At 52.9% G+C, this 72,089-nt stretch overlaps 4 non-coding genes across 4 annotated transcripts; all 4 read right to left on the bottom strand.

Moving 5' to 3' along the window:
- Nucleotides 1-20,228: 20,228 nt before the first annotated feature.
- On the bottom strand, nt 20,229-20,305 carry TRNAN-GUU (transfer RNA asparagine (anticodon GUU)). The gene has a single exon. It is a non-coding gene; the product is annotated as a tRNA-Asn (tRNA).
- A 3,157-nt stretch (nt 20,306-23,462) lies between these two features.
- Nucleotides 23,463-23,539, bottom strand: TRNAN-GUU (transfer RNA asparagine (anticodon GUU)). The gene has a single exon. It is a non-coding gene; the product is annotated as a tRNA-Asn (tRNA).
- A 659-nt stretch (nt 23,540-24,198) lies between these two features.
- Nucleotides 24,199-24,275, bottom strand: TRNAN-GUU (transfer RNA asparagine (anticodon GUU)). Its single transcript has one exon. It is a non-coding gene; the product is annotated as a tRNA-Asn (tRNA).
- A 2,425-nt stretch (nt 24,276-26,700) lies between these two features.
- Nucleotides 26,701-26,777, bottom strand: TRNAN-GUU (transfer RNA asparagine (anticodon GUU)). Its single transcript has one exon. It is a non-coding gene; the product is annotated as a tRNA-Asn (tRNA).
- Nucleotides 26,778-72,089: the final 45,312 nt, after the last annotated feature.

The following is a 72,089-nucleotide window of genomic DNA, read 5'->3' as shown; positions in this document are numbered from 1 at the left end:
ACCTCCTACCTTTCGGTTAACGGCCGAACGCACTAGCCAATTGCGCCACGGAGACAGTCCTGTTCCACTCTCACCACCATCAGAACATATCTTCAAAGCTATCAGCTCAAAGAAAAAAAGCAACACACCATCACCTGGTGGGCTCGAACCTCCAAACCTCGTTTAACAGATGATCGCGCTAGCCAATCGCGCCATGGAGACAGTCCTGCTCCACTGTCACCACCATCAGAACATATCTTCAAAGCTATCAACCCAAACAAAAAAAAGCGCCGCACCACCACCGGGAGGGCTCGAAACTCCAACCTTTCGATTAACAGCCGATGGCGCTAGTTAATTGCGCCACGGAGACAGTCCTGTTCCACTCTCACCACCATCAGAACATATCTTCAAAGCTATCAGCCCATAGAAAAAAAGGCGCCGCACCACCACCGCGTGGGCTCGAACCTCCTACCTTTCGGTTAACGGCCGAACGCACTAGCCAATTGCGCCACGGAGACAGTCCTGTTCCACTCTCACCACCATCAGAACATATCTTCAAAGCTATCAGCTCAAAGAAAAAAAGCAACACACCATCACCTGGTGGGCTCGAACCTCCAAACCTCGTTTAACAGATGATCGCGCTAGCCAATCGCGCCATGGAGACAGTCCTGCTCCACTGTCACCACCATCAGAACATATCTTCAAAGCTATCAACCCAAACAAAAAAAAGCGCCGCACCACCACCGGGAGGGCTCGAAACTCCAACCTTTCGATTAACAGCCGATGGCGCTAGTTAATTGCGCCACGGAGACAGTCCTGTTCCACTCTCACCACCATCAGAACATATCTTCAAAGCTATCAGCCCATAGAAAAAAAGGCGCCGCACCACCACCGCGTGGGCTCGAACCTCCTACCTTTCGGTTAACGGCCGAACGCACTAGCCAATTGTGCCACGGAGACAGTCCTGCCATACTCTCACCACCATCAGAACATATCTTCAAAGCTATTAGCCCAAAGGAAAAAAAGCGCCGCACCACCACTGGGTGGGCTCGAAACTCCAACCTTTCAGTTAACAGCCGATCGCGCTAGCCGATTGCGCCACGGAGACAGTCCTGCTCCACTCTCACCACCATCAATACATATCTTCAAAGCTATCAGCGCAAAGAAAAAAGCAACACACAACCACCGAGAGATCTCGAAACTCCAACCTTTCGGTTAACAGCCGATCGTGCCAGCCAATTGCGCCACGGAGACAGTCCTGCTCCACTCTCACCACCATCAGAACATATCTTCAAAGCTATCAGCCCAAAGAAAAAAAAGCGCCGCACCACCACAGGGTGGGCTCGAACCTCCAACCTTTCGGTTAACAGCCGGTCGCGCTAGCCAATTGCGCCCCGGAGACAGTCCTGCTCCACTCTCAGCACCACCACAACATATCTTCAAAGCTATCAGAGGAAAGAAAAAAGCCACACACCACTCCCGGGAAGGGTCGAAACTCCAACCTTTTGGTTAACAGCCGATCGCGCTAGCCAATTGCGCCACGGAGATAGTCCTGCTCCACTTTCATCACCATCAGAACATACCTTCAAAGCTACCAGCCTAAAGAAAAAAAGCGCCGCACCACCACCTTGTGGGCTCGAACCTCCAACCTTTCGGTTAACAGCCGATCACGCTAGCCGATTGCGCCATGGAGACAGTCGTGCTCCACTCTCACCACCATCAGAACATATCTTCAAAGCTATCAGCGCAAAGATAAAAGCAACACACCACTCCCGGGAGGGCTCAAACCTCCACTTTTTTGGTTAAAAGCCGAACGTGCTAGCCAATTGCACCACGGAGACAGTCGTGCTTCAATCTCACCACCGTTAGAACTATTCTCCAAAGCTATCAGCGCAAAGGAAAAAGCAACACACCACACCCGGAAGGGCTCGAAACTCCAACCTTTCAGTAAACAGCCGATCGCGCTAGCCGATTGCGCCACGGAGACAGCCCTGTTCCACTCTCACCACCATCAGAACATATCTTCAAAGCTATAAGCCCCAAAAAAAAGCAACACTCCACTCCCGGGAGGGCTCGAACCTCCAACCTTTCGGTTAACAGCCGATCGCGCTAGCCAATTTCGCCACGGAGACAGTCGTGCTCCACTCTCACCACCAACAGAACATATCTTCAAAGCTATCAGCGCAAAGAAAAAAGCAACATACCACTCCCGGGAGGGTTCGAACCTCCAACCTTTCGGTTAACAGCCGATCGCGCTTGCCAATTTCGCCACGGAGACAGTCCTGCTCCACTCTCACCACCATCAGAACATATCTTCAAAGCTGTAAGGCCAAAGAAAAAAAAGCGCCGCACCACCACCGGGTGCGCTCGAACCTCCAACCTTTCGGTCAACAGCCGATCGCGCTAGCCAATTGCGCCACGGAGACAGTCGTGCTCCACTCTCCCAACCATAAGAACATATCTTCAAAGCTATCAGCTTAAAGAAAAAAAAGCGCCGCACCACGGCCGGGTGGGTTCGAACCTCCAACCTTTCGGTTAACAGACGATCGCGCTAGCCAATCGCGCCACGGAGACAGTCCTGCTCCACTGTCACCACCATCAGAACATATCTTCAAAGCTATCAGCCCAAACAAAAAAAGCGCCGCACCACCACCGGGAGGGCTCGAAACTCCAACCTTTCGATTAACAGCCGATGGCGCTAGCTAATTGCGCCACGCAGACAGTCCTGTTCCACTCTCACCACCATCAGAACATATCTTCAATGCTATCAAACCATAGAAAAAATGGCGCCGCACCACCACCGCGTGGGCTCGAACCTCCAACCTTTTGTTAACGGCCGAACGCGCTAGCCAATTGCGCCACGGAGACAGTCCTGCTCCAATCTCACCACCATCAGAACATATCTTCAAAGCTATCAGCCCAAAGAAAAAAAGCAACACACCACTCCCGGGAGGGCTCGAACCTCCAACCTATCGGTTAACAGCCGACCGCGCTAGCCAAATGTGCCACGGAGACAGTCCTGCAATACTCTCATCACCATCAGAACATATCTTCAAAGCTATTAGCCCAAAGGAAAAAAAGCGCCGCACCACCACCGGGTGGGCTCGAAACTCCAACCTTTCGGTTAACAGCCGAACGCGCTAGCCGATTGCGCCACGGAGACAGTCCTGCTCCACTCTCACCACCATCAGAACATATCTTCAAAGCTATCAGCCCAAAGAAAAAAAAAGCGCAGCACCACCACCGGGTGGGCTCGAAACTCCAACCGTTTGGTTATGAGCCCATCGCGCTAGCCAATTGCGCCATGGGGACAGTCCCGCTTCCCTCTGATCACCATCAGAACATATCTTCAAAGCTATCAGCGCAAAGAAAAAAGCAACACCCCACTCCCGGGAAGGCGCGAAACTCCAACCTTTCGATTAACAGCCGATCGCGCTAGCCAATTGCACCACGGAGACAGTCCTGCTCCACTCTCACCTCCATTAGAACATATCTTCAAAGCTATCAGCCCATAGAAGAAAAAGCGCCGCACCACCACCGGGTGGGCTAGATTTCGGTTAACGACCGAAAGCGCAACCCAATTGCGCCACGGATACAGTCCTGCTCCACTCTCACCACCATCAGAATATATCTTCAAAGCTATCAGCCCAAAGAAAAATAGTAACACACCACTCCCGGGAGGGCTCGAACCTCCAACCTTTCGGTTAACAGCCGATCGCGCTAGCCAATTGCGCCACGGAGACAGTGGTGCTCCACTCTCACCACCAACAGAACATACCTTCAAAGCTATCAGCGCAAAGAAAAAAGCAACAAACCACTCCCGGGAGGGCTCGAACCTCCAACCTTTCGGTTAACAGCCGATCGCGCTAGCCAATTGCGCAACGGAGACAGTCCTGCTCCACTCTCACCACCATAGGAACATATCTTCAAAGCTATCAGCCCAAAGAAAAAAAAGTGCCGCACCACCACCGGGCGCGCTCGAACCTCCAACCTTTCGGTCAACAGCCGATCGCGCTAGCGAATTGCGCCACGGAGACAGTCCTGCTCCACTCTCACCACCATCAGAATATATCTTCAAAGCTATCAGCCCAAAGAAAAAAAAGCAACACACCTCTCCCGGGAGGGCTCGAACCTCCAACCTTTCGGTTAACAGACGATCGCGCTAGCCGATCGCGCCACGGACACAGTCGTGCTCCACACGCAACACCATCAGAACATATCTTCAAAGCTATCAGCGCAAAGAAAAAAGCAACAAACCACTCCCGGGAGGGCTCGAACCTCCAACCTTTCGGTTAACAGCCGATCGCGCTAGCCAATTGCGCAACGGAGACAGTCCTGCTCCACTCTCACCACCATAGGAACATATCTTCAAAGCTATCAGCCCAAAGAAAAAAAAGTGCCGCACCACCACCGGGCGCGCTCGAACCTCCAACCTTTCGGTCAACAGCCGATCGCGCTAGCGAATTGCGCCACAGAGACAGTCCTGCTCCACTCTCACCACAATCAGAACATATCTTCAAAGCTATCAGCCCAAAGAAAAAAAAGCAACACACCACTCCCGGGAGGGCTCGAACCTCCAACCTTTCGGTTAACAGCCGATCGCGCTAGCCAATTGCACGACGGAGAAGGTCGTGCTCCGGTCTCCCCACCGTCGGAACATTTCTTCAGAGCTATCAGCCTAAAGAAAAAAAGCGTCCCACCACAACCAGGTAGGCTCGAACCTCCAACCTTTCGGTTAACAGCCGATCGCGCTAGCCAATTGCGCCACGGAGACAGTCCTGCTCCTCTCCCACCACCATCAGAACATACCCTTCAAAGCTATCAGCCCAAAAAAAAGCAACACACCACTTCCGGGAGGGCTCGAACCTCCAACCTTTCGGTCAACAGCCGATCGCGCTAGCCAATTGCGCCACGGAGACAGTCGTGCTTCACTCTCACCACCATCAGAACATATCTTCAAAGCTATCAGCCCAAAGAAAAAAAAGCGCCGCACCACCACCGGGTGGGCTCGAACCTCCAACCTTTCGGTTAACAGACGATCGCGCTAGCCGATCGCGCCACGGAGACAGTCGTGCTCCACTCTCACCACCATCAGAACATATTTTTAAAGCTATCAGCGCAAAGAAAAAAGCAACACACCACTCCCGGGAGAAATCGAAACTCCGAACGTTCGGTTAACAGCCGATCGCGCTAGCCTATGGGGCCACGGAGACAGTCGTGCTCCACTCTCACCACCATTAGAACATATCTTCAAAGCTATCAGCGCAAAGAAAAAAAGCAACACACCACTCCCGGGAGGGCTCGAAACTCCAACCTTTCGGTTAACAGCCGATTGTGCTAGCCAATTGCGCAATGGAGACAGTCCTGCACCACTCTCACCACCATCAGAACATATCTTCAGAGCTATCAGCCCAAAGAAAAAAAAGGAACAGACCACTCCCGGGAGGGCTCGAACCTCCAACCTTTCGGTTAACAGCCGATCGCGCTAGCCAATTGCGCCACGGAGACAGTCGTGCTCCACTCTCCCCACCGTCAGAACATTTCTTCAGAGCTATCAGCCCAAAGAAAAAAAGCACCACCACCGGGTGGGCTCGAACCTCCAACCTTTCGGTTAACAGCCGATCACGCTAACCAATTGCGCGATGGAGACAGTCCTGTTCCACTCTCACCACCATTAGAACATATCTTCAATGCTATCAGGCCATAGAAAAAAGCGCCGCACCACCACCGGGTGGGCTCGAACCTCGAAACTTTCGGTTAACGACCGAACGCGTTACCGAATTGCGCCACAGAGACAGTCCTGCTCCACTCTCACCACAATCAGAACATGTCTTCAAAGCTATCAGCCCAAAGAAAAAAAAGCAACACACCACTCCCGGGAGGGCTCGAACCTCCAACCTTTCGGTTAACAGCCGATCGCGCTAGCCAATTGCACGACGGAGAAGGTCGTGCTCCGGTCTCCCCACCGTCAGAACATTTCTTCAGAGCTATCAGCCTAAAGAAAAAAAGCGTCGCACCAAACCAGGTCGGCTCGAACCTCCAACCTTTCGGTTAACAGCCGATCACGCTGGCCAATTGCGCCACGGAGACAGTCGTGCTCCACTCTCACCACCATCATAACATATCTTCAAAGCTATCAGCCCAAAGAAAAAAAAGCGCCGCACCACCACTGGGTGGGCTCGAACCTCCAACCTTTCGGTTAACAGCCGATCGCGCAAGCCAATTGCGCCCCGGAGACAGTCCTGCTCTACTCTCACCACCATCAGAACATATCTTCAAAGCTATTAGCCCAAAGGAAAAAAAGCGCCGCACCACCACCGGGTGGGCTCGAAACTCCAACCTTTCGGTTAACAGCCGAACGCGATAGCCGATTGCGCCACGGAGACAGTCCTGCTCCACTCTCACCACCATCAGAACATATCTTCAAAGCTATCAGCCCAAAGAAAAAAAAAGCGCAGCACCACCACCGGGTGGGCTCGAACTCCAACCGTTTGGTTATGAGCCCATCGCGCTAGCCAATTGCGCCATGGGGACAGTCCTGCTTCCCTCTGATCACCATCAGAACATATCTTCAAAGCTATCAGCGCAAAGAAAAAAAGCAACACACCGCTCTCGGGAGGGTTCGAACCTCCAACCTATCGGTTAACAGCCGACCGCGCAAGCCAAATGTGCCACGGAGACAGTCCTGCAATACTCTCATCACCATCAGAACATATCTTTAAAGCTATTAGCCCAAAGGAAAAAAAGCGCCGCACCACCACCGGGTGGGCTCGAAACTCCAACCTTTCGGTTACCAGCCGAACGCGCTAGCCGATTGCGCCACGGAGACATTCCTGCTCCACTCTCACTACCATCAGAACATATCTTCAAAGCTATCAGCCCAAAGAAAAAAAAAGCGCCGCACCACCACCGGGTGGGCTCGAAACTCCAACCGTTTGGTTATGAGCCCGTCGCGCTAGCCCATTGCGCCATGGGGACAGTCCTGCTTCCCTATCATCACCATCAGAACATATCTTCAAAGCTATCAGCGCAAAGAAAAAAGCAACACACCACTCCCGGGAGGGCTCGAACCTCCAACTTTTCGGTTAACAGCCGATCGCGCTAGCCAATTGCGCAACGGAGACAGTCCTGCTCCACTCTCACCACCATCAGAACATATCTTCAAAGCTATCAGCCCAAAGAAAAAAAAGCGCCGCACCACCACCGGGTGGGCTCGAACCTCCAACCTTTCGGTTAACAGCCGATCACGCTAGCCGATTGCGCCATGGAGACAGTCGTGCTCCACTCTCACCACCATCAGAACATATCTTCAAAGCTATCAGCGCAAAGAAAAAAGCAACACACCACTCCCAGGAGGGCTCAAACCTCCACTTTTTTGGTTAAAAGAAGAACGTGCTATCCAATTGCACCACGGAGACAGTCGTGCTTCAATCTCACCACCGTTAGAACATTTCTCCAAAGCTATCAGCGCAAAAAAAGCAACACACCACACCCGGGAGGGCTCGAAACTCCTACCTTTCAGTTAACAGCCGATCGCGCTAGCCAATTGCGCCACGGCGACAGTCGTGCTCCTTCTCACCACCATCAGAACATATCTTCAAAGCTATCAGCTTAAAGAAAAAAAAGCGCTGCACCACTATCGGGTGGGTTCGAACCTCCAACATTTCGGTTAACAGACGATCGCGCTAGCCAATTGTGCCACGGAGACAGTCCTGCTCCACTCTCACCACCATAAGAACATATCTTCAAAGTTATCAGGCCATAGAAAAAAAGCGCCACACTACCACCGGGTGGGCTCGAAACTCCAACCTTTCGATTAACAGCCGATCGCGCTAGCCAATTGCGCCACGGAGACAGTCCTGTTCCACTCTCACCACCATTAGGACATATCTTCAAAGCTATCAGGCCATAAAAAAAAAAGCGCCGCACCATCACCTGGTGGGCTCGAACCTCCAAACCTCGTTTAACAGATGATCGCGCTAGCCAATCGCGCCACGGAGACAGTCCTGCTCCACTGTCACCACCATCAGAACATATCTTCAAAGCTATCAACCCAAACAAAAAAAAGCGCCGCACCACCACCGGGAGGGCTCGAAACTCCAACCTTTCGATTAACAGCCGATGGCGCTAGTTAATTGCGCCACGGAGACAGTCCTGTTCCACTCTCACCACATCAGAACATATCTTCAAAGCTATCAGCCCATAGAAAAAAAGGCGCCGCACCACCACCGCGTGGGCTCGAACCTCCTACCTTTCGGTTAACGGCCGAACGCACTAGCCAATTGCGCCACGGAGACAGTCCTGTTCCACTCTCACCACCATCAGAACATATCTTCAAAGCTATCAGCTCAAAGAAAAAAAGCAACACACCATCACCTGGTGGGCTCGAACCTCCAAACCTCGTTTAACAGATGATCGCGCTAGCCAATCGCGCCATGGAGACAGTCCTGCTCCACTGTCACCACCATCAGAACATATCTTCAAAGCTATCAACCCAAACAAAAAAAAGCGCCGCACCACCACCGGGAGGGCTCGAAACTCCAACCTTTCGATTAACAGCCGATGGCGCTAGTTAATTGCGCCACGGAGACAGTCCTGTTCCACTCTCACCACCATCAGAACATATCTTCAAAGCTATCAGCCCATAGAAAAAAAGGCGCCGCACCACCACCGCGTGGGCTCGAACCTCCTACCTTTCGGTTAACGGCCGAACGCACTAGCCAATTGCGCCACGGAGACAGTCCTGTTCCACTCTCACCACCATCAGAACATATCTTCAAAGCTATCAGCTCAAAGAAAAAAAGCAACACACCTCTCCCAAGAGGGCTCGAACCTCCAACCTTTCGGTTAACAGCCGACCGCGCTAGCCAATTGTGCCACGGAGACAGTCCTGCCATACTCTCACCACCATCAGAACATATCTTCAAAGCTATTAGCCCAAAGGAAAAAAAGCGCCGCACCACCACTGGGTGGGCTCGAAACTCCAACCTTTCAGTTAACAGCCGATCGCGCTAGCCGATTGCGCCACGGAGACAGTCCTGCTCCACTCTCACCACCATCAATACATATCTTCAAAGCTATCAGCGCAAAGAAAAAAGCAACACACAACCACCGAGAGATCTCGAAACTCCAACCTTTCGGTTAACAGCCGATCGTGCCAGCCAATTGCGCCACGGAGACAGTCCTGCTCCACTCTCACCACCATCAGAACATAGCTTCAAAGCTATCAGCCCAAAGAAAAAAAAGCGCCGCACCACCACAGGGTGGGCTCGAACCTCCAACCTTTCGGTTAACAGCCGGTCGCGCTAGCCAATTGCGCCCCGGAGACAGTCCTGCTCCACTCTCAGCACCACCACAACATATCTTCAAAGCTATCAGAGGAAAGAAAAAAGCCACACACCACTCCCGGGAAGGGTCGAAACTCCAACCTTTTGGTTAACAGCCGATCGCGCTAGCCAATTGCGCCACGGAGATAGTCCTGCTCCACTTTCATCACCATCAGAACATACCTTCAAAGCTACCAGCCTAAAGAAAAAAAGCGCCGCACCACCACCTTGTGGGCTCGAACCTCCAACCTTTCGGTTAACAGCCGATCACGCTAGCCGATTGCGCCATGGAGACAGTCGTGCTCCACTCTCACCACCATCAGAACATATCTTCAAAGCTATCAGCGCAAAGATAAAAGCAACACACCACTCCCGGGAGGGCTCAAACCTCCACTTTTTTGGTTAAAAGCCGAACGTGCTAGCCAATTGCACCACGGAGACAGTCGTGCTTCAATCTCACCACCGTTAGAACTATTCTCCAAAGCTATCAGCGCAAAGGAAAAAGCAACACACCACACCCGGAAGGGCTCGAAACTCCAACCTTTCAGTAAACAGCCGATCGCGCTAGCCGATTGCGCCACGGAGACAGCCCTGTTCCACTCTCACCACCATCAGAACATATCTTCAAAGCTATCAGCCCATAGAAAAAAAGGCGTCGCACCACCACCGCGTGGGCTCGAACCTCCAACCTTCCGGTTAACGGCCGAACGCGCTAGCCAATTGCGCCACGGAGACAGGCCTGTTCCACTCTCACCACCATCAGAACATATCTTCAAAGCTATCAGGCCATAGAAAAAAGCGCCGCACCATCACTGGGTGGGCTCGAACCTCCAACCTTTCGGTTAACAGATGATCGCGCCAGCCAATCGCGCCACGGAGATAGTCGCGCTTCACTCTCACCACCATCAGAACATAGCTTCAAAGCTATCAGCGCAAAGAAAAAAGCAACACACCACTCCCGGGAGGGCTCGAAACTCCAACCTTTCGGTTAACAGCCGGACGTGCTAGCCAATTGCGCCATGGAGACAGTCCTGCTCCACTCTCACCACCATCAGAACATATCTTCAAAGCTATCAGCCCATAGAAAAACAAGCGCCGCACCACCACCGGGTGGGCTCGAACCTCCAACCTTTCGGTTAACGACCGAACGCGCTACCCAATCGCGACACGGAGACAGTCCTGCTCCACTCTCACCACCATCAGAACATATCTTCAAAGCTATAAGCCCCAAAAAAAGCAACACTCCACTCCCGGGAGGGCTCGAACCTCCGACCTTTCGGTTAACAGCCGATCGCGCTAGCCAATTTCGCCACGGAGACAGTCGTGCTCCACTCTCACCACCAACAGAACATATCTTCAAAGCTATCAGCGCAAAGAAAAAAGCAACATACCACTCCCGGGAGGGTTCGAACCTCCAACCTTTCGGTTAACAGCCGATCGCGCTTGCCAATTTCGCCACGGAGACAGTCCTGCTCCACTCTCACCACCATCAGAACATATCTTCAAAGCTGTAAGCCCAAAGAAAAAAAAGCGCCGCACCACCACCGGGTGCGCTCGAACCTCCAACCTTTCGGTCAACAGCCGATCGCGCTAGCCAATTGCGCCACGGAGACAGTCGTGCTCCACTCTCCCCACCATAAGAACATATCTTCAAAGCTATCAGCTTAAAGAAAAAAAAGCGCCGCACCACCACCGGGTGGGCTCGAAACTCCAACCTTTCGGTTAACAGCCGAACGCGCTAGCCGATTGCGCCACGGAGACAGTCCTGCTCCACTCTCACCACCATCAGAACATATCTTCAAAGCTATCAGCCCAAAGAAAAAAAAAGCGCAGCACCACCACCGGGTGGGCTCGAAACTCCAACCGTTTGGTTATGAGCCCATCGCGCTAGCCAATTGCGCCATGGGGACAGTCCCGCTTCCCTCTGATCACCATCAGAACATATCTTCAAAGCTATCAGCGCAAAGAAAAAAGCAACACCCCACTCCCGGGAAGGCGCGAAACTCCAACCTTTCGACTAACAGCCGATCGCGCTAGCCAATTGCACCACGGAGACAGTCCTGCTCCACTCTCACCTCCATTAGAACATATCTTCAAAGCTATCAGCCCCTAGAAGAAAAAGCGCCGCACCACCACCGGGTGGGCTAGATTTCGGTTAACGACCGAACGCGCAACCCAATTGCGCCACGGATACAGTCCTGCTCCACTCTCACCACCATCAGAATATATCTTCAAAGCTATCAGCCCAAAGAAAAATAGTAACACACCACTCCCGGGAGGGCTCGAACCTCCAACCTTTCGGTTAACAGCCGATCGCGCTAGCCAATTGCGCCACGGAGACAGTGGTGCTCCACTCTCACCACCAACAGAACATACCTTCAAAGCTATCAGCGCAAAGAAAAAAGCAACAAACCACTCCCGGGAGGGCTCGAACCTCCAACCTTTCGGTTAACAGCCGATCGCGCTAGCCAATTGCGCAACGGAGACAGTCCTGCTCCACTCTCACCACCATAGGAACATATCTTCAAAGCTATCAGCCCAAAGAAAAAAAAGTGCCGCACCACCACCGGGCGCGCTCGAACCTCCAACCTTTCGGTCAACAGCCGATCGCGCTAGCGAATTGCGCCACGGAGACAGTCCTGCTCCACTCTCACCACCATCAGAATATATCTTCAAAGCTATCAGCCCAAAGAAAAAAAAAGCAACACACCTGTCCCGGGAGGGCTCGAACCTCCAACCTTTCGGTTAACAGACGATCGCGCTAGCCGATCGCGCCACGGACACAGTCGTGCTCCACTCGCAACACCATCAGAACATATCTTCAAAGCTATCAGCGCAAAGAAAAAAGCAACAAACCACTCCCGGGAGGGCTCGAACCTCCAACCTTTCGGTTAACAGCCGATCGCGCTAGCCAATTGCGCAACGGAGACAGTCCTGCTCCACTCTCACCACCATAGGAACATATCTTCAAAGCTATCAGCCCAAAGAAAAAAAAGTGCCGCACCACCACCGGGCGCGCTCGAACCTCCAACCTTTCGGTCAACAGCCGATCGCGCTAGCGAATTGCGCCACAGAGACAGTCCTGCTCCACTCTCACCACAATCAGAACATATCTTCAAAGCTATCAGCCCAAAGAAAAAAAAGCAACACACCACTCCCGGGAGGGCTCGAACCTCCAACCTTTCGGTTAACAGCCGATCGCGCTAGCCAATTGCACGACGGAGAAGGTCGTGCTCCGGTCTCCCCACCGTCAGAACATTTCTTCAGAGCTATCAGCCTAAAGAAAAAAAGCGTCGCACCACAACCAGGTAGGCTCGAACCTCGAACCTTTCGGTTAACAGCCGATCGCGCTAGCCAATTGCGCCACGGAGACAGTCCTGCTCCTCTCCCACCACCATCAGAACATACCCTTCAAAGCTATCAGCCCAAAAAAAAGCAACACACCATTTCCGGGAGGGCTCGAACCTCCAACCTTTCGGTCAACAGCCGATCGCGCTAGCCAATTGCGCCACGGAGACAGTCGTGCTTCACTCTCACCACCATCAGAACATATCTTCAAAGCTATCAGCCCAAAGAAAAAAAAGCGCCGCACCACCACCGGGTGGGCTCGAACCTCCAACCTTTCGGTTAACAGACGATCGCGCTAGCCGATCGCGCCACGGAGACAGTCGTGCTCCACTCTCACCACCATCAGAACATATTTTTAAAGCTATCAGCGCAAAGAAAAAAGCAACACACCACTCCCGGGAGAAATCGAAACTCCGAACGTTCGGTTAACAGCCGATCGCGCTAGCCTATGGGGCCACGGAGACAGTCGTGCTCCACTCTCACCACCATTAGAACATATCTTCAAAGCTATCAGCGCAAAGAAAAAAAGCAACACACCACTCCCGGGAGGGCTCGAAACTCCAACCTTTCGGTTAACAGCCGATTGTGCTAGCCAATTACGCAATGGAGACAGTCCTGCACCACTCTCACCACCATCAGAACATATCTTCAGAGCTATCAGCCCAAAGAAAAAAAAGGAACAGACCACTCCCGGGAGGGCTCGAACCTCCAACCTTTCGGTTAACAGCCGATCGCGCTAGCCAATTGCGCCACGGAGACAGTCGTGCTCCACTCTCCCCACCGTCAGAACATTTCTTCAGAGCTATCAGCCCAAAGAAAAAAGCACCACCACCGGGTGGGCTCGAACCTCCAACCTTTCGGTTAACAGCCGATCACGCTAACCAATTGCGCGATGGAGACAGTCCTGTTCCACTCTCACCACCATTAGAACATATCTTCAATGCTATCAGGCCATAGAAAAAAGCGCCGCACCACCACCGGGTGGGCTCGAACCTCGAAACTTTCGGTTAACGACCAAACGCGTTACCCAATTGCGCCACAGAGACAGTCCTGCTCCACTCTCACCACAATCAGAACATATCTTCAAAGCTATCAGCCCAAAGAAAAAAAAGCAACACACCACTCCCGGGAGGGCTCGAACCTCCAACCTTTCGGTTAACAGCCGATCGCGCTAGCCAATTGCACGACGGAGAAGGTCGTGCTCCGGTCTCCCCACCGTCAGAACATTTCTTCAGAGCTATCAGCCTAAAGAAAAAAAGCGTTGCACCTAACCAGGTTGGCTCGAACCTCCAACCTTTCGGTTAACAGCCGATCACGCTGGCCAATTGCGCCACGGAGACAGTCGTGCTCCACTCTCACCACCATCAGAACATATCTTCAAAGCTATCAGCCCAAAGAAAAAAAAGCGCCGCACCACCACTGGGTGGGCTCGAACCTCCAACCTTTCGGTTAACAGCCGATCGCGCTAGCCAATTGCACGACGGAGAAGGTCGTGCTCCGGTCTCCCCACCGTCAGAACATTTCTTCAGAGCTATCAGCCTAAAGAAAAAAAGCGTCGCACCACAACCAGGTAGGCTCGAACCTCGAACCTTTCGGTTAACAGCCGATCGCGCTAGCCAATTGCGCCACGGAGACAGTCCTGCTCCTCTCCCACCACCATCAGAACATACCCTTCAAAGCTATCAGCCCAAAAAAAGCAACACACCACTTCCGGGAGGGCTCGAACCTCCAACCTTTCGGTCAACAGCCGATCGCGCTAGCCAATTGCGCCACGGAGACAGTCGTGCTTCACTCTCACCACCATCAGAACATATCTTCAAAGCTATCAGCCCAAAGAAAAAAAAGCGCCGCACCACCACCGGGTGGGCTCGAACCTCCAACCTTTCGGTTAACAGACGATCGCGCTAGCCGATCGCGCCACGGAGACAGTCGTGCTCCACTCTCACCACCATCAGAACATATTTTTAAAGCTATCAGCGCAAAGAAAAAAGCAACACACCACTCCCGGGAGAAATCGAAACTCCGAACGTTCGGTTAACAGCCGATCGCGCTAGTCTATGGGGCCACGGAGACAGTCGTGCTCCACTCTCACCACCATTAGAACATATCTTCAAAGCTATCAGCGCAAAGAAAAAAAGCAACACACCACTCCCGGGAGGGATCGAAACTCCAACCTTTCGGTTAACAGCCGATTGTGCTAGCCAATTACGCAATGGAGACAGTCCTGCACCACTCTCACCACCATCAGAACATATCTTCAGAGCTATCAGCCCAAAGAAAAAAAAGGAACAGACCACTCCCGGGAGGGCTCGAACCTCCAACCTTTCGGTTAACAGCCGATCGCGCTAGCCAATTGCGCCACGGAGACAGTCGTGCTCCACTCTCCCCACCGTCAGAACATTTCTTCAGAGCTATCAGCCCAAAGAAAAAAGCACCACCACCGGGTGGGCTCGAACCTCCAACCTTTCGGTTAACAGCCGATCACGCTAACCAATTGCGCGATGGAGACAGTCCTGTTCCACTCTCACCACCATTAGAACATATCTTCAATGCTATCAGGCCATAGAAAAAAGCGCCGCACCACCACCGGGTGGGCTCGAACCTCGAAACTTTCGGTTAACGACCAAACGCGTTACCCAATTGCGCCACAGAGACAGTCCTGCTCCACTCTCACCACAATCAGAACATATCTTCAAAGCTATCAGCCCAAAGAAAAAAAAGCAACACACCACTCCCGGGAGGGCTCGAACCTCCAACCTTTCGGTTAACAGCCGATCGCGCTAGCCAATTGCACGACGGAGAAGGTCGTGCTCCGGTCTCCCCACCGTCAGAACATTTCTTCAGAGCTATCAGCCTAAAGAAAAAAAGCGTCGCACCAAACCAGGTTGGCTCGAACCTCCAACCTTTCGGTTAACAGCCGATCACGCTGGCCAATTGCGCCACGGAGACAGTCGTGCTCCACTCTCACCACCATCAGAACATATCTTCAAAGCTATCAGCCCAAAGAAAAAAAAGCGCCGCACCACCACTGGGTGGGCTCGAACCTCCAACCTTTCGGTTAACAGCCGATCGCGCAAGCCAATTGCGCCCCGGAGACAGTCCTGCTCTACTCTCACCACCATCAGAACATATCTTCAAAGCTATTAGCCCCAAAAAAAAGCAACACACCACTCCCCGGAGGGCTCGCACCTCCAACCTTTCAGTTAACAGCCAATCGCGCTAGCCAATTGCGCCACGGAGACAGTCATGCTCCACTCTCACCACCATCAGAGCATATCTTCAAAGCTATCAGCCTAAAGAAAAAAAAGCGCCGCACCACCACCGGGTGGGCTCGAACCTCCAACCTTTCGGTTAACAGACGATCGCGCTAGCCGATCGTGCCACGGAGACAGTCGTGCTCCACTCTCACCACCATCAGAACATATCTTCAAAGCTATCAATGCAAAGAAAAAAGCAACACACCAATCCCGGGAGGGCTCGAAACTCCAACCTTTCGATTACCCGCCGATCGCGCTAGCCAATTGCGCCATGGAGACAGTCCTGTTCCACTCTCACCACCATTAGAACATATCTTTAATGCTATCAGGCCATAGAAAAAAGCGCCGCACCACCACCGGGTGGGCTCGAACCTCCACACTTTCGGTTAACGACCGAACGCGCTAGCCAATTGCGCCCCGGACACAGTCCTGCTCCACTCTCACCACCATCAGAACATATCTTCAAAGCTATCGGCCTAAAGAAAGAAAAGCAACACACCACTCCCGGGAGGGCTCGATCCTCCAACCTTTCAGTTACCAGCCGATCGCGCTAGCCAATTGCGCCACGGAGACAGTCGTGCTCCGGTCTCCCCACCGTCAGAGCATATCTTCAGAGCTATCTGCCTAAAGAAAAAAAAGCCCCGCACCACCACCGGGTGGGCTCGAACCTCCAACCTCTCGGTTAACAGACGATCGCGCTAGCCGATCGCGCCATGGAGACAGTCGTGCTCCTCTCTCACCACCATCAGAGCATATCTTCAAAGCTATCAGCGCAAAGAAAAAAGCAACACACCACTCCTGGGAGGGCTCGAAACGCCAACCTTTCGGTTAACAGCCGATCGCGCTAGCCATTGCGCAACGGAGACAGTCCTGCTCCACTCTCACCACCATCAGAACATATCTTCAAAGCTATCAGCGCAAAGAAAAAAAAAGCAACAGACCACTCCCGGGAGGGCTCGAACCTCCAACCTTTCAGTTAACAGCCGATCGCGCTAGGCAATTGCGCCACGGAGACAGTCGTGCTCCACTCTCACCACCATCAGAGCATATCTTCAAAGCTATCACCCTAAAGAAAAAAAAGCGCCGAACCACCACCGGGTGGGCTCGAACCTTCAACCTTTCGGTTAACAGACGATCGCGCTAGCCGATAGCGCCACGGAGACAGTCGTGCTCCACTCTCACCACCATCAGAACATATCTTCAAAGCTATCAGCGCAAAGAAAAAAAGCAACACACCACTCCCGGGAGTGCTCGAAACTCCAACCTTTCGGTTAACAGCCGATCGCGCTAGCCAATTGCCCAACGGAGACAGTCCTGCTCCACTCACACCACCATCAGAACATATCTTCAAAGCTATCAGCCCCCGAAAAAAAAGCGCCGCACCACCACCGGGTGGGCTCGAAACTCCAACCTTTCGATTAACAGCCGATCGCGCTAGCCAATTGCGCCACGGAGACAGTCCTGATCCACTCTCACCACCATCAGAACATATCTTCAAAGCTATCAGCCCAAAGAAAAAAAAGCAACACACCACTCCCGGGAGGGCTCGAACCTCCAAACTTTCGCTTAACAGCCGATTGCCCTAGCCAATTGCGCCATGGAGACAGTCGTGCTCCATTCTCACCACCAACAGAACATATCTTCAAAGCTATCAGCGCAAAGAAAAAAGCAACACACCACTCCCGGGAGGGCTCGAACCTCCAACCTTTCGGTTAACAGCCGATCGCGCCAGCCAATTGTGCCACGGAGACAGCCCTGCTGCACTCTCACCACCATCAGAACATATCTTCAAAGCTATCAGCCCAAAGAAAAAAAGCGCCGCACCACCACCGGGTGCGCTCGAACCTCCAACCTTTCGGTCAACAGCCGATCACGTTAGCCAATTGCGCCACGGAGACAGTCGTGCTCCACTCTCACCACCATCAGAACATATCTTCAAAGCTATCAGCCCAAAGAAAAAAAAGCGCCGCACCACCACTGGGTGGGCTCGAACCTCCAACCTTTCGGTTAACAGCCGATCGCGCAAGCCAATTGCGCCCCGGAGACAGTCCTGCTCTACTCTCACCACCATCAGAACATATCTTCAAAGCTATTAGCCCCAAAAAAAGCAACACACCACTCCCTGGAGGGCTCGCACCTCCAACCTTTCAGTTAACAGCCGATCGCGCTAGCCAATTGCGCCACGGAGACAGTCATGCTCCACTCTCACCACCATCAGAGCATATCTTCAAAGCTATCAGCCTAAAGAAAAAAAAGCGCCACACCACCGCCGGGTGGGCTCGAACCTCCAACCTTTCGGTTAACAGACGATCGCGCTAGCCGATCGTGCCACGGAGACAGTCGTGCTCCACTCTCACCACCATCAGAACATATCTTCAAAGCTATCAATGCAAAGAAAAAAGCAACACACCAATCCCGGGAGGGCTCGAAACTCCAACCTTTCGATTACCCGCCGATCGCGCTAGCCAATTGCGCCATGGAGACAGTCCTGTTCCACACTCACCACCATTAGAACATATCTTTAATGCTATCAGGCCATAGAAAAAAGCGCCGCACCACCACCGGGTGGGCTCGAACCTCCAAACTTTCGGTTAACGACCGAACGCGCTACCCAATTGCGCCACAGAGACAGTCCTGCTCCTCTCCCACCACCATCAGAACATACCCTTCAAAGCTATCAGCCCAAAAAAAAGCAACACACCACTCCCGGGAGAAATAGAAACTCCGAACGTTCGGTTAACAGCCGATCGCGCTAGCCTATGGGGCCACGGAGACAGTCGTGCTCCACTCTCACCACCATTAGAACATATCTTCAAAGCTATCAGCGCAAAAAAAAAAGCAACACACCACTCCCGGGAGGGCTCGAAACTCCAACCTTTCGGTTAACAGCCGATTGTGCTAGCCAATTGCGCAATGGAGACAGTCCTGCTCCACTCTCACCACCATCAGAACATATCTTCAAAGCTATCAGCCCAAAGAAAAAAAAGCGCCGCACCACCACCGGGTGGGCTCGAATCTCCAACCTTTCGGTTAACAGACGATCGCGCTAGCCGATCGTGCCACGGAGACAGTTGTGCTCCACTCTCACCACCATCAGAACATAACTTCAAAGCTATCAGCGCAAAGAAAAAAGCAACACACCACTCCCGGGAGAAATCGAAACTCCAAACGTTCGGTTAACAGCCGATCGCGCTAGCCTATGGGGCCACGGAGACAGTCGTGCTCCACTCTCACCACCATCAGAACATATCTTCAAAGCTAACAGCGCAAAGAATAAAGCAACACACCACTACCGGGTGGGCTCGAAACTCCAACCTTTCGGTTAACAGCCGATCGCGCTAGCCAATTGCGCCCCGGAGAGAGTCCTGCTCCACTCTCACCACCATCAGAACATATCTTCAAAGCTATCAGCCCAAAGAAAAAAAATCAACACACCACTCCCGGGAGGGCTCGAACTTCCAACCTTTCAGTTACCAGCCGATCGCGCTAGCCAATTGCGCCACGGAGACAGTCCTGTTCCACTCTTACCACCATTATAACATATCTTCAATGCTATCAGGCCATAGAAAAAAGCGCCGCACCACCACCGGGTGGGCTCAAAACTCCAACCTTTCGATTAACAGCCGATCGCGCTAGCCAATTGCACGACGGAGAAGGTCGTGCTCCGGTCTCCCCACCGTCAGAACATTTCTTCAGAGCTATCAGCCTAAAGAAAAAAAGCGTCGCACCACAACCAGGTTGGCTCGAACCTCCAACCTTTCGGTTAACAGCCGATCACGCTAGCCAATTGCGCCACGGAGACAGTCCTGCTCCACTCTCACCACCATCAGAACATATCTTCAAAGCTATCAGCCCAAAGAAAAAAAAAGCCACACCACTACCGGGAGGGCTCGAACCTCCAACCTTTCAGTTAACAGCCGATCGCGCTAGCCAATTGCGCCACGTAGACAGTCGTGCTCCACTCTCACCATCATCAGAGCATATCTTCAAAGCTATCTGCCTAAAGAAAAAAGAGCGCCGCACCACGACCACCGGGTGGGCTTGAACCTCCAACCTTTCGTTTAACAGACGATCGCGCTAGCCGATCGCACCACGGAGACAGTCCTGTTCCACTCTCACCACCATTCGAACATATCTTCAAAGCTATCAGGCCATAGAAAAAAAGCAACACACCACCACCGGGTGGGCACGAACCTCCAACCTTTCGGTTAAGAGACGATCGCGCTAGCCAATCGCGCCACGGAGACAGTCGTGCTCCACTCTCACCACCATCAGAACATATCTTCAAAGCTATCAGCGCAAAGAAAAAGCAACACACCACTCCCGGGAGGGCTCGAACCTCCAACCTTTCGGTTAACAGCCGATCGCGCTAACCAATTGCGCCACGGAGACAGTCCTGCTCCAGTCTCACCACCATCAGAACATATCTTCAAAGCTATCAGCCCAAAGAAAAAAAGCGCCGCACCACCACCGGGTGCGCTCGAACCTCCAACCTTTCGGTCAACAGCCGATGGCGCTAGCCAATTGCGCCACGGAGACAGTCGTGCTCCACTCTCACCACCATAAGAACATATCTTCAAAGCTATCAGCCCAAAGAAAAAAAAGCGCCGCACCACCACTGGGTGAGCTCGAACCTCCAACCTTACGGTTAACAGCCAATCGCGCAAGCCAATTGCGCCCCGGAGACAGTCCTGCTCTACTCTCACCACCATCAGAACATATTTTCAAAGCTATTAGCCCCAAAAAAAGCAACACACCACTCCCCGGAGGGCTCGCACCTCCAACCTTTCAGTTAACAGCCGATCGCGCTAGTCAATTGCGCCACGGAGACAGTCATGCTCCACTCTCACCACCATCAGAGCATATCTTCAAAGCTATCTGCCTAAAGAAAAAAAAGCGCCGCACCACCACCGGGTGGGCTCGAACCTCCAACCTTTCGGTTAACAGACGATCGCGCTAGCCGATCGTGCCACGGAGGCAGTCGTGCTCCACTCTCACCACCATCAGAACATATCTTCAAAGCTATCAATGCAAAGAAAAAAGCAACACACCAATCCCGGGAGGGCTCGAAACTCCAACCTTTCGATTAACCGCCAATCGCGCTAGCCAATTGCGCCATGGAGACAGTCCTGTTCCACTCTCACCACCATTAGAACATATCTTTTATGCTATCAGGCCATAGACAAAAGCGCCGCACCACCACCGGGTGGGCTCGAACCTCCAAACTTTCGGTTAACGACCGAACGCGCTACCCAATTGCGCCACAGAGACAGTCCTGCTCCACTCTCACCACAATCAGAACATATCTTCAAAGCTATCAGCCCAAAGAAAAAAAAGCAACACACCACTCCCGGGAGGGCTCGAACCTCCAACCTTTCGGTTAACAGCCGATCGCGCTAGCCAATTGCACGACGGAGAAGGTCGTGCTCCACTCTTACCACCATCAGAACATATCTTCAAAGCTATCAGCCCAAAGAAAAAAAAGCGCCGCACCACCACCGGGTGGGCTCGAACCTCCAACCTTTCGGTCAACAGCCGATCGCGCTAGCCAATTGCGCCACGGAGACAGTCGTGCTCCACTCTTACCACCATCAGAACATATCTTCAAAGCTATCAGCCCAAAGAAAAAAAAAGCGCCGCACCACCACCGGGTGGGCTCGAACCTACAACCTTTCGGTTAACAGACGATAGCGCTAGCCGATCGCGCCACGGAGACAGTCGTGCTCCACTCTCACCACCATCAGAACATATTTTCAAAGCTATCAGCGCAAAGAAAAAAGCAACACACCACTCCCGGGAGAAAGCGAAACTCCGAACGTTCGGTTAACAGCCGATCGCGCTAGCCTATGGGGCCACGGAGACAGTCGTGCTCCACTCTCACCACCATTAGAACATATCTTCAAAGCTATCAGCGCAAAGAAAAAAAGCAACACACCACTCCCGGGAGGGCTCGAAACTCCAACCTTTCGGTTAACAGCCGATTGTGCTAGCCAATTGCGCAATGGAGACAGTCCTGCTCCACTCTCACCACCATCAGAACATATCTTCAGAGCTATCAGCCCAAAGAAAAAAAAGGAACAGACCACCACCGGGTGGGCTCGAAACTCCAACCTTTCGATTAACAGCCGATCGCGCTAGCCAATTGCGCCACGGAGACAGTCCTGATCCACTCTCACCACCATCAGAACATATCTTCAAAGCTATCAGCCCAAAGAAAAAAAAGCAACACACCACTCCCGGGAGGGCTCGAACCTCCAAACTTTCGCTTAACAGCCGATTGCCCTAGCCAATTGCGCCATGGAGACAGTCGTGCTCCATTCTCACCACCAACAGAACATATCTTCAAAGCTATCAGCGCAAAGAAAAAAGCAACACACCACTCCCGGGAGGGCTCGAACCTCCAACCTTTCGGTTAACAGCCGATCGCGCCAGCCAATTGTGCCACGGAGACAGCCCTGCTGCACTCTCACCACCATCAGAACATATCTTCAAAGCTATCAGCCCAAAGAAAAAAAGCGCCGCACCACCACCGGGTGCGCTCGAACCTCCAACCTTTCGGTCAACAGCCGATCACGTTAGCCAATTGCGCCACGGAGACAGTCGTGCTCCACTCTCACCACCATCAGAACATATCTTCAAAGCTATCAGCCCAAAGAAAAAAAAGCGCCGCACCACCACTGGGTGGGCTCGAACCTCCAACCTTTCGGTTAACAGCCGATCGCGCAAGCCAATTGCGCCCCGGAGACAGTCCTGCTCTACTCTCACCACCATCAGAACATATCTTCAAAGCTATTAGCCCCAAAAAAAGCAACACACCACTCCCGGGAGGGCTCGAACCTCCAACCGTTCGGTTAACAGCCGATCGCGCTAGCCAATTGCACGACGGAGAAGGTCGTGCTCCGGTCTCCCCACCGTCAGAACATTTCTTCAGAGCTATCAGCCTAAAGAAAAAAAGCGTCGCACCACAACCAGGTTGGCTCGAACCTCCAACCTTTCGGTTAACAGCCGATCACGCTAGCCAATTGCGCCACGGAGACAGTCCTGCTCCACTCTCACCACCATCAGAACATATCTTCAAAGCTATCAGCCCAAAGAAAAAAAAGCCACACCACTACCGGGAGGGCTCGAACCTCCAACCTTTCAGTTAACAGCCGATCGCGCTAGCCAATTGCGCCACGTAGACAGTAGTGCTCCACTCTCACCATCATCAGAGCATATCTTCAAAGCTATCTGCCTAAAGAAAAAAGAGCGCCGCACCACGAACACCGGGTGGGCTCGAACCTCCAACCTTTCGTTTAACAGACGATCGCGCTAGCCGATCGCACCACGGAGACAGTCCTGTTCCACTCTCACCACCATTCGAACATATCTTCAAAGCTATCAGGCCATAGAAAAAAAGCAACACACCACCACCGGGTGGGCACGAACCTCCAACCTTTCGGTTAAGAGACGATCGCGCTAGCCAATCGCGACACGGAGACAGTCGTGCTCCACTCTCACCACCATCAGAACATATCTTCAAAGCTATCAGCGCAAAGAAAAAGCAACACACCACTCCCGGGAGGGCTCGAACCTCCAACCTTTCGGTTAACAGCCGATCGCGCTAACCAATTGCGCCACGGAGACAGTCCTGCTCCAGTCTCACCACCATCAGAACATATCTTCAAAGCTATCAGCCCAAAGAAAAAAAGCGCCGCACCACCACCGGGTGCGCTCGAACCTCCAACCTTTCGGTCAACAGCCGATGGCGCTAGCCAATTGCGCCACGGAGACAGTCGTGCTCCACTCTCACCACCATCAGAACATATCTTCAAAGCTATCAGCCCAAAGAGAAAAAAGCGCCGCACCTCTCCCGGGAGGGCTCGAACCTCAAACCTTTCCGTTAACAGACGATCGCGCTAGCCGATCGCGCCACGGAGACAGTCGTGCTCCACTCTCACCACCATCAGAACATATCTTCAAAGCTATCAGCGCAAAAAAAAAGCAACACACCACTCCCGGGGGGGGGGGCTCGAAACTCCAACCTTTCGATTAACAGCCGATCACGTTAGCCAATTCCGCAACGGACACAGTCCTGCTCCACTCTCACCACCATCAGAACATATCTTCAAAGCTATCAGCCCCCAAAAAAAAGCGCCGCACCACCACCGGGTGGGCTCGAAACTCCAACCTTTCGATTAACAGCCGATCGCGCTAGCCAATTGCGCCACGGAGACAGTCTTGCTCCACTCTCACCACCATCAGAACATATCTTCAAAGCTATCAGCCCAAAGAAAAAAGCAACATACCACTCCCGGGAGGGCTCGAACCTCCAACCTTTCGGTTAACAGCCGATCGCGCTAACCAATTGCGCCACGGAGACAGTCCTGCTCCAGTCTCACCACCATCAGAACATATCTTCAAAGCTATCAGCCCAAAGAAAAAAAGCGCCGCACCACCACCGGGTGCGCTCGAACCTCCAAACTTTCGGTTAACGACCGAACGCGCTACCCAATTGCGCCACAGAGACAGTCCTGCTCCACTCTCACCACAATCAGAACATATCTTCAAAGCTATCAGCCCAAAGAAAAAAAAGCAACACACCACTCCCGGGAGGGCTCGAACCTCCAACCTTTCGGTTAACAGCCGATCGCGCTAGCCAATTGCACGACGGAGAAGGTCGTGCTCCACTCTTACCACCATCAGAACATATCTTCAAAGCTATCAGCCCAAAGAAAAAAAAGCGCCGCACCACCACCGGGTGGGCTCGAACCTCCAACCTTTCGGTCAACAGCCGATCGCGCTAGCCAATTGCGCCACGGAGACAGTCGTGCTCCACTCTTACCACCATCAGAACATATCTTCAAAGCTATCAGCCCAAAGAAAAAAAAAGCGCCGCACCACCACCGGGTGGGCTCGAACCTACAACCTTTCGGTTAACAGACGATAGCGCTAGCCGATCGCGCCACGGAGACAGTCGTGCTCCACTCTCACCACCATCAGAACATATTTTCAAAGCTATCAGCGCAAAGAAAAAAGCAACACACCACTCCCGGGAGAAAGCGAAACTCCGAACGTTCGGTTAACAGCCGATCGCGCTAGCCTATGGGGCCACGGAGACAGTCGTGCTCCACTCTCACCACCATTAGAACATATCTTCAAAGCTATCAGCGCAAAGAAAAAAAGCAACACACCACTCCCGGGAGGGCTCGAAACTCCAACCTTTCGGTTAACAGCCGATTGTGCTAGCCAATTGCGCAATGGAGACAGTCCTGCTCCACTCTCACCACCATCAGAACATATCTTCAGAGCTATCAGCCCAAAGAAAAAAAAGGAACAGACCACCACCGGGTGGGCTCGAAACTCCAACCTTTCGATTAACAGCCGATCGCGCTAGCCAATTGCGCCACGGAGACAGTCCTGATCCACTCTCACCACCATCAGAACATATCTTCAAAGCTATCAGCCCAAAGAAAAAAAAGCAACACACCACTCCCGGGAGGGCTCGAACCTCCAAACTTTCGCTTAACAGCCGATTGCCCTAGCCAATTGCGCCATGGAGACAGTCGTGCTCCATTCTCACCACCAACAGAACATATCTTCAAAGCTATCAGCGCAAAGAAAAAAGCAACACACCACTCCCGGGAGGGCTCGAACCTCCAACCTTTCGGTTAACAGCCGATCGCGCCAGCCAATTGTGCCACGGAGACAGCCCTGCTGCACTCTCACCACCATCAGAACATATCTTCAAAGCTATCAGCCCAAAGAAAAAAAGCGCCGCACCACCACCGGGTGCGCTCGAACCTCCAACCTTTCGGTCAACAGCCGATCACGTTAGCCAATTGCGCCACGGAGACAGTCGTGCTCCACTCTCACCACCATCAGAACATATCTTCAAAGCTATCAGCCCAAAGAAAAAAAAGCGCCGCACCACCACTGGGTGGGCTCGAACCTCCAACCTTTCGGTTAACAGCCGATCGCGCAAGCCAATTGCGCCCCGGAGACAGTCCTGCTCTACTCTCACCACCATCAGAACATATCTTCAAAGCTATTAGCCCCAAAAAAAGCAACACACCACTCCCGGGAGGGCTCGAACCTCCAACCGTTCGGTTAACAGCCGATCGCGCTAGCCAATTGCACGACGGAGAAGGTCGTGCTCCGGTCTCCCCACCGTCAGAACATTTCTTCAGAGCTATCAGCCTAAAGAAAAAAAGCGTCGCACCACAACCAGGTTGGCTCGAACCTCCAACCTTTCGGTTAACAGCCGATCACGCTAGCCAATTGCGCCACGGAGACAGTCCTGCTCCACTCTCACCACCATCAGAACATATCTTCAAAGCTATCAGCCCAAAGAAAAAAAAGCCACACCACTACCGGGAGGGCTCGAACCTCCAACCTTTCAGTTAACAGCCGATCGCGCTAGCCAATTGCGCCACGTAGACAGTAGTGCTCCACTCTCACCATCATCAGAGCATATCTTCAAAGCTATCTGCCTAAAGAAAAAAGAGCGCCGCACCACGAACACCGGGTGGGCTCGAACCTCCAACCTTTCGTTTAACAGACGATCGCGCTAGCCGATCGCACCACGGAGACAGTCCTGTTCCACTCTCACCACCATTCGAACATATCTTCAAAGCTATCAGGCCATAGAAAAAAAGCAACACACCACCACCGGGTGGGCACGAACCTCCAACCTTTCGGTTAAGAGACGATCGCGCTAGCCAATCGCGACACGGAGACAGTCGTGCTCCACTCTCACCACCATCAGAACATATCTTCAAAGCTATCAGCGCAAAGAAAAAGCAACACACCACTCCCGGGAGGGCTCGAACCTCCAACCTTTCGGTTAACAGCCGATCGCGCTAACCAATTGCGCCACGGAGACAGTCCTGCTCCAGTCTCACCACCATCAGAACATATCTTCAAAGCTATCAGCCCAAAGAAAAAAAGCGCCGCACCACCACCGGGTGCGCTCGAACCTCCAACCTTTCGGTCAACAGCCGATGGCGCTAGCCAATTGCGCCACGGAGACAGTCGTGCTCCACTCTCACCACCATCAGAACATATCTTCAAAGCTATCAGCCCAAAGAGAAAAAAGCGCCGCACCTCTCCCGGGAGGGCTCGAACCTCAAACCTTTCCGTTAACAGACGATCGCGCTAGCCGATCGCGCCACGGAGACAGTCGTGCTCCACTCTCACCACCATCAGAACATATCTTCAAAGCTATCAGCGCAAAAAAAAAAGCAACACACCACTCCCGGGGGGGGGGGGCTCGAAACTCCAACCTTTCGATTAACAGCCGATCACGTTAGCCAATTCCGCAACGGACACAGTCCTGCTCCACTCTCACCACCATCAGAACATATCTTCAAAGCTATCAGCCCCCAAAAAAAAGCGCCGCACCACCACCGGGTGGGCTCGAAACTCCAACCTTTCGATTAACAGCCGATCGCGCTAGCCAATTGCGCCACGGAGACAGTCTTGCTCCACTCTCACCACCATCAGAACATATCTTCAAAGCTATCAGCCCAAAGAAAAAAGCAACATACCACTCCCGGGAGGGCTCGAACCTCCAACCTTTCGGTTAACAGCCGATAGCGCTAGCCAATTGCGCCACGGAGACAGTCGTGCTCCACTCTCACCGCCATCAGAGCATATCTTCAAATGCTATCAGCCCATAAGAAAAAAAGCGCCGCACCACCACCGTGTGGGCTCGAACCTCCAACCTTTCGGTTAACGACCGAACGCGCTACCCAATCGCGCCACAGAGACAGTGCTGCTCCACTCTCACCACCATCAGAACATATCTTCAAAGCTATCAGGCCATAGAAAAAATGCGCCGCACCACCACCGGGTGGGCTCGAACCTCCAACCTTTCGGGTAACGACCGAACGCGCTACCCAATTGCGCCACGGAGACAGTCCTGATGCACTCTCACCACCATCAGAACATATCTTCAAAGCTATCAGCCCAAAGAAAAAAAAGCAACACACCACTCCCGAAAAGGCTCGAACCTCCAACCTTTCGGTTAACAGCCGATTGCCCTAGCCAATTGCGCCATGGAGACAGTCGTGCTCCACTCTCACCATCAACATAACATATCTTCAAAGCTATCAGCGCAAAGAAAAAAGCAACACACCACTCCCGGGAGGGCTCGAACCTCCAACCTTTCGGTTAACAGCCGATCGCGCTAGCCAATTGCGCCACGGAGACAGCCCTGCTGCACTCTCACCACCATCAGAACATATCTTCAAAGCTATCAGCCCAAAGAAAAAAAGCGCCGCACCACCACCGGGTGCACTCGAACCTCCAACCTTTCGGTCAACAGCCGATCACGTTAGCCAATTGCGCCACGGAGACAGTCGTGCTCCACTTTCACCATCATCAGAACATATCTTCAAAGCTATCAGCCCAAAGAAAAAAAAGCGCCGCACCACCACTGGGTGGGCTCGAACCTCCAATCTTTCGGTTAACAGCCGATCGCGCAAGCCAATTGCGCCCCGGAGACAGTCCTGCTCTACTCTCACCACCATCAGAACATATCTTCAAAGCTATCAGCCCAAAGAAAAAAAAGCGCCGCACCACCACCGGGTGCGCTCGAACCTCCAACCTTTCGGTCAACAGCCGATCGCGCTAGCCAATTGCGCCACGGAGACAGTCGTGCTCCACTCTCACCACCATCAGAACATATCTTCAAAGCTAGCAGCCCAAAGAGAAAAATGCGCCGCACCTCTCCCGGGAGGGCTCGAACCTCCAACCTTTCGGTTAACAGACGATCGCGCTAGCCGATCGCGCCTCGGAGACAGTTGTGCTCCACTCTCACCACCATCAGAACATATCTTCAAAGCTATCAGCGCAAAGAAAAAAGCAACACACCACTCCCGGGGGGGGGGGGGGGGGCTCGAAACTCCAACCTTTCGGTTAACAGCCGATCACGTTAGCCAATTCCGCAACGGAGACAGTCCTGCTCCACTCTCACCACCATCAGAACATATCTTCAAAGCTATCAGCCCCCAAAAAAAGCGCCGCACCACCACCGGGTGGGCTCGAAACTCCAACCTTTCGATTAACAGCCGATCGCGCTAGCCAATTGCGCCACGGAGACAGTCTTGCTCCACTCTCACCACCATCAGAACATATCTTCAAAGCTATCTGCCCAAAGAAAAAAGCAACATACCACTCCCGGGAGGGCTCGAACCTCCAAAGTTTCGGTTAACAGCCGATCGCGCTAGCCAATTGCGCCACGGAGACAGTCGTGCTCCACTCTCATCACCATCAGAACTTATCTTCAAAGCTATCAAACCAAAGAAAAAAAAGCGCCGCACCACCACCGGGCGGGCTCGAACCTCCAACCTTTCGGTTAACAGACGATCGCGCTAGCCCATCGCGCCATGGAGACAGTCGTGCTCTACTCTCACCACCATCAGAACATATTTTCAAAGCTATCAGCGCAAAGAAAAACGCAACACACCACTCCCGGGAGAAATCGAATTTCCAAACGTTCGGTTAACAGCCGATCGCGCTAGCCTATGGGGCCACGGAGACAGTCGTGCTCCACTCTCACCACCATCAGAACATATCTTCAAAGCTATCAGCGCAAAGAAAAAAGCAACACACCACTACCGGGTGGGCTCGAAACTCCAACCTTTCGGTTAACAGCCGATCGTGCTAGCCAATTGCGCCACGGAGACAGTCCTGCTCCACTCTCGCCACCAACAGAACATATCTTCAAAGCTATCAGCCCAAAGAAAAAAAAGCGCCGCACCACAACCGGGTGGGCTCGAACCTCCAACCTTTCGGTTAACAGCCGATCGCGCTAGCCAATTGCGCCCCGGAGACAGTCCTGCTCCACTCTCACCACCATCAGAACATATCTTCAAAGCTATCAGCCCAAAGAAAAAAAGCAACACACCACTCCCGGGAGGGCTCGAACCTCCAAACTTTCAGTTATCAGCCGATCGCGCTAGCCAATTGCGCCACGGAGACAGTCGTGCTCCACTCTCACCACCATCAGAGCATATCTTCAAAGCTATCTGCCTAAAAAAAAGCCCCGCACCACCACCGCGTGGGCTCGAACCTCCAACCTTTCGGTTAACAGACGATCGCGCTAGCCGATCGCGCCATGGAGACAGTCGTGCTCCTCTCTCACCACCATCAGAGCATATCTTCAAAGCTATCAGCGCAAAGAAAAAAGCAACACACCACTCCCGGAAGGGCTCGAAACGCCAACCTTTCGGTTAACAGCCGATCGCGCGAGCCATTGCGCAATGGAGACAGTCCTGCTCCGCTCTCACCACCATCAGAACATAGCTTCAAAGCTATCAGCGCAAAGAAAAAAAAGCAACACACCACTACCGGGAGGGCTCGAACCTCCAACCTTTCGGTTAACAGCCGATCGCGCTAGCCAATTGCGCCATGGAGAAAGTCGTGCTCCACTCTCCCCACCATCAGAACATTTCTTCAGAGCTATCAGCCCAAAGAAAAAAAGCGCCGCACCACCACCGGGTGGGCTCGAAACTCCAACCTTTCGGTTAACAGCCGAACGCGCTAGCCGATTGCGCCACGGAGACAGTCCTGCTCCACTCTCACCACCATCAGAACATATCTTCAAAGCTATCAGCCCAAAGAAAAAAAAAGCGCCGCACCACCACCGGGTGGGCTCGAAACTCCAACCGTTTGGTTATGAGCCCATCGCGCTAGCCAATTGCGCCATGGGGACAGTCCTGCTTCCCTCTCATCACCATCAGAACATATCTTCAAAGCTATCAGCGCAAAGAAAAAAGCAACACACCACTCCCGGGAAGGCTCGAAACTCCAACCTTTCGATTAACAGCCGATCGCGCTAGCCAATTGCACCACGGAGACAGTCCTGCTCCACTCTCACTACCATTAGAACATATCTTCAAAGCTATCAGCCCATAGAAGAAAAAGCGCCGCACCACCACCGGGTGGGCTCGAACCTCCAACCTTTCGGTTAACGACCAAACGCGCAACCCAATTGCGCCACGGATACAGTCCTGCTCCACTCTCACCACCATCAGAACATATCTTCAAAGCTATCAGCCCAAACAAAAAAAGCGTCGCACCACCACCGGGTGGGCTCGAACCTCCAACCTTTCGGTCAACAGCCGATCGCGCTAGCCAATTGCACCACGGAGACAGTCCTGCTCCAGTCTCACCACCATCAGAACATATCTTCAAAGCTATCAGCCCAAAGAAAAAAAAAGCGCCGCACCACCACCGGGTGCGCTCGAACCTCCAACCTTTCGGTCAACAGCCGATGACGCTAGCCAATTGCGCCACGGAGACAGTCGTGCTCCACACTCACCACCATCAGAACATATCTTCAAAGCTATCAGCCCAAATAAAAAAAGCGCCGCACCACCACTGGGTGGGCTCGAACCTCCAACCTTTCGGTTAACAGCCGCTCGCGCTTGCCAATTGCGCCCCGGAGACAGTCCTGCTCCACTCTCACCACCATCAGAACATATCTTCAAAGCTATCAGCCCAAAGAAAAAAAAGCAACACACCTCTCCCGGGAGGGCTCGAAACTCCAACCTTTCGGTTAACAGCCGATCACGTTAGCCAATTGCGCCCCGGAGACAGTCCTGCTCCACTCTCACCACCATCAGAACGTATCTTCAAAGCTATCAGCCCATAGGAAAAAAAGCGCCGCACCACCACCGTGTGGGCTCGAACCTCCAACCTTTCGGTTAACGACCGAACGCGCTACCCAATCGCGCCACAGAGATAGTGATGCTCCACTCTCACCACGATCAGAACATACCTTCAAAGCTATCAGCCCAAAGAAAAAAAAGCAACACACCACTCCCCGGAGGGCTCGCACCACCAACCTTTCGGTCAACAGCCGATCGCGCTAGCCAATTGTGCCACGGAGACAGTCGTGCTCCACTCTCACCACCATCAGTACATATCTTCAAAGCTATCAGCCCAAAGAAAAAAAAGCGCCGCACCACCACCGGGTGGGCTCGAACCTCCAACCTTTCGGTTAACAGACGATCGCGCTAGCCGATCGTGCCACGGAGACAGTCGTGCTCCACTCTCACCACCATCAGAACATATCTTCAAAGCTATCAGCGCAAAGAAAAAAGCAACACACCACTCCCGGGAGAAATCGAAACTCCAAACGTTCGGTTAACAGCCGATCGCGCTAGCCTATGGGGCCACGGAGACAGTCGTGCTCCAATCTCACCACCATCAGAACATATCTTCAAACCTATCAGCGCAAAGAATAAAGCAACACACCACTACCGGGTGGGCTCGAAACTCCAACGTTTCGGTTAACAGCCGATCGTGCTAGCCAATTGCGCCACGGAGACAGTCCTGCTCCACTCTCGCCGCCATCAGAACATATCTTCAAAGCTATCAGCCCAAAAAAAAGCGCCGCACCACAACCGGGTGGGCTCGAACCTCCAACCTTTCGGTTAACAGCCGATCGCGCTAGCCAATTGCGCCCCGGAGACAGTCCTGCTCCACTCTCACCACCATCAGAACATATCTTCAAAGCTATCAGCCCAAAGAAAAAAATCAACACACCACTCCCGGGAGGGCTCGAACCTCCAACCTTTCAGTTACCAGCCGATCGCGCTAGCCAATTGCGCCACGGAGACAGTCCTGTTCCACTCTTACCACCATTAGAACATATCTTCAATGCTATCAGGCCATAGAAAAAAGCGCCGCACCACCACCGGGTGGGCTCGAACCTCCAACCTTTCGGTTAACGACCGAACGCCCTACCAAATTGCGCCACAGAGACAGTCCTGCTCCATACTCACCACAATCTGAACATATCTTCAAAGCTATCAGCCCAAAGAAAAAAAAGCAACACACCACTCCCGGGAGGGCTCGAACCTCCAACCTTTCGGGTAACAGCCGATCGCGCTAGCCAATTGCACCACGGAGAAGGTCGCGCTCCAGTCTCCCCACCGTCACAACATTTCTTCAGAGCTATCAGCCTAAAGAAAAAAAGCGTCGCACCACAACCGGGTTGGCTCGAACCTCCAACCTTTCGGTTAACAGCCGATCGCGCTAGCCAAATGTGCCACGGAGACAGTCCTGCTCCACTCTTACCACCATCAGAACATATCTTCAAAGCTATCAGCCCAAAGAAAAAAAAGCAACAAACCACTCCCGGGAGGGCTCGAAACTCCAACCTTTCGGTTAACAGCCGAACGCGCTAGCCGATTGCGCCACGGAGACAGTCCTGCTCCACTCTCACCACCATCAGAACATATCGTCAAAGCTATCAGCCCAAAGAAAAAAAAAGCGCCGCACCACCACCGGGTGGGCTCGAAACTCCAACCGTTTGGTTATGAGCCCTTCGCGCTAGCCAATTGCGCCATGGGGACAGTCCTGCTTCCCTCTCATCACCATCAGAACATATCTTCAAAGCTATCAGCGCAAAGAAAAAAGCAACACACCACTCCCGGGAAGGCTCGAAACTCCAACCTTTCGATTAACAGCCGATCGCGCTAGCCAATTGCACCACGGAGACAGTCCTGCTCCACTCTCACCACCATTAGAACATATCTTCAAAGCTATCAGCCCATAGAAGAAAAAGCGCCGCACCACCACCGGGTGGGCTCGAACCTCCAACCTTTCGGTTAACGACCGAACGCGCAACCCAATTGCGCCACGGATACAGTCCTGCTCCACTCTCACCACCATCAGAACATATCTTCAAAGCTATCAGCCCAAATAAAAAAAGCGTCGCACCACCACCGGGTGGGCTCGAACCTCCAAACTTTCGGTCAACAGCCGATCGCGCTAGCCAATTGCACCACGGAGACAGTCCTGCTCCTGTCTCACCACCATCAGAACATATCTTCAAAGCTATCAGCCCAAAGAAAAAAAAGCGCCGCACCACCACCGGGTGCGCTCGAACCTCCAACCTTTCGGTCAACAGCCGATCGCGCTAGCCAATTGCGCCACGGAGACAGTCGTGCTCCACACTCACCACCATCAGAACATATCTTCAAAGCTATCAGCGCAAAGAAAAAAGCAACGCACCACTTCCGGGGAAGGGGAGGCTCGAAACTCCAACCTTTCGGTTAACAGCCGATCACGTTAGCCTATTGCGCCCCGGAGACAGTCCTGCTCCACTCTCACCACCATCAGAACGTATCTTCAAAGCTATCAGCCCATAGGAAAAAAAGCGCCGCACCACCACCGTGTGGGCTCGAACCTCCAACCTTTCGGTTAACGACCGAACGCGCTACCCAATCGCGCCACAGAGACAGTGATGCTCCACTCTCACCACGATCAGAACATATCTTCAAAGCTTCTTCAAATATCTTCAAATATCTTCAAATATCTTTAAATATCTTCAAAGCCCAAAGAAAAAAAAGCAACACACCACTCCCCGGAGGGCTCGAACCACCAACCTTTCGGTCAACAGCCGATCGCGCTAGCCAATTGCGCCACGGAGACAGTCGTGCTCCACTCTCACCACCATCAGAACATATCTTCAAAGCTATCAGCCCAAAGAAAAAAAAGCGCCGCACCACCACCGGGTGGGCTCGAACCTCCAACCTTTCGGTTAACAGACGATCGCGCTAGCCGATCGTGCCACGGAGACAGTTGTGCTCCACTCTCACCACCATCAGAACATAACTTCAAAGCTATCAGCGCAAAGAAAAAAGCAACACACCACTCCCGGGAGAAATCGAAACTCCAAACGTTCGGTTAACAGCCGATCAGGCTAGCCTATGGGGCCACGGAGACAGTCGTGCTCCACTCTCACCACCATCAGAACATATCTTCAAAGCTAACAGCGCAAAGAATAAAGCAACACACCACTACCGGGTGGGCTCGAAACTCCAACCTTTCGGTTAACAGCCGATCGTGCTAGTCAATTGCGCCACGGAGACAGTCCTGCTCCACTCTCGCCACCATCAGAACATATCTTCAAAGCTATCAGCCCCAAAAAAAAAGCGCCGCACCACAACCGGGTGGGCTCGAACCTCCAACCTTTCGGTTAACAGCCGATCGCGCTAGCAAATTGCGCCCCGGAGAGAGTCCTGCTCCACTCTCACCACCATCAGAACATATCTTCAAAGCTATCAGCCCAAAGAAAAAAAATCAACACACCACTCCCGGGAGGGCTCGAACTTCCAACCTTTCAGTTACCAGCCGATCGCGCTAGCCAATTGCGCCACGGAGACAGTCCTGTTCCACTCTTACCACCATTATAACATATCTTCAATGCTATCAGGCCATAGAAAAAAGCGCCGCACCACCACCGGGTGGGCTCAAAACTCCAACCTTTCGATTAACAGCCGATCGCGCTAGCCAATTGCGCCACGGAGACAGTCTTGCTCCACTCTCACCACCATCAGAACATATCTTCAAAGCTATCAGCCCAAAGAAAAAAGCAACATACCACTCCCGGGAGGGCTCGAACCTCCAAAGTTTCGGTTAACAGCCGATCGCGCTAGCCAATTGCGCCACGGAGACAGTCGTGCTCCACTCTCATCACCATGAGAACATATCTTCAAAGCTATCAACCCAAAGAAAAAAAAGCGCCGCACCACCACCGGGTGGGCTCGAACCTCCAACCTTTCGGTTAACAGACGATCGTGCTAGCCCATCGCGCCATGGAGACAGTCGTGCTCTACTCTCACCACCATCAGAACATATCTTCAAAGCTATCAGCCCCCAAAAAAAGCGCCGCACCACCACCGGGTGGGCTCGAAACTCCAACCTTTCGATTAACAGCCGATCGCGCTAGCCAATTGCGCCACGGAGACAGTCTTGCTCCACTCTCACCACCATCAGAACATATCTTCAAAGCTATCAGCCCAAAGAAAAAAGCAACATACCACTCCCGGGAGGGCTCGAACCTCCAAAGTTTCGGTTAACAGCCGATCGCGCTAGCCAATTGCGCCACGGAGACAGTCGTGCTCCACTCTCATCACCATCAGAACATATCTTCAAAGCTATCAACCCAAAGAAAAAAAAGCGCCGCACCACCACCGGGTGGGCTCGAACCTCCAACCTTTCGGTTAACAGACGATCGCGCTAGCCCATCGCGCCATGGAGACAGTCGTGCTCTACTCTCACCACCATCAGAACATATTTTCAAAGCTATCAGCGCAAAGAAAAAAGCAACACACCACTCCCGGGAGAAATCGAATTTCCAAACGTTCGGTTAACAGCCGATCGCGCTAGCCTATGGGGCCACGGAGACAGTCGTGCTCCACTCTCACCACCATCAGAACATATCTTCAAAGCTATCAGCGCAAAGAAAAAAGCAACACACCACTACCGGGTGGGCTCGAAACTCCAACCTTTCGGTTAACAGCCGATCGTGCCAGCCAATTGCGCCACGGAGACAGTCCTGCTCCACTCTCGCCACCAACAGAACATATCTTCAAAGCTATCAGCCCAAAGAAAAAAAAGCGCCGCACCACAACCGGGTGGGCTCGAACCTCCAACCTTTCGGTTAACAGCCGATCGCGCTAGCCAATTGCGCCCCGGAGACAGTCCTGCTCCACTCTCACCACCATCAGAACATATCTTCAAAGCTATCAGCCCAAAGAAAAAAAGCAACACACCACTCCCGGGAGGGCTCGAACCTCCAAACTTTCAGTTACCAGCCGATCGCGCTAGCCAATTGCGCCACGGAGACAGTCGTGCTCCACTCTCACCACCATCAGAGCATATCTTCAAAGCTATCTGCCTAAAAAAAAGCCCCGCACCACCACCGCGTGGGCTCGAACCTCCAACCTTTCGGTTAACAGACGATCGCGCTAGCCGATCGCGCCATGGAGACAGTCGTGCTCCTCTCTCACCACCATCAGAGCATATCTTCAAAGCTATCAGCGCAAAGAAAAAAGCAACACACCACTCCCGGAAGGGCTCGAAACGCCAACCTTTCGGTTAACAGCCGATCGCGCGAGCCATTGCGCAATGGAGACAGTCCTGCTCCGCTCTCATCACCATCAGAACATATTTTCAAAGCTATCAGCGCAAAGAAAAAAAAAGCAACAGACCACTACCGGGAGGGCTCGAACCTCCAACCTTTCGGTTAACAGCCGATCGCGCTAGCCAATTGCGCCATGGAGAAAGTCGTGCTCCACTCTCCCCACCATTAGAACATTTCTTCAGAGCTATCAGCCCAAAGAAAAAAAGCGCCGCACCACCACCGGGTGGGCTCGAAACTCCAACCTTTCGGTTAACAGCCGAACGCGCTAGCCGATTGCGCCACGGAGACAGTCCTGCTCCACTCTCACCACCATCAGAACATATCTTCAAAGCTATCAGCCCAAAGAAAAAAAAGCGCCGCACCACCACCGGGTGGGCTCGAAACTCCAACCGTTTGGTTATGAGCCCATCGCGCTAGCCAATTGCGCCATGGGGACAGTCCTGCTTCCCTCTCATCACCATCAGAACATATCTTCAAAGCTATCAGCGCAAAGAAAAAAGCAACACACCACTCCCGGGAAGGCTCGAAACTCCAACCTTTCGATTAACAGCCGATCGCGCTAGCCAATTGCACCACGGAGACAGTCCTGCTCCACTCTCACTACCATTAGAACATATCTTCAAAGCTATCAGCCCATAGAAGAAAAAGCGCCGCACTACCACCGGGTGGGCTCGAAGCTCCAACCTTTCGGTTAACGACCGAACGCGCAACCCAATTGCGCCACGGATACAGTCCTGCTCCACTCTCACCACCATCAGAACATATCTTCAAAGCTATCAGCCCAAAGAAAAAAAGCGTCGCACCACCACCGGGTGGGCTCGAACCTCCAACCTTTCGGTCAACAGCCGATCGCGCTAGCCAATTGCACCACGGAGACAGTCCTGCTCCAGTCTCACCACCATCAGAACATATCTTCAAAGCTATCAGCCCAAAGAAAAAAAAGCGCCGCACCACCACCGGGTGCGCTCGAACCTCCAACCTTTCGGTCAACAGCCGATGACGCTAGCCAATTGCGCCACGGAGACAGTCGTGCTCCACACTCACCACCATCAGAACATATCTTCAAAGCTATCAGCCCAAATAAAAAAAGCGCCGCACCACCACTGGGTGGGCTCGAACCTCCAACCTTTCGGTTAACAGCCGATCGCGCTTGCCAATTGCGCCCCGGAGACAGTCCTGCTCCACTTTCACCACCATCAGAACATATCTTCAAAGCTATCAGCCCAAAGAAAAAAAAGCAACACACCTCTCCCGGGAGGGCTCGAACCTCCAACCTTTCGGTTAACAGACGATCGCGCTAGCCGATCGCGCCACGGAGACAGTCGTGCTCCACTCTCACCACCATCAGTACATATCTTCAAAGCTATCAGCGCAAAGAAAAAAGCAACGCACCACTTCCGGGGGGGGGGGGAGGCTCGAAACTCCAACCTTTCGGTTAACAGCCGATCACGTTAGCCAATTGAGCCCCGGAGACAGTCCTGCTCCACTCTCACCACCATCAGAACGTATCTTCAAAGCTATCAGCCCATAGGAAAAAAAGCGCCGCACCACCACCGTGTGGGCTCGAACCTCCAACCTTTCGGTTAACGACCGAACGCGCTGCCCAATCGCGCCACAGAGATAGTGATGCTCCACTCTCACCACGATCAGAACATACCTTCAAAGCTATCAGCCCAAAGAAAAAAAAGCAACACACCACTCCCCGGAGGGCTCGAACCACCAACCTTTCGGTCAACAGCCGATCGCGCTAGCCAATTGTGCCACGGAGACAGTCGTGCTCCACTCTCACCACCATCAGTACATATCTTCAAAGCTATCAGCCCAAAGAAAAAAAAGCGCCGCACCACCACCGGGTGGGCTCGAACCTCCAACCTTTCGGTTAACAGACGATCGCGCTAGCCGATCGTGCCACGGAGACAATCGTGCTCCACTCTCACCACCATCAGAACATATCTTCAAAGCTATCAGCGCAAAGAAAAAAGCAACACACCACTCCCGGGAGAAATCGAAACTCCAAACGTTCGGTTAACAGCTGATCGCGCTAGCCTATGGGGCCACGGAGACAGTCGTGCTCCAATCTCACCACCATCAGAACATATCTTCAAACCTATCAGCGCAAAGATTAAAGCAACACACCACTACCGGGTGGGCTCGAAACTCCAACGTTTCGGTTAACAGCCGATCGTGCTTGCCAATTGCGCCACGGAGACAGTCCTGCTCCACTCTCGCCGCCATCAGAACATATCTTCAAAGCTATCAGCCCAAAAAAAAGCGCCACACCACAACCGGGTGGGCTCGAACCTCCAACCTTTCGGTTAACAGCCGATCGCGCTAGCCAATTGCGCCCCGGAGACAGTCCTGCTCCACTCTCACCACCATCAGAACATATCTTCAAAGCTATCAGCCGAAAGAAAAAAATCAACACACCACTCCCGGGAGGGCTCGAACCTCCAACCATTCAGTTACCAGCCGATCGCGCTAGCCAATTGCGCCACGGAGACAGTCCTGTTCCACTCTTACCACCATTAGAACATATCTTCAATGCTATCAGGCCATAGAAAAAAGCGCCGCACCACCACCGGGTGGGCTCGAACCTCCAACCTTTCGGTTAACGACCGAACGCGCTACCAAATTGCGCCACAGAGACAGTCCTGCTCCATACTCACCACAATCAGAACATATCTTCAAAGCTATCAGCCCAAAGAAAAAAAAGCAACACACCACTCCCGGGAGGGCTCGAACCTCCAACCTTTCGGGTAACAGCCGATCGCGCTAGCCAATTGCACCACGGAGAAGGTCGCGCTCCAGTCTCCCCACCGTCACAACATTTCTTCAGAGCTATCAGCCTAAAGAAAAAAAGCGTCGCACCACAACCGGGTTGGCTCGAACCTCCAACCTTTCGGTTAACAGCCGATCGCGCTAGCCAAATGTGCCACGGAGACAGTCCTGCTCCACTCTTACCACCATCAGAACATATCTTCAAAGCTATCAGCCCAAAGAAAAAAAAGCAACAAACCACTCCCGGGAGGGCTCGAACCTCCAACCTTTCAGTTAAAAGCCGATCGCGCTAGCCAATTGCGCCACGGAGACAATCGTGCTCCACTCTCACCACCATCAGAGCATATCTTCAAAGCTATCTGCCTAAAGAAAAAAGAGCGCCGCACCACCACCACCGGCTGGGCTCGAAACTCCAACCTTTCGTTTAACAGACGATCGCGCTAGCCGATCGCGCCACGGAGACAGTCGTGCTCCTCTCTCACCACCATCAGAACATATCTTCAAAGCTATCAGCGCAAATCAAAAAGCAACACAACACTCCCGGGAGGGCACGAAACTCCAACCTTTTGGTTAACAGCCGATCGCGCTAGCCATTGCGCAATGGAGACAGTCCTGCTCCGCTCTCACCACCATCAGAACATATCTTCAAAGCTATCAGCGCAAAGAAAAAAAAAGCAACAGACCACTACCGGGAGGGCTCGAACCTCCAACCTTTCGGTTAACAGCCGATTGCGCTAGCCAATTGCGCCATGGAGAAAGTCGTGCTCCACTCTCCCCACCATTAGAACATTTCTTCAGAGCTATCAGCCCAAAGAAAAAAAGCGCCGCACCACCACCGGGTGGGCTCGAAACTCCAACCTTTCGGTTAACAGCCGAACGCGCTAGCCGATTGCGCCACGGAGACAGTCCTGCTCCACTCTCACCACCATCAGAACATATCTTCAAAGCTATCAGCCCAAAGAAAAAAAAGCGCCGCACCACCACCGGGTGGGCTCGAAACTCCAACCGTTTGGTTATGAGCCCATCGCGCTAGCCAATTGCGCCATGGGGACAGTCCTGCTTCCCTCTCATCACCATCAGAACATATCTTCAAAGCTATCAGCGCAAAGAAAAAAGCAACACACCACTCCCGGGAAGGCTCGAAACTCCAACCTTTCGATTAACAGCCGATCGCGCTAGCCAATTGCACCACGGAGACAGTCCTGCTCCACTCTCACTACCTTTAGAACATATCTTCAAAGCTATCAGCCCATAGAAGAAAAAGCGCCGCACTACCACCGGGTGGGCTCGAAGCTCCAACCTTTCGGTTAACGACCGAACGCGCAACCCAATTGCGCCACGGATACAGTCCTGCTCCACTCTCACCACCATCAGAACATATCTTCAAAGCTATCAGCCCAAAGAAAAAAAGCGTCGCACCACCACCGGGTGGGCTCGAACCTCCAACCTTTCGGTCAACAGCCGATCGCGCTAGCCAATTGCACCACGGAGACAGTCCTGCTCCAGTCTCACCACCATCAGAACATATCTTCAAAGCTATCAGCCCAAAGAAAAAAAAGCGCCGCACCACCACCGGGTGCGCTCGAACCTCCAACCTTTCGGTCAACAGCCGATGACGCTAGCCAATTGCGCCACGGAGACAGTCGTGCTCCACACTCACCACCATCAGAACATATCTTCAAAGCTATCAGCCCAAATAAAAAAAGCGCCGCACCACCACTGGGTGGGCTCGAACCTCCAACCTTTCGGTTAACAGCCGATCGCGCTTGCCAATTGCGCCCCGGAGACAGTCCTGCTCCACTCTCACCACCATCAGAACATATTTTCAAAGCTATCAGCCCAAAGAAAAAAAAGCAACAAACCACTCCCGGGAGGGCTCGAACCTCCAACCTTTCAGTTAAAAGCCGATCGCGCTAGCCAATTGCGCCACGGAGACAGTCGTGCTCCACTCTCACCACCATCAGAGCATATCTTCAAAGCTATCTGCCTAAAGAAAAAAGAGCGCCGCACCACCACCACCGGCTGGGCTCGAAACTCCAACATTTCGTTTAACAGACGATCGCGCTAGCCGATCGCGCCACGGAGACAGTCGTGCTCCTCTCTCACCACCATCAGAACATATCTTCAAAGCTATCAGCGCAAATCAAAAAGCAACACAACACTCCCGGGAGGGCACGAAACTCCAACCTTTTGGTTAACAGCCGATCGCGCTAGCCAATTGCGCAACGGAGACAGTCCTGCTCCACTCTCACCACCATCAGAACATATCTTCAAAGCTATCAGCCCAAAGGAAAAAAAGCGCCGCACCGCCACCGGGTGGGCTCGAAACTCCAACCTTTCGGTTAACAGCCGAACGCGCTAGCCGATTGCGCCACGGAGACAGTCCTGCTCCACTCTCACCACCATCAGAACATATCGTCAAAGCTATCAGCCCAAAGAAAAAAAAGCGCCGCACCACCACCGGGTGGGCTCGAAACTCCAACCGTTTGGTTATGAGCCCATCGCGCTAGCCAATTGCGCCATGAGGACAGTCCTGCTTCCCTCTCATCACCATCAGAACATATCTTCAAAGCTATCAGCGCAAAGAAAAAAGCAACACACCACTCCCGGGAAGGCTCGAAACTCCAACCTTTCGATTAACAGCCGATCGCGCTAGCCAATTGCACCACGGAGACAGTCCTGCTCCACTCTCACCACCATTAGAACATATCTTCAAAGCTATCAGCCCATAGAAGAAAAAGCGCCGCACCACCACCGGGTGGGCTCGAACCTCCAACCTTTCGGTTAACGACCGAACGCGCAACCCAATTGCGCCACGGATACAGTCCTGCTCCACTCTCACCACCATCAGAACATATCTTCAAAGCTATCAGCCCAAATAAAAAAAGCGTCGCACCACCACCGGGTGGGCTCGAACCTCCAACCTTTCGGTCAACAGCCCATCGCGCTAGCCAATTGCGCCACGGAGACAGTCGTGCTCCACACTCACCACCATCAGAACATATCTTCAAAGCTATCAGCGCAAAGAAAAAAGCAACGCACCACTTCCGGGGAAGGGGAGGCTCGAAACTCCAACCTTTCGGTTAACAGCCGATCACGTTAGCCTATTGCGCCCCGGAGACAGTCCTGCTCCACTCTCACCACCATCAGAACGTATCTTCAAAGCTATCAGCCCATAGGAAAAAAAGCGCCGCACCACCACCGTGTGGGCTCGAACCTCCAACCTTTCGGTTAACGACCGAACGCGCTACCCAATCGCGCCACAGAGACAGTGATGCTCCACTCTCACCACGATCAGAACATATCTTCAAAGATTCTTCAAATATCTTCAAATATCTTCAAAGCCCAAAGAAAAAAAAGCAACACACCACTCCCCGGAGGGCTCGAACCACCAACCTTTCGGTCAACAGCCGATCGCGCTAGCCAATTGCGCCACGGAGACAGTCGTGATCCACTCTCACCACCATCAGAACATATCTTTAAAGCTATCAGCCCAAAGAAAAAAAAGCGCCGCACCACCACCGGGTGGGCTCGAACCTCCAACCTTTCGGTTAACAGACGAACGCGCTAGCCGATCGTGCCACGGAGACAGTTGTGCTCCACTCTCACCACCATCAGAACATAACTTCAAAGCTATCAGCGCAAAGAAAAAAGCAACACACCACTCCCGGGAGAAATCGAAACTCCAAACGTTCGGTTAACAGCCGATCGCGCTAGCCTATGGGGCCACGGAGACAGTCGTGCTCCACTCTCACCACCATCAGAACATATCTTCAAAGCTAACAGCGCAAAGAATAAAGCAACACACCACTACCGGGTGGGCTCGAAACTCCAACCTTTCGGTTAACAGCCGATCGTGCTAGCCAATTGCGCCACGGAGACAGTCCTGCTCCACTCTCGCCACCATCAGAACATATCTTCAAAGCTATCAGCCCCCAAAAAAAGCGCCGCACCACAACCGGGTGGGCTCGAACCTCCAACCTTTCGGTTAACAGCCGATCGCGCTAGCCAATTGCGCCCCGGAGAGAGTCCTGCTCCACTCTCACCACCATCAGAACATATCTTCAAAGCTATCAGCCCAAAGAAAAAAAATCAGCACACCACTCTCGGGAGGGCTCGAACCTCCAACCTTTCAGTTACCAGCCGATCGCGCTAGCCAATTGCGCCACGGAGACAGTCCTGTTCCACTCTTACCACCATTATAACATATCTTCAATGCTATCAGGCCATAGAAAAAAGCGCCGCACCACCACCGGGTGGGCTCGAACCTCCAACCTTTCGGTTAACGACCGAACGCGCTACCCAATTGCGCCACAGAGACAGTCCTGCTCCATACTCACCACAATCAGAACATATCTTCAAAGCTATCAGCCCAAAGAAAAAAAAGCAACACACCACTCCCGGGAGGGCTCGAACCTCCAACCTTTCGGTTAACAGCCGATCGCGCTAGCCAATCGCACCACGGAGAAGGTCGCGCTCCAGTCTCCCCACCGTCACAACATTTCTTCAGAGCTATCAGCCTAAAGAAAAAAAGCGTCGCACCACAACCGGGTTGGCTCGAACCTCCAACCTTTCGGTTAACAGCCGATCGCGCTAGCCAATTGTGCCACGGAGACAGTCCTGCTCCACTCTCACCACCATCAGAACATATCTTCAAAGCTATCAGCCCAAAGAAAAAAAGCAACAAACCACTCCCGGGAGGGCTCTAACCTCCAACCTTTCAGTTAACAGCCGATCGCGCTAGCCAATTGCGCCACGGAGACAGTCGTGCTCCACTCTCACCACCATCAGAGCATATCTTCAAAGCTATCTGCCTAAAGAAAAAAGAGCGCCGCACCACCACCACCGGCTGGGCTCGAACCTCCAACCTTTCGTTTAACAGACGATCGTGCTAGCCGATCGCGCCACGGAGACAGTTGTGCTCCTCTCTCACCACCATCAGAACATATCTTCAAAGCTATCAGCGCAAATCAAAAAGCAACACACCACTCCCGGGAGGGCTCGAAACTCCAACCTTTTGGTTAACAGCCGATCGCGCTAGCCAATTGCGCAACGGATACAGTCCTGCTCCACTCTCACCAACATCAGAACATATCTTCAAAGCTATCAGCCCAAAGGAAAAAAAGCGCCGCACCACCACCGGGTGGGCTCGAACCTCCAACCTTTCGGTTAACAGCCGATCGCGCTAGCCAAATGTGCCACGGAGACAGTCCTGCTCCACTCTTACCACCATCAGAACATATCTTCAAAGCTATCAGCCCAAAGAAAAAAAAGCAACAAACCACTCCCGGGAGGGCTCGAACCTCCAACCTTTAGTTAAAAGCCGATCGCGCTAGCCAATTGCGCCACGGAGACAGTCGTGCTCCACTCTCACCACCATCAGAGCATATCTTCAAAGCTATCTGCCTAAAGAAAAAAGAGCGCCGCACCACCACCACCGGCTGGGCTCGAAACTCCAACCTTTCGTTTAACAGACGATCGCGCTAGCCGATCGCGCCACGGAGACAGTCGTGCTCCTCTCTCACCACCATCAGAACATATCTTCAAAGCTATCAGCGCAAATCAAAAAGCAACACAACACTCCCGGGAGGGCACGAAACTCCAACCTTTTGGTTAACAGCCGATCGCGCTAGCCAATTGCGCAACGGAGACAGTCCTGCTCCACTCTCACCACCATCAGAAGATATCTTCAAAGCTATCAGCCCAAAGGAAAAAAAGCGCCGCACCACCACCGGGTGGGCTCGAAACTCCAACCTTTCGGTTAACAGCCGAACGCGCTAGCCGATTGCGCCACGGAGACAGTCCTGCTCCACTCTCACCACCATCAGAACATATCGTCAAAGCTATCAGCCCAAAGAAAAAAAAGCGCCGCACCACCACCGGGTGGGCTCGAAACTCCAACCGTTTGGTTATGAGCCCATCGCGCTAGCCAATTGCGCCATGAGGACAGTCCTGCTTCCCTCTCATCACCATCAGAACATATCTTCAAAGCTATCAGCGCAAAGAAAAAAGCAACACACCACTCCCGGGAAGGCTCGAAACTCCAACCTTTCGATTAACAGCCGATCGCGCTAGCCAATTGCACCACGGAGACAGTCCTGCTCCACTCTCACCACCATTAAAACATATCTTCAAAGCTATCAGCCCATAGAAGAAAAAGCGCCGCACCACCACCGGGTGGGCTCGAACCTCCAACCTTTCGGTTAACGACCGAACGCGCAACCCAATTGCGCCACGGATACAGTCCTGCTCCACTCTCACCACCATCAGAACATATCTTCAAAGCTATCAGCCCAAATAAAAACAGCGTCGCACCACCACCGGGTGGGCTCGAACCTCCAACCTTTCGGTCAACAGCCGATCGCGCTAGGCAATTGCACCACGGAGACAGTCCTGCTCCAGTCTCACCACCATCAGAACATATCTTCAAAGCTATCAGCCCAAAGAAAAAAAAGCGCCGCACCACCACCGGGTGCGCTCGAACCTCCAACCTTTCGGTCAACAGCCGATCGCGCTAGCCAATTGCGCCACGGAGACAGTCGTGCTCCACACTCACCACCATCAGAACATATCTTCAAAGCTATCAGCGCAAAGAAAAAAGCAACGCACCACTTCCGGGGAAGGGGAGGCTCGAAACTCCAACCTTTCGGTTAACAGCCGATCACGTTAGCCTATTGCGCCCCGGAGACAGTCCTGCTCCACTCTCACCACCATCAGAACGTATCTTCAAAGCTATCAGCCCATAGGAAAAAAAGCGCCGCACCACCACCGTGTGGGCTCGAACCTCCAACCTTTCGGTTAACGACCGAACGCGCTACCCAATCGCGCCACAGAGACAGTGATGCTCCACTCTCACCACGATCAGAACATATCTTCAAAGATTCTTCAAATATCTTCAAATATCTTCAAAGCCCAAAGAAAAAAAAGCAACACACCACTCCCCGGAGGGCTCGAACCACCAACCTTTCGGTCAACAGCCGATCGCGCTAGCCAATTGCGCTACGGAGACAGTCGTGCTCCACTCTCACCACCATCAGAACATATCTTCAAAGCTATCAGCCCAAAGAAAAAAAAGCGCCGCACCACCACCGGGTGGGCTCGAACCTCCAACCTTTCAGTTAACAGACGAACGCGCTAGCCGATCGTGCCACGGAGACAGTTGTGCTCCACTCTCACCACCATCAGAACATAACTTCAAAGCTATCAGCGCAAAGAAAAAAGCAACACACCACTCCCGGGAGAAATCGAAACTCCAAACGTTCGGTTAACAGCCGATCGCGCTAGCCTATGGGGCCACGGAGACAGTCGTGCTCCACTCTCACCACCATCAGAACATATCTTCAAAGCTAACAGCGCAAAGAATAAAGCAACACACCACTACCGGGTGGGCTCGAAACTCCAACCTTTCGGTTAACAGCCGATCGTGCTAGCCAATTGCGCCACGGAGACAGTCCTGCTCCACTCTCGCCACCATCAGAACATATCTTCAAAGCTATCAGCCCCAAAAAAAAGCGCCGCACCACAACCGGGTGGGCTCGAACCTCCAACCTTTCGGTTAACAGCCGATCGCGCTAGCCAATTGCGCCCCGGAGAGAGTCCTGCTCCACTCTCACCACCATCAGAACATATCTTCAAAGCTATCAGCCCAAAGAAAAAAAATCAACACACCACTCTCGGGAGGGCTCGAACCTCCAACCTTTCAGTTACCAGCCGATCGCGCTAGCCAATTGCGCCACGGAGACAGTCCTGTTCCACTCTTACCACCATTATAACATATCTTCAGTGCTAACAGGCCATAGAAAAAAGCGCCGCACCACCACCGGGTGGGCTCGAACCTCCAACCTTTCGGTTAACGACCGAACGCGCTACCCAATTGCGCCACAGAGACAGTCCTGCTCCATACTCACCACAATCAGAACATATCTTCAAAGCTATCAGCCCAAAGAAAAAAAAGCAACACACCACTCCCGGGAGGGCTCGAACCTCCAACCTTTCGGTTAACAGCCGATCGCGCTAGCCAATTGCACCACGGAGAAGGTCGCGCTCCAGTCTCCCCACCGTCACAACATTTCTTCAGAGCTATCAGCCTAAAGAAAAAAAGCGTCGCACCACAACCGGGTTGGCTCGAACCTCCAACCTTTCGGTTAACAGCCGATCGCGCTAGCCAATTGTGCCACGGAGACAGTCCTGCTCCACTCTCACCACCATCAGAACATATCTTCAAAGCTATCAGCCCAAAGAAAAAAAGCAACAAACCACTCCCGGGAGGGCTCTAACCTCCAACCTTTCAGTTAACAGCCGATCGCGCTAGCCAATTGCGCCACGGAGACAGTCGTGCTCCACTCTCACCACCATCAGAGCATATCTTCAAAGCTATCTGCCTAAAGAAAAAAGAGCGCCGCACCACCACCACCGGCTGGGCTCTAACCTCCAACCTTTCGTTTAACAGCCGATCGCGCCACGGAGACAGTTGTGCTCCTCTCTCACCACCATCAGAACATATCTTCAAAGCTATCAGCGCAAATCAAAAAGCAACACACCACTCCCGGGAGGGCTCGAAACTCCAACCTTTTGGTTAACAGCCGATCGCGCTAGCCAATTGCGCAACGGATACAGTCCTGCTCCACTCTCACCAACATCAGAACATATCTTCAAAGCTATCAGCCCAAAGGAAAAAAAGCGCCGCACCACCACCGGGTGGGCTCGAAACTCCAACCTTTCGGTTAACAGCCGAACGCGCTAGCCGATTGCGCCACGGAGACAGTCCTGCTCCACTCTCACCACCATCAGAACTTCAAAGCTATCAGCCCAAAGAAAAAAAGCGCCGCACCACCACCGGGTGGGCTCGAAACTCCAACCGTTTGGTTATGAGCCCATCGCGCTAGCCAATTGCGCCATGGGGACAGTCCTGCTTCCCTCTCATCACCATCAGAACATATCTTCAAAGCTATTAGCGCAAAGAAAAAAGCAACACACCACTCCCGGGAAGGCTCGAAACTCCAACCTTTCGATTAACAGCCGATCGCGCTAGCCCATTGCCCCACGGAGACAGTCCTGCTCCACTCTCACCACCATTAGAACATATCTTCAAAGCTATCAGCCCATAGAAGAAAAAGCGCCGCACCACCACCGGGTGGGCTCGAACCTCCAACCTTTCGGTTAACGACCGAACGCGCAACCCAATTGCGCCACGGATACAGTCCTGCTCCACTCTCACCACCATCAGAACATATCTTCAAAGCTATCAGCCCAAAGAAAAAAAGCGTCGCACCACCACCGGGTGGGCTCGAACCTCCAACCTTTCGGTCAACAGCCGATCGCGCTAGCCAATTGCACCACGGAGACAGTCCTGCTCCAGGCTCACCACCATTAGAACATATCTTCAAAGCTATCAGCCCAAAGAAAAAAAAGCAACACACCACTCCCGGGAGGGCTCGAACCCCCAACCTTTCGGTTAACAGCCGATCGCGCTAGCCAATTGCACCACGGAGAAGGTCGCGCTCCAGTCTCCCCACCGTCACAACATTTCTTCAGAGCTATCAGCCTAAAGAAAAAAAGCGTCGCACCACAACCGGGTTGGCTCGAACCTCCAACCTTTCGGTTAACAGCCGATCGCGCTAGCCAATTGTGCCATGGAGACAGTCCTGTTCCACTCTCACCACCATCAGAACATATCTTCAAAGCTATCAGCCCAAAGAAAAAAAAAGCAACAAACCACTCCCGGGAGGGCTCGAACCTCCAACCTTTCAGTTAACAGCCGATCGCGCTAGCCAATTGCGCCACGGAGACAGTCGTGCTCCCCTCTCACCACCATCAGAGCATATCTTCAAAGCTATCTGCCTAAAGAAAAAAGAGCGCCGCACCACCACCACCGGCTGGGCTCGAACCTCCAACCTTTCGTTTAACAGACGATCGCGCTAGCCGATCGCGCCACGGATACAATCGTGCTCCTCTCTGACCACCATCAGAACATATCTTCGAAGCTATCAGCGCAAATCAAAAAGCAACACACCACTCCCGGGAGGGCTCGAAACTCCAACCTTTTGGTTAACAGCCGATCGCGCTAGCCAATTGCGCAACGGAGACAGTCCTGCTCCCCTCTCACCACCATCAGAACGTATCTTCAAAGCTATCAGCCCAAAGGAAAAAAAGCGCCGCACCACCACCGGGTGGGCTCGAAACTCCAACCTTTCGGTTAACAGCCGATCGCGCTAGCCGATTGCGCCACGGAGACAGTCCTGCTCCACTCTCATTACCATCAGAACATATCTTCAAAGCTATCAGCCCAAAGAAAAAAAAAGCGCCGCACCACCACCGGGTGGGCTCGAAACTCCAACCGTTTGGTTATGAGCCCATCGCGCTAGCCAATTGCGCCATGGGGACAGTCCTGCTTCCCTCTCATCACCATCAGAACATATCTTCAAAGCTATCAGCGCAAATAAAAAAGCAACACACCACTCCCTGGAAGGCTCGAAACTCCAACCTTGCGATTAACAGCCGATCGCGCTAGCCAATTGCACCACGGAGACAGTCCTGCTCCACTCTCACCACCATTAGAACATATCCTCAAAGCTATCAGCCCATAGAAGAAAAAGCGCCGCACCACCACCGGGTGGGCTCGAACCTCCAACCTTTCGGTTAACGACCGAACGCGCAACCCAATTGCGCCACGGATACAGTCCTGCTCCACTCTCACCACCATCAGAACATATCTTCAAAGCTATCAGCCCAAAGAAAAAAAGCGTCGCACCACCACCGGGTGGGCTCGAACCTCCAACCTTTCGGTCAACAGCCGATCGCGCTAGCCAATTGCACCACGGAGACAGTCCTGCTCCAGTCTCACCACCATCAGAACATATCTTCAAAGCTATCAGCCCAAAGAAAAAAAAGCGCCGCACCACCACCGGGTGCGCTCGAACATCCAACATTTCGGTCAACAGCCGATCGCGCTAGCCAATTGCGCCACGGAGACAGTCGTGCTCCACACTCACCACCATCAGAACATATCTTCAAAGCTATCAGCCCAAATAAAAAAAGCGCCGCACCACCACCGGGTGGGCTCGAACCTCCAACCTTTTGGTTAACAGCCGATCGCGCTTGCCAATTGCGCCCCGGAGACAGTCCTGCTCCACTCTCACCACCATCAGAACATATCTTCAAAGCTATCAGCCCAAAGAAAAAAAAGCAAAACACCTCTCCCGGGAGGGCTCGAACCACCAACCTTTCGGTTAACAGACGATCGCGCTAGCCGATCGCGCCACGGAGACTGTCGTGCTCCACTCTCACCACCATCAGTACATATCTTCAAAGCTATCAGCGCAAAGAAAAAAGCAACACACCACTCCCGGGAGAAATCGAAACTCCAAACGTTCGGTTAACAGCCGATCGCGCTAGCCTATGGGGCCATGGAGACAGTCGTGCTCCTCTCTCACCACCATCAGAGCATATCAAAGCTATCAGCGCAAAGAAAAATGCAACACACCACTCCCGGGAGGGCTCGAAACGCCAACCTTTCGGTTAGCAGCCGATCGCGCTAGCCATTGCGCAACGAAGACAGTCCTGCTCCACTCTCACTACCATCAGAACATATCTTCAACGCTATCAGCGCAAAAAAAGCAACAGACCACTCCCGGAAGTGCTCGAACCTCCAACCTTTCGGTTAACAGCTGATCGCGCTAGCCAATTGCGCCACGGAGACAGTCGTGCTCCACTCTCCCCACCATCAGAACATTTCTTCAGAGCTATCAGCCCAAAGAAAAAAAGCGTCGCACCACCAACGGGTGGGCTCGAACCTCCAACCTTTCGGTTATGAGCCGATCGCGCTAGCCAATTGCGCCACGGAGACAGTCGTGATCCACTCTCACCACCAACAGAACATATCTTCAAAGCTATCAGCGCAAAGAAAAAAGCAACACACCACTCCCGGGAGGGCTTGAACCTCCAACCTTTCGGTTATCAGCCGATCGCGCTAGCCAATAGCGCCACGGAGACAGTCCTGCTCCACTCTCACCACCATCAGAACATATCTTCAATGCAATCAGCCCAAAGAAAAAAAAGCGCCGCACCACCACCGGGTGTGCTCGAACCTCCAACCTTTCGGTCAACAGCCGATCACGCTAGCCAATTGCGCCACGGAGACAGTCCTGCTCCACTCTTGCCACCATCAGAACATATCTTCAAAGCTATCAGCCCAAAGAAAAAAAAGCGCCGCACCACAACCGGGTGGGCTCGAACCTCCAACCTTTCGGTTAACAGCCGATCGCGCTAGCCAATTGCGCCCTGGAGACAGTCCTTCTCCACTCTCACCACCATCAGAACATATCTTCAAAGCTACCAGCCCAAAGAAAAAAAAGCAACACACCACTCCCGGGAGGGCTCGAAACGCCAACCTTTCGGTTAACAGCCGATCGCGCTAGCCATTGCGCAACGAAGACAGTCCTGCTCCACTCTCACTACCATCAGAACATATCTTCAAAGCTATCAGCGCAAAAAAAAGCAACAGACCACTCGCCGGACGGCTCGAACCTCCAACCTTTCAGTTAACAGCCGATCGCGCTAGCCAATTGCGCCAACGGAGACAGTCGTGCTCCACTCTCACCACCATCAGAGCATATCTTCAAAGCTATCACCCTAAAAAAAAGCGCCGAACCACCACCGGGTGGGCTCGAACCTTCAACCTTTCGGTTAACAGACGATCGCGCTAGCCGATCACGCCACGGAGACAGTCGTGCTCCACTCTCACCACCATCAGAACATATCTTCAAAGCTATCAGCGCAAAGAAAAAAGCAACACACCACTCCCGGGAGGGCTCGAACCTCCAACCTTTCAGTTAACAGCCGATCGCGCTAGCCATTGCGCCACGGAGACAGCCCTGCTCCACTCTCACCACCATCAGAACATATCTTCAAAGCTATCAGCCTAAAGGAAAAAAGCGCCGCACCACCACCGGGTGCGCTCGAACCTCCAACCTTTCGGTCAACAGCCGATCGCGTTAGCCAATTGTGCCATGGAGACAGTCGTGCTCCACTCTCACCACCATCAGAACATATCTTCAAAGCTATCAGCCCAAAAAAAAAGCGCCGCACCACCACCGGGTGGGATCGAACCTCCAACCTTTCGGTTAACAGCCGACGCGCAAGCCAATTGCGCCCCGGAGACAGTCCTGCTCTACTCTCACCACCATCAGAACATATCTTCAAAGCTATCAGCCCAAAAAAAAGCAACACACCACTCCCCGGAGGACTCGAACCTCCAACCTTTCAGTTAACAGCCAATCGTCGCTAGCCAATAGCGCCACGGAGACAGTCATGCTCCACTCTCACCACCATCAGAGCATAGCTTCAAAGCTATCAGCCTAAAGAAAAAAAAGCGCCGCACCACCACCGGGTGGGCTCGAACCTCCAACCTTTCGGTTAACAGACGATCGCGCTAGCCGATCGCGCCACGGAGACAGTCGTGCTTCACTCTCACCACCATCAGAACATATCTTCAAAGCTATCAGCGCAAAGAAAAAAGCAACAGACCACTCCCGGGAGGGCTCGAAACTCCAACCTTTCGGTTAACAGCCGATCGCGCTAGCCAACTGCGCAACGGAGACAGTCCTGCTCCCCTCTCACCACCATCAGAACATATCTTCAAAGCTATCAGACCCAAAAAAGCGCCGCAACACCACCGGGTGGGCTCGAAACTCCAACCTTTCGATTAACCGCCGATCGCGCTAGCCAATTGCGCCATGGAGACAGTCCTGTTCCACTCTCACCACCATTAGAACATTTCTTCAATGCTATCAGGCCGTAGAAAAAAGCGCCGCACCACCACCGGGTGGGCTCGAACCTCCAACCTTTCGGTTAACGACCGAACGCGCTACCCAATTGCGCCACAAAGACAGTCCTGCTCCATACTCACCACAATCAGAACATAACTTCAAAGCTATCAGTTCAAAGAAAAAAAGCAACACACCACTCCCGGGAGGGCTCGAACCTCCAACCTTTCGGTTAACAGCCGATCGCGCTAGCCAATTGCACCACAGAGAAGGTCGTGCTCCAGTCTCCCCACCGTCAGAACATTTCTTCGGAGCTATCAGGCTAAAGAAAAAAAGCGTCGCACCACAACCGGGTTGGCTCGAACCTCCATCCTTTCGGTTAACAGCCGATCGTGCTAGCCAATTGCGCCACGGAGACAGTCCTGCTCCACTCTCACCACCATCAGAGCATATCTTCAAAGCTATCTGCCTAAAGAAAAAAGAGCGCCGCACCACCACCACCGGGTGGGCTCGAACCTCCAACCTTTCGTTTAACAGACGATCGCGCTAGCCGATCGTGCCACGGAGACAGTCGTGCTCCTCTCTCACCACCATCAGAACATATCTTCAAAGCTATCAGCGCAAATCGAAAAGCAACACACCGCTCCCGGGAGGGCTTGAACCTCCAACCTTTCGGTTATCAGCCGATCGCGCTAGCAAATTGCGCCACGGAGACAGTCCTGCTCCCCTCTCACCACCGTCAGAACATATCTTCAAAGCTATCAGCCCAAAAAAAAGCGCCGCACCACCACCGGGTGGGCTCGAAACTCCAACCTTTCGATTAACAGCCGATCGCGCTAGACAATTGCGCCAAGGAGACAGTCCTGTTCCACTCTCACCACCATTCGAACATATCTTCAAAGCCATCAGCCCATAGAAAAAAAGCACCGCACAACCACCGGGTGGGCTCGAACCTCCAACCTTTCGGTTAACAGCCGATCGCGCTAGCCAATTGCGCAACGGAGACAGTCCTGCTTCACTCTCACCACCATCAGAACATATCTTCAAAGCTATCAGCGCAAATCGAAAAGCAACACACCACTTCCGGGAAGGCTCGATACTCCAACCTTTCGGTTAACAGCCGATTGTGCTAGCCAATTGCGCAATGGAGACAGTCCTGCTCCACTCTCACCACCATCAGAACATCTCTTCAGAGCTATCAGCCCAAAGAAAAAAAAGCAACAGACCACTCCCGGGAGGGCTCGAACCTCCAACCTTTCGGTTAACAGCCGATCGCGCTAGCCAATTGCGCCACGGAGACAGTCGTGCTCCACTCTCCCCACCATCAGAACATTTCTTCAGAGCTATCAGCCCAAAGAAAAAGAGCGTCGCACCACAAACGGGTGGGCTCGAACCTCCAACCTTTCGGTTAACAGCCGATCGCGCTAGCCAATTGCGCAACGGAGACAGTCCTGCTCCACTCTCACCACCATCAGAACATATCTTAAAAGCTATCAGCCTCCGAAAAAAAGCGCCGCACCACCACCGGGTGGGCTCGAAACTCCAACCTTTCGATTAAAAGCCGATCGCGCTAGCCAATTGCGCCACGGAGACAGTCCTGTTCCACTCTCACCACCATTAGAACATATCTTCAAAGCTATCAGGCCATAGAAAAAATGCGCCGCACCACCACCGGGTGGGCTCGAACCTCCAACGTTTCGGTTAACGACCGAACGCGCTACCCAATTGCGCCACGGAGACAGTCCTGATCCACTTTCACCACCATCAGAACATATCTTCAAAGCTATCAGCCCAAAGAAAAAAAAAGCAACACACCACTCCCAGGAGGGCTCGAACCTCCAACCTTTCAGTTAACAGCCGATCGCGCTAGCCAATTGCGCCACGGAGACAGTCGTGCTCCACTCTCACCACCAACAGAACATATCTTCAAAGCTATCAGCGCAAAGAAAAAAGCAACACACCACTCCCGGGAGGGCTTCAACCTCCAATCTTTCGGTTATCAGCCGATCGCGCTAGCCAATTGCGCCACGGAGACAGACCTGCTCCACTCTTACCACCATCAGAACATATTTTCAAAGCAATCAGCCCAAAGAAAAAAAAGCGCCCCACCACCACCGGGTGCGCTCGAACCTCCAACCTTTCGGTCAACAGCCGATAGCGCTAGCCAATTGCGCCACGGAGACAGTCCTGCTCCTCTCTCACCACCATCAGAACATATCTTAAAAGCTATCAGCCCAAAGAAAAAAAAAGCAAGACACCACTCGCCGGAGGGCTCGAACCTCCAACCTTTCAGTTAACAGCCGATCGCGCTAGCCAATTGCGCCACGGAGACAGTTGTGCTCCACTCTCACCACCATCAGAGCATATCTTCAAAGCTATCACCCTAAAGAAAAAAAAAGCGCCGAACCACCACTGGGTGGGCTCGAACCTTCAACCTTTCGGTTACCAGACGATCGCGCTAGCCGATCGCGCCACGGAGACAGTCGTGCTCCACTCTCACCACCATCAGAACATATCTTCAAAGCTATCAGCGCAAAGAAAAAAGCAACACACCACTCCCGGGAGGGCTCGAAACTCCAACCTTTCGGTTAAGAGCCGATCGCGCTAGCCAATTGCGCAACGGAGACAGTCCTGCTCCACTCTCACCACCATCAGAACATATCTTAAAAGCTATCAGCCCCCGAAAAAAAGCGCCGCACCACCACCGGGTGGGCTCGAAACTCCAACCTTTCAATTAACAGCCGATCGCGCTAGCCAATTGCGCCACGGAAACAGTCCTGTTCCACTCTCACCACCATTAGAACATATCTTCAAAGCTATCAGGCCATAGAAAAAATGCACCGCACCACCACCGGGTGGGCTCGAACCTCCAACCTTTCGGTTAACGACCGAACGCGCTACCCAATTGCGCCACGGAGACAGTCCTGATCAGCTCTCACCACCATCAGAACATATCTTCAAAGCTATCAGCCCAAAGAAAAAAAAAGCAACACACCACTCCCAGGAGGGCTCGAACCTCCAAACTTTCGGCTAACAGCCGAACGCGCTACACAATTGCGCCATGGAGACAGTCGTGCTCCACTCTCACCACCAACAGAACATATCTTCAAAGCTATCAGCGCAAAGAAAAAAGCAACACACCACTCCCGGGAGGGCTCGAACCTCCAACCTTTCGGTTAACAGCCGATCGCGCTAGCCATTTGCGCCACGGAGACAGTCCTGCTCCACTCTCACCACCATCAGAACATATCTTCAAAGCTATCAGCCCAAAGAAAAAAAGCGCTGCACCACCACCGGGTGCGCTCGAAACTCCAACCTTTCGGTCAACAGCCGATCGCACTAGCCAATTGCGCCACGGAGACAGTCGTGCCCCACTCTCACCACCATCAGAACATATCTTCAAATCTATCAGCCCAAAGAAAAAAAAGCGCCGCACCACCACCGGGTGGGCTCTAACCCCCAACCTTTCGGTTAACAGCCGATCGCGCAAGCCAATTGCGTCCCGGATACAGTCCTGCTCTACTCTCACCACCATCAGAACATATCTTCAAAGCTATCAGCCCAAAAAAAAGCAACACACCACTCCCCGGAGGGCTCGAACCTCCAACCTTTCAGTTAAAAGCCGATCGCGCTAGCCAATTGCGCCACAGAGGCAGTCGTGCTCCACTCTCACCACCATCAGAGCATATCTTCAAAGCTATCAGCCTAAAGAAAAAAAAAGCGCGGCACCACCACCGGGTGGGCTCGAACCTCCAACCTTTCAGTTAACAGACGATCGCGCTAGCCGATCGCGCCACGGAGACAGTCGTGCTCCACTCTCACCACCATCAGAACATATCTTCAAAGCTATCAGCGCAAAGAAAAAAGCAACACACCACTCCCGGGAGGGCTCGAAACTCCAACCTTTCGGTTAACAGCCGATCGCGCTAGCCAACTGCGCAACGGAGACAGTCCTGCTCCACTCTCACCACCATCAGAACATATCTTCAAAGCTATCAGACCCAAAAAAAGCGCCGCACCACCACCGGGTGGGCTCGAAACTCCAACCTTTCGATTAACCGCCAATCGCGCTAGCCAATCGCGCCACGGAGACAGTCCTGTTCCACTCTCACCACCATTAGAACATATCTTCAAAGCTATCAGGCCATAGAAAAAAGCGCCGCACCACCACCGGGTGGGCTCGAACCTCCAACCTTTCGGTTAACGACCAAACCCGCTACCCAATTGCGCCACAGAGACAGTCCTGCGCCACTCTCCCACCATCAGAACATATCTTCAAAGCTATCAGCCCAAACAAAAAAAGCAACACACCACTCCCGGGACGGCTCGAACCTCCAACCTTTCGGTTAACAGCCGATCGCGCTAGCCAATTGCACCACATAGAAGGTCGTGCTCCAGTCTCCCCACCGTCAGAACATTTCTTCAGAGCTATCAGCCCAAAGAAAAAAAGCGTCGCACCACCACCGGGTTGGCTCGAACCTCCAACCTTTCGGTTAACAGCCGATCGCGCTAGCCAATTGCGCCACGGAGACAGTCCTGCTCCACTCTCACCACCATCAGAACATATCTTCAAAGCTGTCAGCCCAAAGAAAAAAAAGCAACACACCACTCCCGGGAGGGCTCGAAGCTCCAACCTTTCGGTTAACAGCCGATCGCGCTAGCCAATTGCGCAACGAAGACAGTCCTGCTCCACTCTCACCACCATCAGAAAATATCTTCAAAGTTATCAGACCCAAAAAAAAGCGCCGCACCACCACCGGGTAGGCTCGAAACTCCAACCTTTCGATTAACAGCCGATCGCGCTAGCCAATTGCGCCACGAAGACAGTCCTGTTCCACTCTCACCACCATTAGAACATATCTTCAAAGCTATCAGGCCATAAAAAAAAGCGCCGCACCACCACCGGGTGGACTCGAACCTCCAACCGTTCGGTTAACGACCGAACGCGCTACCCAATTGCGCCACAGAGCCAGTCCTGCTCCACTCTCACCACCATCAGAACATATCTTCAAAGCTATCAGCGCAAAAAAAAAAGGAACACACCACTCCCGGGAGGGCTCGAACCTCCAACCTTTCGGTTAACAGCCGATCGCGCTAGCCAATTGCGCCACAGAGAAGGTCGTGCTCCAGTCTCCCCACCGTCAGAACATTTCTTCAGAGCTATCAGCCTAAAGTAAAAAAAGCAACACACCACTCCCGGGAGGGCTCGAACCTCCAACCTTTCGGTTAACAGCCGATCGCGCTAGCCAATTGTGCCACGGAGACAGTCCTGCTCCACTCTCACCACCATCAAAACATATCTTCAAAGCTATCAGCCCAAAGAAAAAAAAGCGCCGCACCACCACCGGGTGCGCTCGAACCTCCAACCTTTCGGTCAACAGCCGATCGCGCTAGCCAATCGCGCCACGGAGACAGTCCTGCTCCACTCTCACCACCATCAGAACATATCTTCAAAGCTATCAGCCCAAAAAAAGCAACACACCACTTCCCGGAGGGCTCGAACCTCCAACCTTTCAGTTAACAGCCGATCGCGCTAGCCAATTGCGCCACGGAGACAGTCGTGCTCCACTCTCACCACCATCAGAACATATCTTCAAAGCTATCAGACCCGAAAAAAGCGCCGCACCACCACCAGGTGGGCTCGAAACTCCTACCTTTCGATGAACAGCCGATCGCGCTAGCCAATTGCGCCACGAAGCAGTCCTGTTCCACTCTCACCACCATTAGAACATATCTTCAAAGCTATCAGGCCATAGAAAAAAGCGCCGCACCACTACCGGGTGGACTCGAACCTCCAAACTTTCGGTTAACGACCGAACGCGCTACCCAATTGCGCCACAGAGACAGTCCTTCTCCACTCTCACCACCATCAGAACACATCTTCAAAGCTATCAGCCCAAAGAAAAAAAAAGCAACTTACCACTCCCGGGAGGGCTCGAACCTCCAACCTTTCGGTTAACAGCCGATCGCGCTAGCCAATCGCGCCACGGAGAAGGTCGTGCTCCAGTCTCCCCACCGTCAGAACATTTCTTCAGAGCTATCAGCCCAAAGAAAAAAAGCGTCGCACCACCACCGGGTGGGCTCGAACCTCCAACCTTTCGGTTAACAGGCGATCGCGCTAGCCAATTGCGCCACGAAGGCAGTCCTGCTCCACTCTCACCACCATCAGAACATATCTTCGAAGCTATCAGCCCAAAGAAAAAAAAGCAACACACCACTCCCGGGAGGGCTCGAACCTCCAAACTTTCAGTTAACAGCCGATCGCGCTAGTCAATTGCGCCACGGAGACAGTCGTGCTCCACTCTCACCACCATCAGAGCATAGCTTCAAAGCTATCTGCCTAAAGAAAAAAGAGCGCAGCACCACCACCGGGTGGGCTCGAACCTCCAACCTTTCGTTTAACAGACGATCGCGCTAGCCGATCGCGCCACGGAGACAGTCGTGCTCCTCTCTCACCACCATCACAACATATCTTCAAAGCTATCAGCGCAAAGAAAAAAGCAACACACCACTCCCGGGAGGGCTCGAAACTCCAACCTTTCGGTTAACAGCCGATCGCGCTAGCCAATTGCGCAACGGAAACAGTCCTGCTCCACTCTCACCACCATCAGAACACATCTTCAAAGCTATCAGCCCAAAAAAAAGCGCCGCACCACCACCGTGTGGGCTCGAAACTCCAACCTTTCAATTAACAGCCGATCGCGCTAGACAATTGCGCCACGGAGAAAGTCCTGTTCCACTCTCACCACCATTCGAACATATCTTCAAAGCTATCAGGCCATAGAAAAAAAGCGCCGCACCACCACCGGGTGGGCACTAACCTCCAACCTTTCGGTTAAGAGACGATCGCGCTAGCCAATCGCGCCACGGAGACAGTCGTGCTCCACTCTCACCACCATCAGAACATATCTTCAAAGTTATCAGCGCAAAGAAAAAGCAACACACCACTTCCGGGAGCGCTCGAAACTCCAACTTTTGGGTCAACAGCCGATCGCGCTAGCCAATTGCGCCACGGAGACAGTCGTGCTCCACTCTCACCACCATCAGAACATATCTTCAAAGCTATCAGCCCAAAGAAAAAAAGCAACAAACTACTTCCCAGAGGGCTCGAACCTCCAACCTTTCAGTTAACAGCCGATCGCGCTAGCCAATTGCGCCACGGAGACAGTCGTGCTCCACTCTCACCACCATCAGAGCATATCTTCAAAGCTATCACCCTAAGAAAAAAAAGCGCCGCACCACCACCGGGTGGGCTCGAACCTCCAACCTTTCAGTTAACAGCCGATCGCGCTAGCCAATTGCGCCACGGAGACAGTCGTGCTCCACTCTCACCACCATCAGAGCATATCTTCAAAGCTATCACCCTAAGAAAAAAAAGCGCCGCACCACCACCGGGTGGGCTCGAACCTCCAACCTTTCGGTTAACAGACGATCGCGCTAGCCGATCGCGCCACGGAGACAGTCGTGCTCCACTCTCACCACCATCAGAACATATCTTCAAAGCTATCAGCGCAAAGAAAAAAGCAACACACCACTCCCGGGAGGGCTCGAAACTCCAAACTTTCGGTTAACAGCCGATCGCGCTAGCCAATTACGCAACGGAGACAGTCCTGCTCCACTCTCACCACCATCAGAACATATCTTCAAAGCTGTCAGACCCTAAAAAAGCGCCGCACCACCACCGGGTGGGCTCGAAACTCCGACCTTTCGATTAACAGCCGATCGCGCTAGCCAATTGCGCCACGAAGACAGTCCTGTTCCACTCTCACCACCATTAGAACATATCTTCAAAGCTATCAGGCCATAGAAAAAAGCGCCGCACCACCACCGGGTGGACTCGAACCTCCAACCTTTCGGTTAACGACCGAACGCGCTACCCAATTGCGCCACAGAGACAGTCCTGCTCCACTCTCACCACCATCAGAACATATCTTCAAAAGTATCAGCTCAAAGAAAAAAAAGCAACACACCACTCCCGGGAGGGCTCGAACCTTCAACCTTTCGGTCAACAGACGATAGCGCTAGCCGATCGAGCCACGGAGACAGTCGTGCTCCACTCTCACCACCATCAGAACATATTGTCACCAATCTTGTCTCACTCAAGGAAACCTTCCGCAGAACTGCTCGTCAAGCTAGGACAAAAAGAAAAACTGCTCCAACCCAACCTCTTCGTCCTCTTCCAAAACGAAAACCACGCGAATTCATGCGGCATTAAAAAGCGGCTCAATCCCAACCTCTTCGTCCTCTTCCACACGAAAACCACGCGAATTCATGCGGCATTAGTCCCCCCTTTTAAAAAGCATCGACTCGATGCTTCTAAATAAAAAGAAGAAGAAAAAAAAAACCCATAATTAGAACACGCGTTGACGCAGAGAATGACAAAGTGAGTGCCAGGGAAAACAAAGAGGGCGCACAAGCACTTGGACCATGCGCGAACACAACAGCACCAGTGGAAGAGTCAAGAAAAAAAAAAACACCACATGAGATCACTGTCACGTTTGCGAAGTAACTCGCAAGCACAGAGACTATTGTGTGTAGTACGGCTTGAGTCGTACGACATGCACAGTTTCGGGCCGATGTTGTCGACGTGACGACACTGTGCCGTCCGGAAGTACTTCGTATGTAAGGTCACTCACACGTCGGATAACCTTGTATGGTCCGAAATAACGGCTCAGAAGCTTTTCAGACAAGCCTGGTCGTCGGACAGGAGTCCACACCCACACTCGTTCACCCGGGTGGTATGCGACGTTTCGACGGCGAAGGTTGTAACGTCGTGCATCTGCGTCTTGTTGGTGACCGATGTTCACGCGAGCCAGTTGACGAGCCTCTTCGGCGTACTGCGTGTATTGCTCGGCTTCTGGAGAAAGAGCATCGCTATTATCGTACGGCAGCATAGCGTCAAGCATCGTTTGTACGTTGCGTCCATAAACAAGGTGGAAAGGTGAAAATCGGGTTGTTTCCTGCATTGCCGTATTGTATGCGAACGTGACGTATGGGAGGATATCGTCCCAGGTTTTGTGCTGCACGTCCACGTACATTGACAGCATGTCCGCTATGGTCTTGTTGAGCCTTTCCGTCAGTCCATTACTTTGTGGGTGGTAAGCCGTTGTTTTTCGGTGACTCGTGCAGCTCAGTCTGAAAATGTCCTCTAGCATTTGTGCCGTAAATGATGTTCCTCTATCCGTAATCACACATGACGGCGCGCCGTGCCGGAGGACGATGTGCTGCACGAAGAACTTCGCCACTTCAGACGCCGTGCCGCGGGGTAATGCCTTTGTCTCAGCATACCGGGTCAAGTAATCGGTTGCCACTATAATCCATTTGTTACCAGTGGCCGACAAAGGGAAGGGTCCTAGAAGGTCCATTCCCACGAGGTCGAAAGGTGTCCGTGGTGGTGTAATAGGGTGGAGAAGGCCCGCAGGTTTCACGGGTGGCGTCTTGCGACGCTGGCACTCGCGGCAGCCTTGCACGTAGCGGTGTACACTGGTCGAAAGTCGTGGCCAATAGTACTGCTGGCGCACTCTGGCGAGAGTCCGCGAGTAGCCCAAGTGTCCCGACGTGGGCTCGTCATGGCACGCGAGGAGGATGTCATCCCGCATGTCGGCTGGTACAACGAGGAGGAAGGCTTTGTTGCTACCTCGAGCATTTTTCTTGTAAAGAATGCCCCTCCTTAGACAAAAGGATGACAATTCGCGAGCGATGCGCCGAGGAGTGTGAGAATTTCGGCCTTCTAAGGAATCAATAATAGGGCGCAATTCCTGATCGGCTCTCTGTCTAGACATAAAGTCAGAATCACTGAGGGCTCCGAGAAAACCATCAGCATATTCCGAGTCCATATCAGGATGTCCCACGGGTGCTCGAGAAAGTGCGTCGGCATCTTCGTGCTTGCGCCCAGACCTATACACAATCATGATGTCAAACTCTTGCAAGCGCAAACTCCACCGAGCGAGACGACCAGACGGGTCACGGAGATTGGCCAGCCAACACAGCGAATGGTGATCGGTCACCACCTTGAAGGGACGGCCGTAGAGGTAAGGTCGAAACTTTGCCGTTGCCCACACGACTGCGAGGCATTCCTTCTCTGAAGTGGAGTAGTTGGCCTCGGCTCGAGAGAGAGTACGACTGGCGTAAGCTATGACATGTTCTACGCCGTTGTGCCGTTGTACAAGGACAGCGCCAAGTCCGACGTTGCTTGCATCCGTGTGAACTTCGGTATCAGCGTCCTCATCAAAATGCGCAAGAACAGGTGCCTCTTGCATTCGCTGCCGTAACTCTGTGAAAGCTGCTTCTTGCTCTGTAGTCCAGGCAAACGGTACATCATCTCGGGTGAGTCGCGTGAGCGGTTCGGCTATCGTCGAGAAGTTGGTAATGAATCGGCGATAATAAGCACACAAGCCGAGAAAACGCCGTACCGCTTTTTTGTCTGACGGCACAGGAAAGGTGGCGACTGCTGCAGTTTTTTCTGGGTCAGGCCGCACTCCATCCGCACTCACAACATGTCCCAGAAATTTCAGCTCATCGTAGCCGAAATGGCACTTCTGGGGTTTTAGCGTGAGTTCGGCCGAACGAATAGCTTCCAGAACCATTCTTAGACGCTTCAGATGTTCTTCGAAACTCTCGGCAAAGATGACCACATCATCAAGGTATACAAGGCAGCTTTGCCACTTCAAGCCAGCGAGGACGGTATCCATCATTCGCTGGAATGTTGCGGGAGCTGAACAGAGGCCGAAAGGAAGAACTCTGAATTCATAAAGCCCATCGGGAGTTACAAACGCTGTCTTCTCTCTGTCTCGCTCATCGACCTCTATCTGCCAATAGCCGCTCTTCAAATCTATCGATGAAAAATACTTCGCGTGTCGTAGCCTGTCGAGAGAATCATCAACCCGTGGAAGCGGGTAGACGTCTTTTTTGGTGACGCTATTGAGTTTCCTGTAGTCAACACAGAATCGCAGCGTTCCGTCTTTCTTCTTTACTAGAACGACTGGCGAGGACCACGGGCTGCTCGACGGTTGTATCACCCCGTCGTCAAGCATCTCCTTTACCTGCGTCTGTATAGTCTCGCGTTCTTTAGCCGAAACACGGTAAGGTTGCTGGCGGATTGGGCGAACATCATCGTCGGTAATAATTCGGTGCTTTATGAGGGGTGTTTGACCGACTCTAGATGAAGAGGCGAAGCAAGATTTAAATTCCTTCAGCAGGGTATGCAGTGCGGCCTTCTTCTCGTCCGAAAGCTTCGAACTGACGTCGATGTGGTCCAGAAACTTATCTCCATCAACCATTTCCTCGATGCGAAGCACTCGGTGACATCCGCTACACGGTCTCCGAAGGCCACGGTGGTGCCGCGGAAAAGATGTCGGTGCTCGAAGTTAAAATTTGTGACGAGTATCTGCGACCGTCCGTCACGCACACGCAGAATGCTTCGCACTGCACACACACCTTGAAGCAGTAAAAGGGATACGTTGCTCTCGGCGACCACGTCACCGTCTTGGAGGTCTTCACAGGTGACTTCTACGAAAGCAGTCGCTCGGGGAGGCAACGTCACGCTTTCGTCGGCAACACGCAGCGCAGGTCTACGACAGCTATCAGCGCCTCGATCGGTTGCAAGTTGCGTCGAGAAAGTCACCATTCGCTCGCGGAGATTTATGATCGCGCCATTCTCTCGAAGGAAGTCCATTCCAAGGATGAGCTGACGAGAACAGTCGCGTAGTACGAGGCAGGTTACCACAAACGTTGACTCGCGTATTTCCACTCTTGCGGTACAGCGACCCAATGGAGTAATAACGTGGCCTCCAGCAGTGCGAATACGCGTCCCATTCCAAGGTGTCATCACTTTCTTAAGACTGGTTGCCAATTTTCCGCTCATAATAGAATAATCTGCACCTGTGTCCACCAATGCGCTGACCTGAAGACCGTCTATCAGCACGGGAATGTCGAGTGAGACTCGGCCACTGGGTTCAGACGCACAATCCGGCATTTCTCTCGCACTGCACTAAGACGTCAATTCAATGTCTGCAGCGTTTTGTGGAAGCGTCGATAGGAGGTCTTCCGCACTTTTAGTCCCAGCGACCTCGCCCCCGAAGGTCGCTGCCTTCAGTTTTCCCGACGAGGGCTTGGGGAACGTCCCCGTGCCATCGTACTGAGACGTGGTCCAATAGCTGCGGGTCGTCGTGGAGATGGAGACCGCGATTGACGCCGTGGGAAAGGCAGACGTTGCTGCGCGAGGTAGTCCTCAATTTCTCTTGGCCTCTGACCAACTAGGGGACGAGGCGAATGAATAGAGAAACCGCGCAGTCCAAGTTGTCGGTATGGACATTCCCGGTAGATGTGACCGGCTTCACCGCAATGGAAGCAGAGGGGTCTTCTATCCGACGTACGCCAAATATCGGACTTCCGCGGAGGGGCACGGCGACCGTCGATGTCCAAACCAGCATGCGCAGATTGAATTGAAACTGGCGGCATCGTCTGGATTGGGACTGCAGGGCTTGAGACCGGCATGGAAGTGCGCAGAGCTTCGGCATATGTGCGGTTCCCAACATCAGTGGACGCAGGAGGTGGTTCTAGATTTGTAACCGTTGGTTGAGGGCGACGGCTGTGAAGCACCTGCTGGACCTCGTCCCGAATAATATTGGTGATGCTGCTTACCTCCGGCTGTCTCGCCCCGTGTAGTTTCGCGATTTCCTCGCGGACGACGGAGCGGACGATTTCGCGAATCCACTCAATGCTGTTGCTCCCGAAGCTGGCGGAAAATTCAGTAGGTGATGCAGAATTCACTTGCCGGTTGAGTAGGGCTGACCGCTGATGAAGTACCCTCTCCATCGTAGTGGCTTCGGTCAGGAATTCTGCTACACTCTTCGGAGGACTCCGCACTAGACCAGCAAAAAGCTGCTCCTTCACGCCTCGCATCAGATAGCGTAGCTTTTTTTCTTCTGGCATTGCCGGATCCGCTCGCCTGAAAAGCTGCGTCATGTCCTCCACGTACATGGTGACGGTCTCATTAGGCATCTGGATGCGTGAATGCAATGCACGTTCAGCACGATCGCGGCGGTCGGGGCTCCGGTAGGTCTCCAAGAGGCGATGCTGGAACTCGCGCCAGGATGTCAAGACATCACTTCTGTTCATGAACCACGTTCGGGCGCCGTCTTTCAAACACGCGTAGACGTTGCGGAGTTTGGCGGCTTCGTCCCAGTAGTTGATCGCTGCGACGTGTTCGAACTCGCTCAGCCAGTCGTCCACATCCTCAAACAGCTCTCCGTGAAAGGGACTAGGCATCAGCGGGTTCTGGACAGTGCAATAAATTGGTGCCGACGACGTAGGAGTTTCCATGACGCCTTGAGGCGAAGTCATAGTCGCTCTATGGATAAGCTGTGCCGGTGTCTCTGGTGGTAGGCCTCGTTGGCGGCGGCTTGTTCTGTGAACTGGCGTGTCCACGGGCACAGGGCTTGTGTTCCGGCTCCTGGATGGGCTCTTGTGCATGGGGTGCGTCGTCAGTTGTCGTACCCCGCAGCTCCACCAATCTTGTCACCAATCTTGTCTCACTCAAGGAAACCTTCCGCAGAACTGCTCGTCAAGCTAGGACAAAAAGAAAAACTGCTCCAACCCAACCTCTTCGTCCTCTTCCAAAACGAAAACCACGCGAATTCATGCGGCATTAAAAAGCGGCTCAATCCCAACCTCTTCGTCCTCTTCCACACGAAAACCACGCGAATTCATGCGGCAATATCTTCAAAGCTATCAGCGCAAAGAAAAAAGCAACACACCACTCCCGGGAGGGCTCGAAACTCAAACCTTTCGGTTAACAGCCGATCGCGCTAGCCAATTGCGCAACGGAGACAGTCCTGCTCCACCCACACCACCATCAGAACATATCTTCAAAGCTATCAGCCCCCGAAAAAAAGCGCCGCACCACCGCCGGGTGGGCTCGAACCTCCAACCTTTCGTTTAACAGACGATCGCGCTAGCCGATCGCGCCACGGAGACAGTCGTGCTCCTCTCTCACCACCATCACAACATATCTTCAAAGCTATCAGCGCAAAGAAAAAAGCAACACACCACTCCCGGGAGGGCTCGAAACTCCAACCTTTCGGTTAACAGCCGATCGCGCTAGCCAATTGCGCAACGGAAACAGTCCTGCTCCACTCTCACCACCATCAGAACACAACTTCAAAGCTATCAGCCCACAAAAAAGCGCTGCACCACCACCGTGTGGGCTCGAAACTCCAACCTTTCGATTAACAGCCGATCGCGCTAGACAATTGCGCCACGGAGAAAGTCCTGTTCCACTCTCACCACCATTCGAACATATCTTCAAAGCTATCAGGCCATAGAAAAAAAGCGCCGCACCACCACCGGGTGGGCACGAACCTCCAACCTTTCGGTTAAGAGACGATCGCGCTAGCCAATCGCGCCACGGAGACAGTCGTGCTCCACTCTCACCACCATCAGAACATATCTTCAAAGCTATCAGCGCAAAGAAAAAGCAACACACCACTTCCGGGAGGGCTCGAAACTCCAACTTTTGGGTCAACAGCCGATCGCGCTAGCCAATTGCGCCACGGAGACAGTCGTGCTCCACTCTCACCACCATCAGAACATATCTTCAAAGCTATCAGCCCAAAGAAAAAAAGCGCCGCCCCACCACCGGGTGGGCTCGAACCTCCAACCTTTCGGTTAACAGCCGATCGCGCTAGATAATTGCATCACATATAAGGTCGTGCTCCAGTCTTCCCACCGTCAGAACATTTCTTCTGAGCTATCAGCCCAAAGAAAAAAAGCGTCGCACCACCACCGGGTTGGCTCGAACCTCCAACCTTTCGGTTAACAGCCGATCGCGCTAGCCAATTGCGCCACGGAGACAGTCCTGCTCCACTCTCACCACCATCAGAACATATCTTCAAAGCTGTCAGCCCAAAGAAAAAAAAGCAACACACCACTCCCGGGAGGGCTCGAACCTTCAACCTTTCAGTTAACAGCCGATCGCGCTAGCCAATTGCGCCACGGAGACAGTCGTGCTCCACTCTCACCACCATCAGAGCATATCTTCAAAGCTATCTGCCTAAAGAACAAAGAGCGCCGCACCACCACCACCGGGTGGGCTCGAACCTCCAACCTTTCGTTTAACAGACGATCGCCCTAGCCGATCGCGCCACGGAGACAGTCGTACTCCTCTCTCACCACCATCAGAACATATCTTCAAAGCTATCAGCGCAAAGAAAAAAGCAACACACCACTCCCGGGAGGGCTCGAAACTCCAACCTTTCGATTAACAGCCGATCGCGCTAGCCAATTACGCCACGGAGACAGTCCTGTTGCACTCTCACCACCATTAGAACATACCTTCAAAGCTATCAGGGCATAGAAAAATGCGCCGCACCACCACCGGGTGGGCTCGAACCTCCAACCTTTCGGTTAACGACCGAACGCGCTACCCAATTACGCCACGGAGACAGTCCTGATCCACTCTCACCACCATCAGAACATATCTTCAAAGCTATCAGCCCCAAAAAAAGCAACACACCACTCCCGGGAGGGCTCGAACCTCCAACCTTTCGGTTAACAGCCGATCGCGCTAGCCAATTGCGCCACGGAGACAGTCGTGCTCCACTCTCACCACCAACAGAACATAACTTCAAAGCTATCAGCGCAAAGAAAAAAGCAACACACCACTCCCGGGAGGGCTCGAACCTCCAACCTTTCGGTTAACAGCCGATCGCGCTAGCCAATTGTGCCACGGAGACAGTCCTGCTCCACTCTCACCACCATCAGAACATATCTTCAAAGGTATCAGCCCAAAGAAAAAAAGCGCCGCACCACCCCCGGGTGCGCTCGAACCTCCAACCTTTCGGTCAACAGCCGATCGCGCTAGCCAATTGCGCCACGGAGACAGTCGTGCTCCACTCTCACCACCATCAGAACATAACTTCAAAGCTATCAGCCCAAAGAAAAAAAAGCGCCGAACTCCACCGGGTGGGCTCGAACCTCCAACCTTTCGGTTAACAACCGATCGCGCAAGCCAATTGCGCCCCGGAGACAGTCCTGCTCCACTCTCACCACCATCAGAACATAACTTCAAAGCTATCAGCCCAAAAAAGAGCAACACACCACTTCCCGGAGAGCTGGAACCTCCAACCTTTCAGTTAACAGCCGATCGCGCTAGCCAATTGCGCCACGGAGACAGTCGTGCTTCACTCTCACCACCATTAGAACATACCTTCAAAGCTATCAGGCCATAGAAAAAAGCGCCGCACCACCACCGGGTGGACTCGAACCTCCAACCTTTCGGTTATCGACCGAACGCGCTACCCAATTGCGCCACAGAGACAGTCCTGCTCCACTCTCACCACCATCAGAACATATCTTCAAAGCTATCAGCTCAAAGAAAAAAAAGCAACACACCACTCCCGGGAGGGCTCGAACCTTCAACCTTTCGGTTAACAGACGATCGCGCTAGCCGATCGAGCCACGGAGACAGTCGTGCTCCACTCTCACCACCAACAGAACATATCTTCAAAGCTATCAGCGCAAAGAAAAAAGCAACACACCACTCCCGGGAGGGCTCGACCCTCCAACCTTTCGGTTAACAGCCGATCGCGCTAGCTAATTGCGCCACGGAGACAGCCCTGCTCCACTCTCACCACCATCAGAACATATCTTCAAAGCTATTAGCCCAAAGAAAAAAAGCGCCGCACCACCACCGGGTGCGCTCGAACCTCCAACCTTTCGGTTAACGACCGAACGCGCTACCCAATTGCGCCACAGAGACAGTCCTGCTCCACTCTCACCACCATCAGAACATATCTTCAAAGCTATCAGCTCAAAGAAAAAAAAGCAACACACCACTCCCGGGAGGGCTCGAACCTCCAACCTTTCGGTTAACAGCCGATCGCGCTAGCCAATTGCGCCACGGAGAAGATTGTGCTCCAGTCTCCCCACCGTCAGAACATTTCTTCAGAGCTATCAGCCTAAAGAAAAAAAGCGTCGCACCACCACCGGGTGGGCTCGAACCTCCAACCTTTCGTTTAACAGACGATCGCGCTAGCCGATCGCGCCACGGAGACAGTCGTGCTCCTCTCTCACCACCATCAGAACATATCTTCAAAGCTATCAGCGCAAAGAAAAAAGCAACACACCACTCCCTGGAGGGCTCGAAACTCCACCCTTTCGGTTAACAGCCGATCGCGCTAGCCAATTGCGCAACGGAGACAGTCCTGCTCCACTCTCACCACCATCAGAACATATCTTCAAAGCTATCAGCCCAAAAAAAAGCGCCGCACCACCACCGGGTGGGCTCGAACCTTCAACCTTTCAGTTAACAGACGATCGCGCTAGCCGATCGAGCCACGGAGACAGTCGTGCTCCACTCTCACCACCATCAGAACATATCTTCAAAGCTATCAGCGCAAAGAAAAAAGCAACACACCACTCCCGGGAGGGCTCGAAACTCCACCCTTTCGGTTAACAGCCGATCGCGCTAGCCAATTGCGCAACGGAGACAGTCCCGCTCCACTCTCACCACCATCAGAACATATCTTCAAAGCTATCAGCCCCAAAAAAAGCGCCGCACCACCACCGGGTGGGCTCGAACTTTCAACCTTTCGGTTAACAGACGATCGCGCTAGCCGATCGAGCCACGGAGGCAGTCGTGCTCCGCTCTCACCACCATCAGAACATATCTTCAAAGCTATCAGCCCAAAGAAAAAAAAGCGCCTCACCACCACCGGGTGGGCTCGAACCTCCAACCTTTCGGTCAACAGCCGATCGCGCAAGCCAATTGCGCCCCGGAGACAGTCCTGCTCTACTCTCACCACCATCAGAACATATCTTCAAAGCTATCAGCACAAAAAAAGCAACACACCACTCCCCGGAGAGCTCGAACCTCAACCTTTCAGTTAACAGCCGATCGCGCTAGCCAATTGTGCCACGGAGACAGTCGTGCTCCACTCTCACCACCATCAGAGCATATCTTCAAAGCTATCAGCCTAAAGAAAAAAAAGCGCCGCACCACCACCGGGTGGGCTCGAACCTCCAACCTTTCGGTTAACAAACGATCGCGCTAGCCGATCGCGCCACGGAGATAGTCGTGCTCCACTCTCACCACCATCAGAACATATCTTCAAAGCTATCAGCGCAAAGAAAAAAGCAACACACCACTCCAGGGAGGGCTCGAAACTCCAAACCTTCGGTTAACAGCCGACCGCGCTAGCCAATTGCGCAACGGAGACAGTCCTGCTCCACTCACACCACCATCAGAACATATCTTCAAAGCTATCAGCCCCCGAAAAAAAGCGCCGCACCACCACCGGGTGGGCCCGAAACTCCAACCTTTCGATTAACAGCGGATCGCGCTAGCAAATTGCGCCACGGAGACAGTCCTGTTCCACTCTCACCACCATTACAACATATCTTCAAAGCTATCAGGCCATAGAAAAAATGCGCTGCACCACAACCGGGTGGGCTCGAACCTCCAACCTTTCGGTTAACTACCGAACGCGCTACCCAATTGCGCCACGGAGACAGTCTTGGTCCACTCTCACCACCATCAGAACATATCTTCAAAGCTATCAGCCCAAAGAAAAAAAAGCAACACACCACTCCCGGGAGGGCTCGAACCTCCAACCTTTCGGTTAACAGCCGATCGCGCTAGCCAATTGCGCCATGGAGACAATCGTGCTCCACTCTCACCACCAACAGAACATATCTTCAAAGCTATCAGCGC

Source organism: Rhipicephalus microplus, unplaced genomic scaffold, assembly GCF_043290135.1.
Source record: "Rhipicephalus microplus isolate Deutch F79 unplaced genomic scaffold, USDA_Rmic scaffold_38, whole genome shotgun sequence".
NCBI lineage: Eukaryota > Metazoa > Arthropoda > Arachnida > Ixodida > Ixodidae > Rhipicephalus > Rhipicephalus microplus.
The sequence above is the reverse complement of the archived record's forward strand: the minus strand, read 5'-3'. Positions and strand labels throughout refer to the sequence as shown.